General features: G+C 40.8%; 1 protein-coding gene across 1 annotated transcript; it reads right to left on the reverse strand.

The window, feature by feature from the left end:
• Positions 1–38,459: 38,459 nt before the first annotated feature.
• Positions 38,460–41,965, reverse strand: LOC139566907 (small ribosomal subunit protein eS6). The gene is made up of 6 exons (XM_071388279.1): positions 41,859–41,965; positions 40,941–41,072; positions 40,264–40,474; positions 39,585–39,731; positions 38,856–39,013; positions 38,460–38,588 (listed from the first exon to the last, which is right to left on the reverse strand). The coding sequence occupies exons 1-6, from the start codon at positions 41,862–41,864 to the stop codon at positions 38,493–38,495; spliced, it is 750 nt and encodes a 249-aa protein (XP_071244380.1). The 5' UTR covers positions 41,865–41,965; the 3' UTR covers positions 38,460–38,492.
• Between the last annotated feature and the right edge of the window lie 21,911 nt (positions 41,966–63,876).

A 63,876-nucleotide genomic window follows, 5' to 3' on the forward strand; every position in this document is an offset into this window, starting at 1 on the left:
ACAAGTCGGATTTCAAATCGGGTCTACCAATCTGTAACTAGAGCTATTTTTGTAACCCATCGCCTGTTTTTCTGGCTTCGGTAAAAAATGTCAGAAGTTAGCAGATTCATTAAATTCAAAACAACTATCATTTTGACCACTAAACCAAAGAGTTTGACAAAAATATATTGGATTAAAACTTCCCTCTACTTCTCTGCTTGTCAAATGCGGAGAAGGTTTATTCAGTATGGAACTTAAGTTACAGCAGTTTTACTAAATGCACTACCATTTGTTTTTTAAACTTTCACAAACAACTGCCGTTTTGACCCCTTTCCCAACATTTTACAGAAAACAATGTTTTCTATATAAAATCTACCCCTACTCTTCTGCTTTTCAAGCAACAAGTGGGATTTCAAATCGGGTCTACCAATCTGTAACTAGAGCTATTTTTGTAACCCTTCGCCTGTTTTTCTGGCTTCGGTAAAAAATGTCAGAAGTTAGCAGATTCATTAAATTCAAAACAACTATCATTTTGACCACTAAACCAAAGAGTTTGACAAAAATATATTGGATTAAAACTTCCCTCTACTTCTCTGCTTGTCAAATGCGGAGAAGGTTTATTCAGTATGGAACTTACGTTACAGCAGTGTTACTAAATGCACTACCATGTGTTTTTTAAACTTTCACAAACAACTGCCGTTTTGACCCCTTTCCCAACATTTTACAGAAAACAATGTTTTCTATATAAAATCTACCCCTACTCTTCTGCTTTTCAAGCAACAAGTCGGATTTCAAATCGGGTCTACCAATCTGTAACTAGAGCTATTTTTGTAACCCTTCGCCTGTTTTTCTGGCTTCGGTAAAAAATGTCAGAAGTTAGCAAATTCATTCAATTCAAAACAACTTTCACAAACAACTGCCGTTTTGACCCCTTTCCCAACATTTTACAGTTTTCTATATAAAATCTACCCCTACTCTTCTGCTTTTCAAGCAACAAGTCGGATTTCAAATCGGGTCTACCAATCTGTAACTAGAGCTATTTTTGTAACCCATCGCCTGTTTTTCTGGCTTCGGTAAAAAATGTCAGAAGTTAGCAGATTCATTAAATTCAAAACAACTATCATTTTGACCACTAAACCAAAGAGTTTGACAAAAATATATTGGATTAAAACTTCCCTCTACTTCTCTGCTTGTCAAATGCGGAGAAGGTTTATTCAGTATGGAACTTACGTTACAGCAGTTTTACTAAATGCACTACCATGTGTTTTTTAAACTTTCACAAACAACTGCCGTTTTGACCCCTTTACCAACATTTTACAGAAAACAATGTTTTCTATATAAAATCTACCCCTACTCTTCTGCTTTTCAAGCAACAAGTCGGATTTCGAATCGGGGCTACCAATCTGTAACTAGAGCTATTTTTGTAACCCTTCGCCTGTTTTTCTGGCTTCGGTAAAAAATGTCAGAAGTTAGCAGGTTCATTAAATTCAAAACAACTATCATTTTGACCACTAAACCAAAGAGTTTGACAAAAATATATTGGATTAAAACTTCCCTCTACTTCTCTGCTTGTCAAATGCGGAGAAGGTTTATTCAGTATGGAACTTACGTTACAGCAGTTTTACTAAATGCACTACCATTTGTTTTTTAAACTTTCACAAACAACTGCCGTTTTGACCCCTTTCCCAACATTTTACAGAAAACAATGTTTTCTATATAAAATCTACCCCTACTCTTCTGCTTTTCAAGCAACAAGTCGGATTTCAAATCGGGTCTACCAATCTGTAACTAGAGCTATTTTTGTAACCCTTCGCCTGTTTTTCTGGCTTCGGTAAAAAATGTCAGAAGTTAGCAGATTCATTAAATTCAAAACAACTATCATTTTGACCACTAAACCAAAGAGTTTGACAAAAATATATTGGATTAAAACTTCCCTCTACTTCTCTGCTTGTCAAATGCGGAGAAGGTTTATTCAGTATGGAACTTAGATTACAGCAGTTTTACTAAATGCACTACCATGTGTTTTTTAAACTTTCACAAACAACTGCCGTTTTGACCCCTTTACCAACATTTTACAGAAAACAATGTTTTCTATATAAAATCTACCCCTACTCTTCTGCTTTTCAAGCAACAAGTCGGATTTCGAATCGGGGCTACCAATCTGTAACTAGAGCTATTTTTGTAACCCTTCGCCTGTTTTTCTGGCTTCGGTAAAAAATGTCAGAAGTTAGCAGATTCATTCAATTCAAAACAACTTTCACAAACAACTGCCGTTTTGACCCCTTTCCCAACATTTTACAGTTTTCTATATAAAATCTACCCCTACTCTTCTGCTTTTCAAGCAACAAGTCGGATTTCAAATCGGGTCTACCAATCTGTAACTAGAGCTATTTTTGTAACCCTTCGCCTGTTTTTCTGGCTTCGGTAAAAAATGTCAGAAGTTAGCAAATTCATTCAATTCAAAACAACTTTCACAAACAACTGCCGTTTTGACCCCTTTCCCAACATTTTACAGTTTTCTATATAAAATCTACCCCTACTCTTCTGCTTTTCAAGCAACAAGTCGGATTTCAAATCGGGGCTACCAATCTGTAACTAGAGCTATTTTTGTAACCCTTCGCCTGTTTTTCTGGCTTCGGTAAAAAATGTCAGAAGTTAGCAAATTCATTCAATTCAAAACAACTTTCACAAACAACTGCCGTTTTGACCCCTTTCCCAACATTTTACAGTTTTCTATATAAAATCTACCCCTACTCTTCTGCTTTTCAAGCAACAAGTCGGATTTCAAATCGGGTCTACCAATCTGTAACTAGAGCTATTTTTGTAACCCTTCGCCTGTTTTTCTGGCTTCGGTAAAAAATGTCAGAAGTTAGCAGATTCATTAAATTCAAAACAACTATCATTTTCACCACTAAACCAAAGAGTTTGACAAAAATATATTGGATTAAAACTTCCCTCTACTTCTCTGCTTGTCAAATGCGGAGAAGGTTTATTCAGTATGGAACTTACGTTACAGCAGTTTTACTAAATGCACTACCATGTGTTTTTTAAACTTTCACAAACAACTGCCGTTTTGACCCCTTTACCAACATTTTACAGAAAACAATGTTTTCTATATAAAATCTACCCCTACTCTTCTGCTTTTCAAGCAACAAGTCGGATTTCAAATCGGGTCTACCAATCTGTAACTAGAGCTATTTTTGTAACCCATCGCCTGTTTTTCTGGCTTCGGTAAAAAATGTCAGAAGTTAGCAGATTCATTAAATTCAAAACAACTATCATTTTGACCACTAAACCAAAGAGTTTGACAAAAATATATTGGATTAAAACTTCCCTCTACTTCTCTGCTTGTCAAATGCGGAGAAGGTTTATTCAGTATGGAACTTACGTTACAGCAGTTTTACTAAATGCACTACCATGTGTTTTTTAAACTTTCACAAACAACTGCCGTTTTGACCCCTTTACCAACATTTTACAGATAAAATCTACCCCTACTCTTCTGCTTTTCAAGCAACAAGTCGGATTTCAAATCGGGTCTACCAATCTGTAACTAGAGCTATTTTTGTAACCCTTCGCCTGTTTTTCTGGCTTCGGTAAAAAATGTCAGAAGTTAGCAGATTCATTAAATTCAAAACAACTATCATTTTGACCACTAAACCAAAGAGTTTGACAAAAATATATTGGATTAAAACTTCCCTCTACTTCTCTGCTTGTCAAATGCGGAGAAGGTTTATTCAGTATGGAACTTACGTTACAGCAGTTTTACTAAATGCACTACCATGTGTTTTTTAAACTTTCACAAACAACTGCCGTTTTGACCCCTTTCCCAACATTTTACAGAAAACAATGTTTTCTATATAAAATCTACCCCTACTCTTCTGCTTTTCAAGCAACAAGTCGGATTTCGAATCGGGGATACCAATCTGTAACTAGAGCTATTTTTGTAACCCTTCGCCTGTTTTTCTGGCTTCGGTAAAAAATGTCAGAAGTTAGCAGATTCATTCAATTCAAAACAACTTTCACAAACAACTGCCCGTTTTGACCCCTTTCCCAACATTTTACAGTTTTCTATATAAAATCTACCCCTACTCTTCTGCTTTTCAAGCAACAAGTCGGATTTCAAATCGGGTCTACCAATCTGTAACTAGAGCTATTTTTGTAACCCTCGCCTGTTTTTCTGGCTTGGGTAAAAAATGTCAGAAGTTAGCAGATTCATTAAATTCAAAACAACTTTCACAAACAACTGCCGTTTTGACCCCTTTCCCAACATTTTACAGTTGTTTTCTATATAAAATCTACCCCTACTCTTCTGCTTTTCAAGCAACAATTCGGATTTCAAATCGGGGATACCAATCTGTAACTAGAGCTATTTTTGTAACCCTTCGCCTGTTTTTCTGGCTTGGGTAAAAAATGTCAGAAGTTAGCAGATTCATTCAATTCAAAACAACTTTCACAAACAACTGCCGTTTTGACCCCTTTCCCAACATTTTACAGTTTTCTATATAAAATCAACCCCTACTCTTCTGCTTTTCAAGCAACAAGTCGGATTTCAAATCGGGTCTACCAATCTGTAACTAGAGCTATTTTTGTAACCCTTCGCCTGTTTTTCTGGCTTCGGTAAAAAATGTCAGAAGTTAGCAGATTCATTAAATTCAAAACAACTATCATTTTGACCACTAAACCAAAGAGTTTGACAAAAATATATTGGATTAAAACTTCCCTCTACTTCTCTGCTTGTCAAATGCGGAGAAGGTTTATTCAGTATGGAACTTACGTTACAGCAGTTTTACTAAATGCACTACCATTTGTTTTTTAAACTTTCACAAACAACTGCCGTTTTGACCCCTTTCCCAACATTTTACAGAAAACAATGTTTTCTATATAAAATCTACCCCTACTCTTCTGCTTTTCAAGCAACAAGTGGGATTTCAAATCGGGTCTACCAATCTGTAACTAGAGCTATTTTTGTAACCCTTCGCCTGTTTTTCTGGCTTCGGTAAAAAATGTCAGAAGTTAGCAGATTCATTCAATTCAAAACAACTTTCACAAACAACTGCCGTTTTGACCCCTTTCCCAACATTTTACAGTTTTCTATATAAAATCTACCCCTACTCTTCTGCTTTTCAAGCAACAAGTCGGATTTCAAATCGGGTCTACCAATCTGTAACTAGAGCTATTTTTGTAACCCTCGCCTGTTTTTCTGGCTTGGGTAAAAAATGTCAGAAGTTAGCAGATTCATTAAATTCAAAACAACTTTCACAAACAACTGCCGTTTTGACCCCTTTCCCAACATTTTACAGTTGTTTTCTATATAAAATCTACCCCTACTCTTCTGCTTTTCAAGCAACAATTCGGATTTCAAATCGGGGATACCAATCTGTAACTAGAGCTATTTTTGTAACCCTTCGCCTGTTTTTCTGGCTTGGGTAAAAAATGTCAGAAGTTAGCAGATTCATTCAATTCAAAACAACTTTCACAAACAACTGCCGTTTTGACCCCTTTCCCAACATTTTACAGTTTTCTATATAAAATCTACCCCTACTCTTCTGCTTTTCAAGCAACAAGTCGGATTTCAAATCGGGTCTACCAATCTGTAACTAGAGCTATTTTTGTAACCCTTCGCCTGTTTTTCTGGCTTCGGTAAAAAATGTCAGAAGTTAGCAGATTCATTAAATTCAAAACAACTATCATTTTGACCACTAAACCAAAGAGTTTGACAAAAATATATTGGATTAAAACTTCCCTCTACTTCTCTGCTTGTCAAATGCGGAGAAGGTTTATTCAGTATGGAACTTACGTTACAGCAGTTTTACTAAATGCACTACCATGTGTTTTTTTAAACTTTCACAAACAACTGCCGTTTTGACCCCTTTCCCAACATTTTACAGAAAACAATGTTTTCTATATAAAATCAACCCCTACTCTTCTGCTTTTCAAGCAACAAGTCGGATTTCAAATCGGGTCTACCAATCTGTAACTAGAGCTATTTTTGTAACCCTTCGCCTGTTTTTCTGGCTTCGGTAAAAAATGTCAGAAGTTAGCAGATTCATTAAATTCAAAACAACTATCATTTTGACCACTAAACCAAAGAGTTTGACAAAAATATATTGGATTAAAACTTCCCTCTACTTCTCTGCTTGTCAAATGCGGAGAAGGTTTATTCAGTATGGAACTTAAGTTACAGCAGTTTTACTAAATGCACTACCATTTGTTTTTTAAACTTTCACAAACAACTGCCGTTTTGACCCCTTTCCCAACATTTTACAGAAAACAATGTTTTCTATATAAAATCTACCCCTACTCTTCTGCTTTTCAAGCAACAAGTGGGATTTCAAATCGGGTCTACCAATCTGTAACTAGAGCTATTTTTGTAACCCTTCGCCTGTTTTTCTGGCTTCGGTAAAAAATGTCAGAAGTTAGCAGATTCATTAAATTCAAAACAACTATCATTTTGACCACTAAACCAAAGAGTTTGACAAAAATATATTGGATTAAAACTTCCCTCTACTTCTCTGCTTGTCAAATGCGGAGAAGGTTTATTCAGTATGAAACTTACGTTACAGCAGTTTTACTAAATGCACTACCATTTGTTTTTTATACTTTCACAAACAACTGCCGTTTTGACCCCTTTCCCAACATTTTACAGAAAACAATGTTTTCTATATAAAATCTACCCCTACTCTTCTGCTTTTCAAGCAACAAGTCGGATTTCAAATCGGGTCTACCAATCTGTAACTAGAGCTATTTTTGTAACCCTTCGCCTGTTTTTCTGGCTTCGGTAAAAAATGTCAGAAGTTAGCAGATTCATTCAATTCAAAAGAACTTTCACAAACAACTGCCGTTTTGACCCCTTTCCCAACATTTTACAGTTGTTTTCTATATAAAATCTACCCCTACTCTTCTGCTTTTCAAGCAACAAGTCGGATTTCAAATCGGGGATACCAATCTGTAACTAGAGCTATTTTTGTAACCCTTTGCCTGTTTTTCTGGCTTGGGTAAAAAATGTCAGAAGTTAGCAGATTCATTCAATTCAAAACAACTTTCACAAACAACTGCCGTTTTGACCCCTTTCCCAACATTTTACAGTTTTCTATATAAAATCTACCCCTACTCTTCTGCTTTTCAAGCAACAAGTCGGATTTCAAATCGGGTCTACCAATCTGTAACTAGAGCTATTTTTGTAACCCTTCGCCTGTTTTTCTGGCTTCGGTAAAAAATGTCAGAAGTTAGCAGATTCATTAAATTCAAAACAACTATCATTTTGACCACTAAACCAAAGAGTTTGACAAAAATATATTGGATTAAAACTTCCCTCTACTTCTCTGCTTGTCAAATGCGGAGAAGGTTTATTCAGTATGGAACTTAAGTTACAGCAGTTTTACTAAATGCACTACCATTTGTTTTTTAAACTTTCACAAACAACTGCCGTTTTGACCCCTTTCCCAACATTTTACAGAAAACAATGTTTTCTATATAAAATCTACCCCTACTCTTCTGCTTTTCAAGCAACAAGTGGGATTTCAAATCGGGTCTACCAATCTGTAACTAGAGCTATTTTTGTAACCCTTCGCCTGTTTTTCTGGCTTCGGTAAAAAATGTCAGAAGTTAGCAGATTCATTAAATTCAAAACAACTATCATTTTGACCACTAAACCAAAGAGTTTGACAAAAATATATTGGATTAAAACTTCCCTCTACTTCTCTGCTTGTCAAATGCGGAGAAGGTTTATTCAGTATGGAACTTACGTTACAGCAGTTTTACTAAATGCACTACCATTTGTTTTTTATACTTTCACAAACAACTGCCGTTTTGACCCCTTTCCCAACATTTTACAGAAAACAATGTTTTCTATATAAAATCTACCCCTACTCTTCTGCTTTTCAAGCAACAAGTCGGATTTCAAATCGGGTCTACCAATCTGTAACTAGAGCTATTTTTGTAACCCTCGCCTGTTTTTCTGGCTTGGGTAAAAAATGTCAGAAGTTAGCAGATTCATTAAATTCAAAACAACTTTCACAAACAACTGCCGTTTTGACCCCTTTCCCAACATTTTACAGTTGTTTTCTATATAAAATCTACCCCTACTCTTCTGCTTTTCAAGCAACAAGTCGGATTTCAAATCGGGGATACCAATCTGTAACTAGAGCTATTTTTGTAACCCTTTGCCTGTTTTTCTGGCTTGGGTAAAAAATGTCAGAAGTTAGCAGATTCATTCAATTCAAAACAACTTTCACAAACAACTGCCGTTTTGACCCCTTTCCCAACATTTTACAGTTTTCTATATAAAATCTACCCCTACTCTTCTGCTTTTCAAGCAACAAGTCGGATTTCAAATCGGGTCTACCAATCTGTAACTAGAGCTATTTTTGTAACCCTTCGCCTGTTTTTCTGGCTTCGGTAAAAAATGTCAGAAGTTAGCAGATTCATTAAATTCAAAACAACTATCATTTTGACCACTAAACCAAAGAGTTTGACAAAAATATATTGGATTAAAACTTCCCTCTACTTCTCTGCTTGTCAAATGCGGAGAAGGTTTATTCAGTATGGAACTTAAGTTACAGCAGTTTTACTAAACGCACTACCATTTGTTTTTTAAACTTTCACAAACAACTGCCGTTTTGACCCCTTTCCCAACATTTTACAGAAAACAATGTTTTCTATATAAAATCTACCCCTACTCTTCTGCTTTTCAAGCAACAAGTGGGATTTCAAATCGGGTCTACCAATCTGTAACTAGAGCTATTTTTGTAACCCTTCGCCTGTTTTTCTGGCTTCGGTAAAAAATGTCAGAAGTTAGCAGATTCATTAAATTCAAAACAACTATCATTTTGACCACTAAACCAAAGAGTTTGACAAAAATATATTGGATTAAAACTTCCCTCTACTTCTCTGCTTGTCAAATGCGGAGAAGGTTTATTCAGTATGGAACTTACGTTACAGCAGTTTTACTAAAAGCACTACCATTTGTTTTTTAAACTATCACAAACAACTGCCGTTTTGACCCCTTTCCCAACATTTTACAGAAAACAATGTTTTCTATATAAAATCTACCCCTACTCTTCTGCTTTTCAAGCAACAAGTGGGATTTCAAATCGGGTCTACCAATCTGTAACTAGAGCTATTTTTGTAACCCTTCGCCTGTTTTTCTGGCTTCGGTAAAAAATGTCAGAAGTTAGCAGATTCATTAAATTCAAAACAACTATCATTTTGACCACTAAACCAAAGAGTTTGACAAAAATATATTGGATTAAAACTTCCCTCTACTTCTCTGCTTGTCAAATGCGGAGAAGGTTTATTCAGTATGGAACTTACGTTACAGCAGTTTTACTAAATGCACTACCATTTGTTTTTTAAACTTTCACAAACAACTGCCGTTTTGACCCCTTTCCCAACATTTTACAGAAAACAATGTTTTCTATATAAAATCTACCCCTACTCTTCTGCTTTTCAAGCAACAAGTCGGATTTCAAATCGGGTCTACCAATCTGTAACTAGAGCTATTTTTGTAACCCTCGCCTGTTTTTCTGGCTTGGGTAAAAAATGTCAGAAGTTAGCAGATTCATTAAATTCAAAACAACTTTCACAAACAACTGCCGTTTTGACCCCTTTCCCAACATTTTACAGTTGTTTTCTATATAAAATCTACCCCTACTCTTCTGCTTTTCAAGCAACAAGTCGGATTTCAAATCGGGGATACCAATCTGTAACTAGAGCTATTTTTGTAACCCTTCGCCTGTTTTTCTGGCTTCGGTAAAAAATGTCAGAAGTTAGCAGATTCATTAAATTCAAAACAACTATCATTTTGACCACTAAACCAAAGAGTTTGACAAAAATATATTGGATTAAAACTTCCCTCTACTTCTCTGCTTGTCAAATGCGGAGAAGGTTTATTCAGTATGGAACTTAAGTTACAGCAGTTTTACTAAATGCACTACCATTTGTTTTTTAAACTTTCACAAACAACTGCCGTTTTGACCCCTTTCCCAACATTTTACAGAAAACAATGTTTTCTATATAAAATCTACCCCTACTCTTCTGCTTTTCAAGCAACAAGTGGGATTTCAAATCGGGTCTACCAATCTGTAACTAGAGCTATTTTTGTAACCCTTCGCCTGTTTTTCTGGCTTCGGTAAAAAATGTCAGAAGTTAGCAGATTCATTAAATTCAAAACAACTATCATTTTGACCACTAAACCAAAGAGTTTGACAAAAATATATTGGATTAAAACTTCCCTCTACTTCTCTGCTTGTCAAATGCGGAGAAGGTTTATTCAGTATGGAACTTACGTTACAGCAGTTTTACTAAATGCACTACCATTTGTTTTTTAAACTTTCACAAACAACTGCCGTTTTGACCCCTTTCCCAACATTTTACAGAAAACAATGTTTTCTATATAAAATCTACCCCTACTCTTCTGCTTTTCAAGCAACAAGTCGGATTTCAAATCGGGTCTACCAATCTGTAACTAGAGCTATTTTTGTAACCCTCGCCTGTTTTTCTGGCTTGGGTAAAAAATGTCAGAAGTTAGCAGATTCATTAAATTCAAAACAACTTTCACAAACAACTGCCGTTTTGACCCCTTTCCCAACATTTTACAGTTGTTTTCTATATAAAATCTACCCCTACTCTTCTGCTTTTCAAGCAACAAGTCGGATTTCAAATCGGGGATACCAATCTGTAACTAGAGCTATTTTTGTAACCCTTCGCCTGTTTTTCTGGCTTGGGTAAAAAATGTCAGAAGTTAGCAGATTCATTCAATTCAAAACAACTTTCACAAACAACTGCCGTTTTGACCCCTTTCCCAACATTTTACAGAAAACAATGTTTTCTATATAAAATCTACCCCTACTCTTCTGCTTTTCAAGCAACAAGTCGGATTTCAAATCGGGTCTACCAATCTGTAACTAGAGCTATTTTTGTAACCCTCGCCTGTTTTTCTGGCTTGGGTAAAAAATGTCAGAAGTTAGCAGATTCATTAAATTCAAAACAACTTTCACAAACAACTGCCGTTTTGACCCCTTTCCCAACATTTTACAGAAAACAATGTTTTCTATATCAAATCTACCCCTACTCTTCTGCTTTTCAAGCAACAAGTCGGATTTCAAATCGGGTCTACCAATCTGTAACTAGAGCTATTTTTGTAACCCTTCGCCTGTTTTTCTGGCTTCGGTAAAAAATGTCAGAAGTTAGCAGATTCATTAAATTCAAAACAACTATCATTTTGACCACTAAACCAAAGAGTTTGACAAAAATATATTGGATTAAAACTTCCCTCTACTTCTCTGCTTGTCAAATGCGGAGAAGGTTTATTCAGTATGGAACTTACGTTACAGCAGTTTTACTAAATGCACTACCATTTGTTTTTTAAACTTTCACAAACAACTGCCGTTTTGACCCCTTTCCCAACATTTTTCAGAAAACAATGTTTTCTATATCAAATCTACCCCTACTCTTCTGCTTTTCAAGCAACAAGTCGGATTTCAAATCGGGTCTACCAATCTGTAACTAGAGCTATTTTTGTAACCCTTCGCCTGTTTTTCTGGCTTGGGTAAAAAATGTCAGAAGTTAGCAGATTCATTAAATTCAAAACAACTTTCACAAACAACTGCCGTTTTGACCCCTTTCCCAACATTTTACAGTTGTTTTCTATATAAAATCTACCCCTACTCTTCTGCTTTTCAAGCAACAAGTCGGATTTCAAATCGGGGATACCAATCTGTAACTAGAGCTATTTTTGTAACCCTTCGCCTGTTTTTCTGGCTTCGGTAAAAAATGTCAGAAGTTAGCAGATTCATTAAATTCAAAACAACTATCATTTTGACCACTAAACCAAAGAGTTTGACAAAAATATATTGGATTAAAACTTCCCTCTACTTCTCTGCTTGTCAAATGCGGAGAAGGTTTATTCAGTATGGAACTTAAGTTACAGCAGTTTTACTAAATGCACTACCATTTGTTTTTTAAACTTTCACAAACAACTGCCGTTTTGACCCCTTTCCCAACATTTTACAGAAAACAATGTTTTCTATATAAAATCTACCCCTACTCTTCTGCTTTTCAAGCAACAAGTCGGATTTCAAATCGGGTCTACCAATCTGTAACTAGAGCTATTTTTGTAACCCTCGCCTGTTTTTCTGGCTTGGGTAAAAAATGTCAGAAGTTAGCAGATTCATTAAATTCAAAACAACTTTCACAAACAACTGCCGTTTTGACCCCTTTCCCAACATTTTACAGTTGTTTTCTATATAAAATCTACCCCTACTCTTCTGCTTTTCAAGCAACAAGTCGGATTTCAAATCGGGGATACCAATCTGTAACTAGAGCTATTTTTGTAACCCTTCGCCTGTTTTTCTGGCTTGGGTAAAAAATGTCAGAAGTTAGCAGATTCATTCAATTCAAAACAACTTTCACAAACAACTGCCGTTTTGACCCCTTTCCCAACATTTTACAGAAAACAATGTTTTCTATATAAAATCTACCCCTACTCTTCTGCTTTTCAAGCAACAAGTCGGATTTCAAATCGGGTCTACCAATCTGTAACTAGAGCTATTTTTGTAACCCTCGCCTGTTTTTCTGGCTTGGGTAAAAAATGTCAGAAGTTAGCAGATTCATTAAATTCAAAACAACTTTCACAAACAACTGCCGTTTTGACCCCTTTCCCAACATTTTACAGAAAACAATGTTTTCTATATCAAATCTACCCCTACTCTTCTGCTTTTCAAGCAACAAGTCGGATTTCAAATCGGGTCTACCAATCTGTAACTAGAGCTATTTTTGTAACCCTTCGCCTGTTTTTCTGGCTTCGGTAAAAAATGTCAGAAGTTAGCAGATTCATTAAATTCAAAACAACTATCATTTTGACCACTAAACCAAAGAGTTTGACAAAAATATATTGGATTAAAACTTCCCTCTACTTCTCTGCTTGTCAAATGCGGAGAAGGTTTATTCAGTATGGAACTTAAGTTACAGCAGTTTTACTAAATGCACTACCATGTGTTTTTTTAAACTTTCACAAACAACTGCCGTTTTGACCCCTTTCCCAACATTTTACAGAAAACAATGTTTTCTATATAAAATCTACCCCTACTCTTCTGCTTTTCAAGCAACAAGTGGGATTTCAAATCGGGTCTACCAATCTGTAACTAGAGCTATTTTTGTAACCCTTCGCCTGTTTTTCTGGCTTCGGTAAAAAATGTCAGAAGTTAGCAGATTCATTAAATTCAAAACAACTATCATTTTGACCACTAAACCAAAGAGTTTGACAAAAATATATTGGATTAAAACTTCCCTCTACTTCTCTGCTTGTCAAATGCGGAGAAGGTTTATTCAGTATGGAACTTACGTTACAGCAGTTTTACTAAATGCACTACCATTTGTTTTTTAAACTTTCACAAACAACTGCCGTTTTGACCCCTTTCCCAACATTTTACAGAAAACAATGTTTTCTATATAAAATCTACCCCTACTCTTCTGCTTTTCAAGCAACAAGTGGGATTTCAAATCGGGTCTACCAATCTGTAACTAGAGCTATTTTTGTAACCCTTCGCCTGTTTTTCTGGCTTCGGTAAAAAATGTCAGAAGTTAGCAGATTCATTAAATTCAAAACAACTTTCACAAACAACTGCCGTTTTGACCCCTTTCCCAACATTTTACAGTTTTCTATATAAAATCTACCCCTACTCTTCTGCTTTTCAAGCAACAAGTCGGATTTCAAATCGGGTCTACCAATCTGTAACTAGAGCTATTTTTGTAACCCTTCGCCTGTTTTTCTGGCTTCGGTAAAAAATGTCAGAAGTTAGCAGATTCATTAAATTCAAAACAACTATCATTTTGACCACTAAACCAAAGAGTTTGACAAAAATATATTGGATTAAAACTTCCCTCTACTTCTCTGCTTGTCAAATGCGGAGAAGGTTTATTCAGTATGGAACTTACGTTACAGCAGTTTTACTAAATGCACTACCATTTGTTTTTTAAACTTTCACAAACAACTGCCGTTTTGACCCCTTTCCCAACATTTTACAGAAAACAATGTTTTCTATATAAAATCTACCCCTACTCTTCTGCTTTTCAAGCAACAAGTCGGATTTCAAATCGGGTCTACCAATCTGTAACTAGAGCTATTTTTGTAACCCTCGCCTGTTTTTCTGGCTTGGGTAAAAAATGTCAGAAGTTAGCAGATTCATTAAATTCAAAACAACTTTCACAAACAACTGCCGTTTTGACCCCTTTCCCAACATTTTACAGAAAACAATGTTTTCTATATAAAATCTACCCCTACTCTTCTGCTTTTCAAGCAACAAGTCGGATTTCAAATCGGGTCTACCAATCTGTAACTAGAGCTATTTTTGTAACCCTCGCCTGTTTTTCTGGCTTGGGTAAAAAATGTCAGAAGTTAGCAGATTCATTAAATTCAAAACAACTTTCACAAACAACTGCCGTTTTGACCCCTTTCCCAACATTTTACAGTTGTTTTCTATATAAAATCTACCCCTACTCTTCTGCTTTTCAAGCAACAAGTCGGATTTCAAATCGGGGATACCAATCTGTAACTAGAGCTATTTTTGTAACCCTTCGCCTGTTTTTCTGGCTTGGGTAAAAAATGTCAGAAGTTAGCAGATTCATTCAATTCAAAACAACTTTCACAAACAACTGCCGTTTTGACCCCTTTCCCAACATTTTACAGAAAACAATGTTTTCTATATAAAATCTACCCCTACTCTTCTGCTTTTCAAGCAACAAGTCGGATTTCAAATCGGGTCTACCAATCTGTAACTAGAGCTATTTTTGTAACCCTCGCCTGTTTTTCTGGCTTGGGTAAAAAATGTCAGAAGTTAGCAGATTCATTAAATTCAAAACAACTTTCACAAACAACTGCCGTTTTGACCCCTTTCCCAACATTTTACAGTTTTCTATATAAAATCTACCCCTACTCTTCTGCTTTTCAAGCAACAAGTCGGATTTCAAATCGGGTCTACCAATCTGTAACTAGAGCTATTTTTGTAACCCTTCGCCTGTTTTTCTGGCTTCGGTAAAAAATGTCAGAAGTTAGCAGATTCATTAAATTCAAAACAACTATCATTTTGACCACTAAACCAAAGAGTGACAAAAATATATTGGATTAAAACTTCCCTCTACTTCTCTGCTTGTCAAATGCGGAGAAGGTTTATTCAGTATGGAACTTAAGTTACAGCAGTTTTACTAAATGCACTACCATGTGTTTTTTTAAACTTTCACAAACAACTGCCGTTTTGACCCCTTTCCCAACATTTTACAGAAAACAATGTTTTCTATATAAAATCAACCCCTACTCTTCTGCTTTTCAAGCAACAAGTGGGATTTCAAATCGGGTCTACCAATCTGTAACTAGAGCTATTTTTGTAACCCTTCGCCTGTTTTTCTGGCTTCGGTAAAAAATGTCAGAAGTTAGCAGATTCATTAAATTCAAAACAACTATCATTTTGACCACTAAACCAAAGAGTTTGACAAAAATATATTGGATTAAAACTTCCCTCTACTTCTCTGCTTGTCAAATGCGGAGAAGGTTTATTCAGTATGGAACTTACGTTACAGCAGTTTTACTAAATGCACTACCATGTGTTTTTTAAACTTTCACAAACAACTGCCGTTTTGACCCCTTTCCCAACATTTTACAGAAAACAATGTTTTCTATATAAAATCTACCCCTACTCTTCTGCTTTTCAAGCAACAAGTGGGATTTCAAATCGGGTCTACCAATCTGTAACTAGAGCTATTTTTGTAACCCTTCGCCTGTTTTTCTGGCTTCGGTAAAAAATGTCAGAAGTTAGCAGATTCATTAAATTCAAAACAACTTTCACAAACAACTGCCGTTTTGACCCCTTTCCCAACATTTTACAGTTTTCTATATAAAATCTACCCCTACTCTTCTGCTTTTCAAGCAACAAGTCGGATTTCAAATCGGGTCTACCAATCTGTAACTAGAGCTATTTTTGTAACCCTTCGCCTGTTTTTCTGGCTTCGGTAAAAAATGTCAGAAGTTAGCAGATTCATTAAATTCAAAACAACTATCATTTTGACCACTAAACCAAAGAGTTTGACAAAAATATATTGGATTAAAACTTCCCTCTACTTCTCTGCTTGTCAAATGCGGAGAAGGTTTATTCAGTATGGAACTTAAGTTACAGCAGTTTTACTAAATGCACTACCATTTGTTTTTTAAACTTTCACAAACAACTGCCGTTTTGACCCCTTTCCCAACATTTTACAGAAAACAATGTTTTCTATATAAAATCTACCCCTACTCTTCTGCTTTTCAAGCAACAAGTGGGATTTCAAATCGGGTCTACCAATCTGTAACTAGAGCTATTTTTGTAACCCTCGCCTGTTTTTCTGGCTTGGGTAAAAAATGTCAGAAGTTAGCAGATTCATTAAATTCAAAACAACTTTCACAAACAACTGCCGTTTTGACCCCTTTCCCAACATTTTACAGTTGTTTTCTATATAAAATCTACCCCTACTCTTCTGCTTTTCAAGCAACAAGTCGGATTTCAAATCGGGGATACCAATCTGTAACTAGAGCTATTTTTGTAACCCTTCGCCTGTTTTTCTGGCTTGGGTAAAAAATGTCAGAAGTTAGCAGATTCATTCAATTCAAAACAACTTTCACAAACAACTGCCGTTTTGACCCCTTTCCCAACATTTTACAGTTTTCTATATAAAATCTACCCCTACTCTTCTGCTTTTCAAGCAACAAGTCGGATTTCAAATCGGGTCTACCAATCTGTAACTAGAGCTATTTTTGTAACCCTTCGCCTGTTTTTCTGGCTTCGGTAAAAAATGTCAGAAGTTAGCAGATTCATTAAATTCAAAACAACTATCATTTTGACCACTAAACCAAAGAGTTTGACAAAAATATATTGGATTAAAACTTCCCTCTACTTCTCTGCTTGTCAAATGCGGAGAAGGTTTATTCAGTATGGAACTTAAGTTACAGCAGTTTTACTAAATGCACTACCATGTGTTTTTTTAAACTTTCACAAACAACTGCCGTTTTGACCCCTTTCCCAACATTTTACAGAAAACAATGTTTTCTATATAAAATCAACCCCTACTCTTCTGCTTTTCAAGCAACAAGTGGGATTTCAAATCGGGTCTACCAATCTGTAACTAGAGCTATTTTTGTAACCCTTCGCCTGTTTTTCTGGCTTCGGTAAAAAATGTCAGAAGTTAGCAGATTCATTAAATTCAAAACAACTATCATTTTGACCACTAAACCAAAGAGTTTGACAAAATATATTGGATTAAAACTTCCCTCTACTTCTCTGCTTGTCAAATGCGGAGAAGGTTTATTCAGTATGGAACTTACGTTACAGCAGTTTTACTAAATGCACTACCATTTGTTTTTTAAACTTTCACAAACAACTGCCGTTTTGACCCCTTTCCCAACATTTTACAGAAAACAATGTTTTCTATATAAAATCTACCCCTACTCTTCTGCTTTTCAAGCAACAAGTGGGATTTCAAATCGGGTCTACCAATCTGTAACTAGAGCTATTTTTGTAACCCTTCGCCTGTTTTTCTGGCTTCGGTAAAAAATGTCAGAAGTTAGCAGATTCATTAAATTCAAAACAACTTTCACAAACAACTGCCGTTTTGACCCCTTTCCCAACATTTTACAGTTTTCTATATAAAATCTACCCCTACTCTTCTGCTTTTCAAGCAACAAGTCGGATTTCAAATCGGGTCTACCAATCTGTAACTAGAGCTATTTTTGTAACCCTTCGCCTGTTTTTCTGGCTTCGGTAAAAAATGTCAGAAGTTAGCAGATTCATTAAATTCAAAACAACTATCATTTTGACCACTAAACCAAAGAGTTTGACAAAAATATATTGGATTAAAACTTCCCTCTACTTCTCTGCTTGTCAAATGCGGAGAAGGTTTATTCAGTATGGAACTTAAGTTACAGCAGTTTTACTAAATGCACTACCATGTGTTTTTTTAAACTTTCACAAACAACTGCCGTTTTGACCCCTTTCCCAACATTTTACAGAAAACAATGTTTTCTATATAAAATCAACCCCTACTCTTCTGCTTTTCAAGCAACAAGTCGGATTTCAAATCGGGTCTACCAATCTGTAACTAGAGCTATTTTTGTAACCCTTCGCCTGTTTTTCTGGCTTCGGTAAAAAATGTCAGAAGTTAGCAGATTCATTAAATTCAAAACAACTATCATTTTGACCACTAAACCAAAGAGTTTGACAAAAATATATTGGATTAAAACTTCCCTCTACTTCTCTGCTTGTCAAATGCGGAGAAGGTTTATTCAGTATGGAACTTACGTTACAGCAGTTTTACTAAATGCACTACCATTTGTTTTTTAAACTTTCACAAACAACTGCCGTTTTGACCCCTTTCCCAACATTTTACAGAAAACAATGTTTTCTATATAAAATCTACCCCTACTCTTCTGCTTTTCAAGCAACAAGTGGGATTTCAAATCGGGTCTACCAATCTGTAACTAGAGCTATTTTTGTAACCCTTCGCCTGTTTTTCTGGCTTCGGTAAAAAATGTCAGAAGTTAGCAGATTCATTAAATTCAAAACAACTTTCACAAACAACTGCCGTTTTGACCCCTTTCCCAACATTTTACAGTTTTCTATATAAAATCTACCCCTACTCTTCTGCTTTTCAAGCAACAAGTCGGATTTCAAATCGGGTCTACCAATCTGTAACTAGAGCTATTTTTGTAACCCTTCGCCTGTTTTTCTGGCTTCGGTAAAAAATGTCAGAAGTTAGCAGATTCATTAAATTCAAAACAACTATCATTTTGACCACTAAACCAAAGAGTTTGACAAAAATATATTGGATTAAAACTTCCCTCTACTTCTCTGCTTGTCAAATGCGGAGAAGGTTTATTCAGTATGGAACTTACGTTACAGCAGTTTTACTAAATGCACTACCATTTGTTTTTTAAACTTTCACAAACAACTGCCGTTTTGACCCCTTTCCCAACATTTTACAGAAAACAATGTTTTCTATATAAAATCTACCCCTACTCTTCTGCTTTTCAAGCAACAAGTCGGATTTCAAATCGGGTCTACCAATCTGTAACTAGAGCTATTTTTGTAACCCTCGCCTGTTTTTCTGGCTTGGGTAAAAAATGTCAGAAGTTAGCAGATTCATTAAATTCAAAACAACTTTCACAAACAACTGCCGTTTTGACCCCTTTCCCAACATTTTACAGAAAACAATGTTTTCTATATAAAATCTACCCCTACTCTTCTGCTTTTCAAGCAACAAGTCGGATTTCAAATCGGGTCTACCAATCTGTAACTAGAGCTATTTTTGTAACCCTCGCCTGTTTTTCTGGCTTGGGTAAAAAATGTCAGAAGTTAGCAGATTCATTAAATTCAAAACAACTTTCACAAACAACTGCCGTTTTGACCCCTTTCCCAACATTTTACAGTTGTTTTCTATATAAAATCTACCCCTACTCTTCTGCTTTTCAAGCAACAAGTCGGATTTCAAATCGGGGATACCAATCTGTAACTAGAGCTATTTTTGTAACCCTTCGCCTGTTTTTCTGGCTTGGGTAAAAAATGTCAGAAGTTAGCAGATTCATTCAATTCAAAACAACTTTCACAAACAACTGCCGTTTTGACCCCTTTCCCAACATTTTACAGAAAACAATGTTTTCTATATAAAATCTACCCCTACTCTTCTGCTTTTCAAGCAACAAGTCGGATTTCAAATCGGGTCTACCAATCTGTAACTAGAGCTATTTTTGTAACCCTCGCCTGTTTTTCTGGCTTGGGTAAAAAATGTCAGAAGTTAGCAGATTCATTAAATTCAAAACAACTTTCACAAACAACTGCCGTTTTGACCCCTTTCCCAACATTTTACAGTTTTCTATATAAAATCTACCCCTACTCTTCTGCTTTTCAAGCAACAAGTCGGATTTCAAATCGGGTCTACCAATCTGTAACTAGAGCTATTTTTGTAACCCTTCGCCTGTTTTTCTGGCTTCGGTAAAAAATGTCAGAAGTTAGCAGATTCATTAAATTCAAAACAACTATCATTTTGACCACTAAACCAAAGAGTTTGACAAAAATATATTGGATTAAAACTTCCCTCTACTTCTCTGCTTGTCAAATGCGGAGAAGGTTTATTCAGTATGGAACTTACGTTACAGCAGTTTTACTAAATGCACTACCATTTGTTTTTTAAACTTTCACAAACAACTGCCGTTTTGACCCCTTTCCCAACATTTTACAGAAAACAATGTTTTCTATATAAAATCTACCCCTACTCTTCTGCTTTTCAAGCAACAAGTGGGATTTCAAATCGGGTCTACCAATCTGTAACTAGAGCTATTTTTGTAACCCTTCGCCTGTTTTTCTGGCTTCGGTAAAAAATGTCAGAAGTTAGCAGATTCATTAAATTCAAAACAACTTTCACAAACAACTGCCGTTTTGACCCCTTTCCCAACATTTTACAGTTTTCTATATAAAATCTACCCCTACTCTTCTGCTTTTCAAGCAACAAGTCGGATTTCAAATCGGGTCTACCAATCTGTAACTAGAGCTATTTTTGTAACCCTTCGCCTGTTTTTCTGGCTTCGGTAAAAAATGTCAGAAGTTAGCAGATTCATTAAATTCAAAACAACTATCATTTTGACCACTAAACCAAAGAGTTTGACAAAAATATATTGGATTAAAACTTCCCTCTACTTCTCTGCTTGTCAAATGCGGAGAAGGTTTATTCAGTATGGAACTTAAGTTACAGCAGTTTTACTAAATGCACTACCATTTGTTTTTTAAACTTTCACAAACAACTGCCGTTTTGACCCCTTTCCCAACATTTTACAGAAAACAATGTTTTCTATATAAAATCTACCCCTACTCTTCTGCTTTTCAAGCAACAAGTGGGATTTCAAATCGGGTCTACCAATCTGTAACTAGAGCTATTTTTGTAACCCTCGCCTGTTTTTCTGGCTTGGGTAAAAAATGTCAGAAGTTAGCAGATTCATTAAATTCAAAACAACTTTCACAAACAACTGCCGTTTTGACCCCTTTCCCAACATTTTACAGTTGTTTTCTATATAAAATCTACCCCTACTCTTCTGCTTTTCAAGCAACAAGTCGGATTTCAAATCGGGGATACCAATCTGTAACTAGAGCTATTTTTGTAACCCTTCGCCTGTTTTTCTGGCTTGGGTAAAAAATGTCAGAAGTTAGCAGATTCATTCAATTCAAAAAAACTTTCACAAACAACTGCCGTTTTGACCCCTTTCCCAACATTTTACAGTTTTCTATATAAAATCTACCCCTACTCTTCTGCTTTTCAAGCAACAAGTCGGATTTCAAATCGGGTCTACCAATCTGTAACTAGAGCTATTTTTGTAACCCTTCGCCTGTTTTTCTGGCTTCGGTAAAAAATGTCAGAAGTTAGCAGATTCATTAAATTCAAAACAACTATCATTTTGACCACTAAACCAAAGAGTTTGACAAAAATATATTGGATTAAAACTTCCCTCTACTTCTCTGCTTGTCAAATGCGGAGAAGGTTTATTCAGTATGGAACTTAAGTTACAGCAGTTTTACTAAATGCACTACCATGTGTTTTTTTAAACTTTCACAAACAACTGCCGTTTTGACCCCTTTCCCAACATTTTACAGAAAACAATGTTTTCTATATAAAATCTACCCCTACTCTTCTGCTTTTCAAGCAACAAGTGGGATTTCAAATCGGGTCTACCAATCTGTAACTAGAGCTATTTTTGTAACCCTTCGCCTGTTTTTCTGGCTTCGGTAAAAAATGTCAGAAGTTAGCAGATTCATTAAATTCAAAACAACTATCATTTTGACCACTAAACCAAAGAGTTTGACAAAATATATTGGATTAAAACTTCCCTCTACTTCTCTGCTTGTCAAATGCGGAGAAGGTTTATTCAGTATGGAACTTACGTTACAGCAGTTTTACTAAATGCACTACCATTTGTTTTTTAAACTTTCACAAACAACTGCCGTTTTGACCCCTTTCCCAACATTTTACAGAAAACAATGTTTTCTATATAAAATCTACCCCTACTCTTCTGCTTTTCAAGCAACAAGTGGGATTTCAAATCGGGTCTACCAATCTGTAACTAGAGCTATTTTTGTAACCCTTCGCCTGTTTTTCTGGCTTCGGTAAAAAATGTCAGAAGTTAGCAGATTCATTAAATTCAAAACAACTTTCACAAACAACTGCCGTTTTGACCCCTTTCCCAACATTTTACAGTTTTCTATATAAAATCTACCCCTACTCTTCTGCTTTTCAAGCAACAAGTCGGATTTCAAATCGGGTCTACCAATCTGTAACTAGAGCTATTTTTGTAACCCTTCGCCTGTTTTTCTGGCTTCGGTAAAAAATGTCAGAAGTTAGCAGATTCATTAAATTCAAAACAACTATCATTTTGACCACTAAACCAAAGAGTTTGACAAAAATATATTGGATTAAAACTTCCCTCTACTTCTCTGCTTGTCAAATGCGGAGAAGGTTTATTCAGTATGGAACTTAAGTTACAGCAGTTTTACTAAATGCACTACCATGTGTTTTTTTAAACTTTCACAAACAACTGCCGTTTTGACCCCTTTCCCAACATTTTACAGAAAACAATGTTTTCTATATAAAATCAACCCCTACTCTTCTGCTTTTCAAGCAACAAGTCGGATTTCAAATCGGGTCTACCAATCTGTAACTAGAGCTATTTTTGTAACCCTTCGCCTGTTTTTCTGGCTTCGGTAAAAAATGTCAGAAGTTAGCAGATTCATTAAATTCAAAACAACTATCATTTTGACCACTAAACCAAAGAGTTTGACAAAAATATATTGGATTAAAACTTCTCTCTACTTCTCTGCTTGTCAAATGCGGAGAAGGTTTATTCAGTATGGAACTTAAGTTACAGCAGTTTTACTAAATGCACTACCATTTGTTTTTTAAACTTTCACAAACAACTGCCGTTTTGACCCCTTTCCCAACATTTTACAGAAAACAATGTTTTCTATATAAGATCTACCCCTACTCTTCTGCTTTTCAAGCAACAAGTGGGATTTCAAATCGGGTCTACCAATCTGTAACTAGAGCTATTTTTGTAACCCTTCGCCTGTTTTTCTGGCTTCGGTAAAAAATGTCAGAAGTTAGCAGATTCATTAAATTCAAAACAACTTTCACAAACAACTGCCGTTTTGACCCCTTTCCCAACATTTTACAGTTTTCTATATAAAATCTACCCCTACTCTTCTGCTTTTCAAGCAACAAGTCGGATTTCAAATCGGGTCTACCAATCTGTAACTAGAGCTATTTTTGTAACCCTTCGCCTGTTTTTCTGGCTTCGGTAAAAAATGTCAGAAGTTAGCAGATTCATTAAATTCAAAACAACTATCATTTTGACCACTAAACCAAAGAGTTTGACAAAAATATATTGGATTAAAACTTCCCTCTACTTCTCTGCTTGTCAAATGCGGAGAAGGTTTATTCAGTATGGAACTTAAGTTACAGCAGTTTTACTAAATGCACTACCATTTGTTTTTTAAACTTTCACAAACAACTGCCGTTTTGACCCCTTTCCCAACATTTTACAGAAAACAATGTTTTCTATATAAAATCAACCCCTACTCTTCTGCTTTTCAAGCAACAAGTCGGATTTCAAATCGGGTCTACCAATCTGTAACTAGAGCTATTTTTGTAACCCTTCGCCTGTTTTTCTGGCTTCGGTAAAAAATGTCAGAAGTTAGCAGATTCATTAAATTCAAAACAACTATCATTTTGACCACTAAACCAAAGAGTTTGACAAAAATATATTGGATTAAAACTTCCCTCTACTTCTCTGCTTGTCAAATGCGGAGAAGGTTTATTCAGTATGGAACTTAAGTTACAGCAGTTTTACTAAATGCACTACCATTTGTTTTTTAAACTTTCACAAACAACTGCCGTTTTGACCCCTTTCCCAACATTTTACAGAAAACAATGTTTTCTATATAAAATCAACCCCTACTCTTCTGCTTTTCAAGCAACAAGTCGGATTTCAAATCGGGTCTACCAATCTGTAACTAGAGCTATTTTTGTAACCCTTCGCCTGTTTTTCTGGCTTCGGTAAAAAATGTCAGAAGTTAGCAGATTCATTAAATTCAAAACAACTATCATTTTGACCACTAAACCAAAGAGTTTGACAAAAATATATTGGATTAAAACTTCCCTCTACTTCTCTGCTTGTCAAATGCGGAGAAGGTTTATTCAGTATGGAACTTAAGTTACAGCAGTTTTACTAAATGCACTACCATTTGTTTTTTAAACTTTCACAAACAACTGCCGTTTTGACCCCTTTCCCAACATTTTACAGAAAACAATGTTTTCTATATAAAATCTACCCCTACTCTTCTGCTTTTCAAGCAACAAGTGGGATTTCAAATCGGGTCTACCAATCTGTAACTAGAGCTATTTTTGTAACCCTTCGCCTGTTTTTCTGGCTTCGGTAAAAAATGTCAGAAGTTAGCAGATTCATTAAATTCAAAACAACTATCATTTTGACCACTAAACCAAAGAGTTTGACAAAAATATATTGGATTAAAACTTCCCTCTACTTCTCTGCTTGTCAAATGCGGAGAAGGTTTATTCAGTATGGAACTTACGTTACAGCAGTTTTACTAAATGCACTACCATTTGTTTTTTAAACTTTCACAAACAACTGCCGTTTTGACCCCTTTCCCAACATTTTACAGAAACTGTTTTCTATATAAAATCTACCCCTACTCTTCTGCTTTTCAAGCAACAAGTGGGATTTCAAATCGGGTCTACCAATCTGTAACTAGAGCTATTTTTGTAACCCTTCGCCTGTTTTTCTGGCTTCGGTAAAAAATGTCAGAAGTTAGCAGATTCATTAAATTCAAAACAACTTTCACAAACAACTGCCGTTTTGACCCCTTTCCCAACATTTTACAGTTTTCTATATAAAATCTACCCCTACTCTTCTGCTTTTCAAGCAACAAGTCAGATTTCAAATCGGGTCTACCAATCTGTAACTAGAGCTATTTTTGTAACCCTTCGCCTGTTTTTCTGGCTTCGGTAAAAAATGTCAGAAGTTAGCAGATTCATTAAATTCAAAACAACTATCATTTTGACCACTAAACCAAAGAGTTTGACAAAAATATATTGGATTAAAACTTCCCTCTACTTCTCTGCTTGTCAAATGCGGAGAAGGTTTATTCAGTATGGAACTTACGTTACAGCAGTTTTACTAAATGCACTACCATGTGTTTTTTAAACTTTCCCAAACAACTGCCGTTTTGACCCCTTTCCCAACATTTTACAGATATTTTTTTTTGCTATATAAAATCTTCCCCTACTCGTCTGCTTTTCAAGCACGAAGTCGGATTTCAAATCGGGGCTAGCAATCTGTAACTAGAGCTATTTTTGTAACCCTTCGCCTGTTTTTCTTGCTTCGGTAAAAAATGTCAGAAGTTAGCAGATTCATTAACCTGTTTGGGACTGCCCCCCCCTTTACTCAATTTCCGCCTGAAAACATACCCTAATCTAACTGCTTGTAGCTCAGGCCTAGAAGGAAGGATATGCATATTCTTGGTATCATTTGAAAGGAAACATTCTGAAGTTTGTGTAAATGTGAATTGAATGTAGGAGAATATAACACAATAGATCTGGTAGAAGAAAATCAACAGATGTTTTTTGTTCTTTTACTGTTGTTGCATCTTTAAAAATCAACAAGAAAGGCCAAACATTCATTTATGATACTGGGGATCATTTCAAATCAGAACATAAGTAGGCAACAGTATTTGACCAAAGTTTCAGATGGATACCTTCAGGAATGAGTGAGGTACATGCCATTGAGCATGAAGTCAACCAGGTGTCCCTCACAAGTTTCCCAAATGTACCCAAGTGGCCGAATTGGTACAATGATACAATGATACAAATAACTATATACAAAATACAAAACAATTATTCTAACATACCCCCAAAAAATATATATTTGAAAAATTCAACAACAAAAAAATGAATATTAAAAATAAAAAATAAATTAACAAGGGTAACTATTTACACTTCAATGTTCAATCATGTGAAGACTCTCAGTCCTCTACACAATGTTGCGCTCCTGATGCCATATCCCATAGCAGTCTCTCTCTGGTGTGAAACAGAGGGTCACAGCACAGGTGGTGCAGGTGACAGGGGACTTCTTATGGCACAGGGCACAACGAAGCCGCCCTACTGAGCCTTTTTTTCCCCTGAGGCACATCCCTGCCTGCAATGATGAATTTCAGCATGTGCGTACCGCTGGTTGGAGCAGAAGGGACAGAGGTAGAGGGGACAGAAGGTGCTACAGTGTTCTTGCTGTAGTTAGCAAGCTCCTGGATGAGCAGCTCCCTGAAGGCTAGCTGTGAGATTGGGGGTTGTCCACAGTTCTTGGCCATTTCCTTCTGGAGGATGAAGGAATTCACCACAGCAATGTCAATAAAATGATAAAACAAAGTTTTGTACCATTTCATGGTTTTGTGAAGAACATTATAGTATCCTATCAGCGCATCCGACAGGTCTACACCTCCCATGCTCTTATTGTAATCCTTCACAGCAGCTGGAATGGGGACATTTCTGGCGGTCCAAGCGCCTGTAGGACCTTTCAAACGTCGAACAACGTGATCCCCACCGAAGGACTTGTGAATAGTGGAGCGCATGACTACCTCTCGAGTGTCCATCCACTTCACAAAGAGCAGCCCATCTTTACGGATCCATCTCATGGTACCCCGCTCAGCCCGCTTAGGCATGTCATTCACCCTGGTTTTTGGAAAGCCCACTCTGTTGGTCCGAATGGTGCCACAGGCCCACATCTCCAGCTTCCTCAGGTCTGTGAACAGGGTAGGGCTTGTGTAGAAGTTGTCTACAAATAGTTTGTAGCCCTTCCCCAGCAGCTGTAAATCTAATAACTGCATCACAGAGTCATAACTGAGTCCCTTACCGCTTGCACGTGTATGCACACGCAGAATCGGCCAAAACAAACAGCTTGTAACCCCGTTTTGTCGGTTTGTTGCGCATGTACTGTTTTAGGCCAATTCTGGCCTTTGAGGCTACCATTCTCTCATCTATGGAAAGGTTCTGGGCGGGCTGAAAATAAGTCTTGCATGCCTCAACGATATCGTGGTAGAGAGGTTTGATCTTGCAGAGCTTATCAAACCCTGCCGTGCCTCGTTTCGTCTCGTTGTCCTTATGAACTTCTGGGTCACTGATGTGAAGCGCCCATGAAATTGTCAGAAACCTTTTCCTAGACATGACCGTTGAGGGGAAAGGCAGTTGATAGAGGGGTGCAGTTTTCCAGTGGTCTTTCAGGGTTTTCAACTTCACCACCCCCATGTAGATGACCATAGAAAGGTAGCAAAACAGATCTGAAATGGAAATGGCCTTCCTGTTTCTTAGCGCCATATTTATTTGTGTTCATCACCAGGGCATCAACAATTGCCGAGGTGAAGAACAACTGGAAAAGTTGCATGGGGGTGTATTTGGAAGTCAGGTCCAATTGAGGGCCTACTGGGCGTTTTGGGCGGAAAAGTGGAGATGGTGGGGCCACATCCTTCTCCAGAACAGAGTGCCAACGGTCCTCCTCCGCTCTGGCAGGTTCCACGCTGGAAGCTCTGGACGGTTCCACGCTGCCCTTCCTCCGCTTCTTTGCCGCTGGCTTACCACCCCTTGATGGCCGGGCGGGGGTAGGTGTGGTGCCGGAAACAGCAGGGGTCCAGCTGGATGGACCAGCTTCAGTGGGGGATTTGCAGATTGGCTCCCAATCAGAATCACTGGGACTGTGAAATAAAGACACACACACATATTATATATACAAATAGTGCCTATGGTGAGGTTTTGTCCATTCCATTTTAGATAGAAAATACATGTAAACAATTAGGTAATAATTATAGAGACACAGACACACAGACATACACCCACAATGTAGAGCAATATGTACTTTCTACATTTCAATATACTTGTGTATCGCATGGCAAGCTGTACCGGAGCGCCAAGTCTAGGTCCAAAAGGCTTAACAGCTTCTACCCCCAAACTATAAGACTGCTGAAAAATTAATCAAATGGCCACCAGGACTATTTACATTGGCCACCCCTTGTTTTTACACTACTGCTACTCGCTGTTTATTATCTATGCATAGTCACTTTACCCCTACCTACATGTACAAACTACCGCGACTAACCTGTACCTCTGCACATTGACTCAGAACCGGTACCCCCTATATATAGCCTCGTTATTGATATGTCATTTTATTGTTTATTTATTTTCTGTTTTATTTAGTAAATATTTTCTTAACTCTTTTTCTTGAACTGCATTGTTGGTTCAGGGCTTAAGGGCTTGTAAGTAAGCATTTCACGCTAAGGTCTCCACCTGTTGTATTCGGCGCATGTGACAAATAATATTAGATTTTATTTGACATGCACATCATTATGCATGTAGAGTATATTCCTTCCTCCCATTGCTCCAGCCAGATTAGAGGTAGGCCTTTGCAAATATGAGATAATCAGACATTCTATGCAGTATTCTATTATGCAGTGAACAGTGTGAAGTTAATTCATTGTGTTGTATTGATTAGAAGTGTGAATATCAGTGACAGTGTTTTTGGGAACAAAAACAAGTGTCCGGGGGGCGAACAGGATGCTAGGCCACTCAGAATTTTTTCCCAATGGTATCGCTATACTACTCGGTTTAGTAAAATGTTGGTATTGTGACCGCACAAGTTGATAGTTTCTAAAAACTATCAATGTTTTACCTTTGCAGGGGAATTGATCAAACCTGGCGACAAGAAGTGTGTCCTGAATGAGGGGATGCCCATACACCGCCGACCGTTTGAAAAGGGACGCCTCATTCTCCTCTTTTCGGTAAAACACACACAACATTTAGAACTTGATACTGTAGATGTTGAACTATTTAGTATTTATTCTGAACAAAATATAAACATAACATGTAAAGTGTTGGTCCCATGTTTCATGAGCTGAAATAAAAGTTTGCAGAAATGTTCCATACACACAAAGCTTGTTTCTCTCAAATTTTGTGCACAAATTTGTTTACATTCCTGTTAGTAAACATTTCTCCTTTGCCATGATAATCTATCCAACTGACAAGTGTGGCATATCAATAAGCATGATCTTTACACAGGTGCACCATGTGCTGGGGACAATATAAGCCCACTAAAATATGCAGTTGTCACCACACAATGCCACAGATGTCTCAAGTTTTGAGGGAGCGTGCAATTGGCATGGTGACTGCAAGAATGTCCACCAAAGCTGTTGCCAGAGAATTTAATGTTAATTTCTCTACCATAAGTCACCTCCAATGTCATTTTAGAGAATGTGGCAGTACTTCCAACTGGCCCTCACAACCGCAGGTGTAACCACGCCAGCCCAGGACCTCCACATCCAGCTTCTTCACATGCGGGATTGTCTGAGACCAGCCACCCAGACAGCTGATGAAACTGGGTTTGCACAACTGAAGAATTTCTGCACAAACTGTCAGAAACTGTCTCAGGGAAGCTCATCTGCATGCTCATCATCCTCACCAGTGTGTGTATATAAACTCAGCAAAAAAAGAAACCTCTCACTGTCAACTGCGTTTATTTTCAGCAAACTTAACATGTTTGAACATAAGTTTCAACAACTGAGACATGAACTGAACAATTTCCACAGACATGTGACTAACAGAAATGGAATAATGTGTCCCTGAACAAACGGGGGATCAAAATCAAAAGTAACAGTCAGTATCTGGTGTGGCCACCAGCTGCATTGAATCTCCTCCTCATGGACTGCACCAGATTAGCCCGTTCTTGCTTTGAAATGTTACCCAACTCTTCTACCAAGGCACCTGCTAGTTCCCAGACATTTCTGGGGGGAATGGCCCTAGCCCTCACCCTTCGATCCAACAGGTCCCAGAGGTGCTCAATGGGATTGAGATCCGGGCTCTTCGCTGGCCATGGCAGAACACTGACATTTCTGTCATGCACAGAACGAGCAGTATGACTGGTGGCATTGTCATGCTGGAGGGTCATGTCAGGATGAGCCTGCAAGAAGGGTACCACATGAGGCAGGAGGATGTCTTCCTTGTAACGCACAGCGTTGAGATTGCCTGCAATGACAACAAGTTCAGTCCGATGATGCTGTGACACACCGCCCCAGACCATGATGGACCCTCCACCTCCAAATCGATCCTGCTCCAGAGTACAGGCCTCGGTGTAACGCTCATTCCTTCGACGATAAATGCAAAACCGACCATCACCCCTGGTGAGACAACCGCGACTCGTCAGTGAGGAGCACTTTTTGCCAGTCCTGTCTGGGTCCAGCAACGGTGGGTTTGTACCCATAGGCGACGTTGTTGCCGGTGAGGACCTGCCTTGCAACAGGCCTACGAGCCCTCTATCCAGCCTCTCTCAGCCTATTGCGGACAGTCTGAGCATTGATGGAGGGATTGTGCGTTCCTGGTGTAACTTGGGAAGTTGTTGTTGCCATCCTGTACCTGTCCTGCAGGTGTGATGTTCAGATGTACCGATCCTGTGCAGGTGTTGTTACACGTGGTCTGCCCCTGCGAGGACGATCAGCTGTCCGTCCTGTCTCCCTGTATCGCTATCTTAGGCGTCTCACAGTAAGGACATTGCAATGTATTGCCCTGGCCACACCTGCAGTCCTCATGCCTCCTTGCAGCATGCCTAAGGCACTTTCACGCAGATGAGCAGGTGTTTTTCAGAGTCAGTAGAAAGGCCTCTTTAGTGTCCTAAGTTTTCATAACTGTGACCTTAACTGCCTACCGTCTGTAAGCTGTGTCTTCATTAATTGTTTATGGTTCATTGAACAAGCGTGTTTAAACCCTTGAAGATCTGTGAAGTTATTTGGATTTTTATGAAATATCTTTGAAAGACAGGGTCCTGAAAAAGGGACGATTATTTTTTTGCTGAGTTTATATTGGGTTATCTTATTGAAATGGCGTCCTAATTAGGCTGTGACCCCTACAGGATGGCGCACAATTGGCCCAGGGCCGTCCAGGGTAGGGGAGGTTTTGGCCAGTGTGCTTTCCTTGGCTCATCGTGCTCTAGCCACTCCTTATGATGGGCGCCTGCGAGCTAACTCTGCTCGGTCGTCAGTCGAATGGTGTTTCCTCCGACACATTGGTGTGGATGACATTCGGGTCAAGCGAGCAGTGTGATAAGAAGTAGGCGGCCAGGCGGGACATGTTTCGGAGGACGCATGACTCGACCTTCGCTTCTCCCAAGCCCATTGAGGACTTGCAGAGATGAGCCAAGGGACCAAATTCGGGGAGAACACAGGGTCTGGTTAATACTGGGATTGGAGACCATCTGGGAATACCAAGTGCCGTAAGCTAAAAGATATTTAAAAATATATATATTTAAAAAATGGTATCCTAATTCACTCCCTCAGTTTTAAACTGCCGCAGACAGTATTGTTGTTTTATTAAACCACTGGAAAACTACTGGCCAGTGGCCATTTTGTAGTAGCACTTTTATTGTGATTATGTAATTGACACTATAAAGTCTGCACTTTGTAACCTGTGTTAACTCGTGCCATGTTTGTGTTGCTTTGTTACTGTTTCAGTTGGTTCTTAATTTCATGACATTTCAAGAAAAAGTTATGGTGTAGAAATTAAAACCATTTTCCTTTTTGTTTTGTTTTTTCCAAAGGTGGTATTCCCCGCAGCCAACTTCCTCCCCAAGCACAAGCTGAAGGAGCTAGAGCACTACCTTCCTGCCAAGAGTGAGGCGGAGCAGCCCGAGAGTATGGACGACAACCTCTACATCTACGCCGACCTGGAAGACTGCGACCCGGCCAGAGTAAGACGCAGTCAATACCACTACATGGTGGAGGATGACTACCCATCTGCTGGTGGGGTCCAGTGCCAGACCTCATAATCCCCCTCACCTCTAACCCCAGGCCCCTCTGGATACATGCACAATCTGCATATACATTTTTTATTCTCTCAACTTACAATGCTAACTGCTGTGCTGAAGCGGTCCTTTGGGCCGGATACCTGGATCTACGTTCCAATGCGACTCGGCTGCCTTTTACTTGGATCGTGTGCCTGAGTGGCTGAAATGGATTTCTGGTTAAATTCCTTAGATTGAGATTTTGGAAGCGCTATGGATGCTGTCACTGACTTTTTAAAAAAGTGTTTGTATATTAGCAGGTTTTGAACACCCGCTGTCTTTGCTTTGACGTCACGGTGAGTACCGTTGGCAAAAAATATATATATATATTTTTTTTGGCATCCAAAGGTCACGAAAGAAGATAGTTGGAAGCTATAATTCATGTTGCCTAATTGAATCCTCGCAGTGAAGAACCATATAGGCCTTTGTGCATATTGTTCCATTTTAGAATAATTAAATGTTTTTGTATTCCACATTAGCATAGTTGAAAGATACTTGCCAAATATTACACTATTTAGTTTTTATTCATTTTTAATAATGATGTAATGATGCATGTTTATCTCCATTTCATGAAATGCACATTGACCTTGTGGTTCTTCATCCGAATCATCCTATCTTCTGTAGTATGGCATACTTGGTTATGTTCAACTGATGATGGAAAAAGTTATTTACCCCATTTGTACGATCTAGAGTTGTCTAATCTGTTTAATTCTACCACTCTTCATGGGAATTAGTCAAACTGTAAATAAACTTTCAATAGGCATCAAGCCGTTCTGCTATTGGTATCTATGTGCTGTGAATGTCACAATTATTTTAGGTGTCTTGGGTGTAAACTTAATGCCAAGTTGAAAGTATTCCATTCTTGAAGTCTCATACCTTTTACCTCAGTAAATGGCAGAGGTGGGACCAAGTCATTGTTTTACAAGTCAAGTAAGTCTCAAGTCTTAGCACTCAAGTCCCAAGTCAAGTCTGAAGTAAAGACCGACAAGTCAAGTTTCGAGTCCTAAACAAGTCAATGTGCTCTTCACCAAATTTAATACAATTTCATATTTTTAACGAGTAAGTTAGTATATACAAATCATGAATGCTTTTCCATGGAAATACATGGGTAGCCATGAGAAAGACATCAATAAAACAAAATATTGTAGTGCTCTCCCTCTCTCTCCAGATATACTCTAGGCACCTAAAACAATCCTGCCATACATTTATTAAAAGGTACATCAAAACAACTGCTACTGAACTTCGGGTAGGCCTACAATTTCAACACTGGCCTGAATGTCTGAGAGAAATACAGATCTCAAAGATGGGAGATAAAACCTGAACATGGAGACTACGTGTGTGTGTAATGCATAAACAGTTGAATTTTTTCCTCTTATCTCCGGGCCCTATGATGCACTGCATTTGCAAAAGACCAAATCGATAAGTCTGTCAGTCATTTGTGCACGATGACACCATGGCTGCAGACACGCTCCACCGGAGCACTGAAGGCAGGCACTGCCAAGACCCTGATGGCCACTCGGGACAGTGAAGGAAGAGCCTTCATGTTCATTGCCCAGAACAAGAGGGCATTCTGTCCTTCGCATATGTCAAGGTAGTGACTTAGCTGGGGTGGTCCCAACAGCTTTCTTCTGCCTCTTACAGTATGTTGCAAACAGCCCTTCTTGTCCAAGACTATGGTCCTCTCGCTCTTCCTCATCAACAAGAGGCACAGCTTGCTCAGTCCCTGCAGCATCTTGCAGAATCAGTTCTGGGAAAACATGTAAAAGCAGAAACAAAAAGGCCAGTATTGGTGATGCAGTGGGTTAAACTGAAAAAGTATTATTGTTGCAGTCAATTGGATTAAATTATGATAACAAGTTACCTTTCACTCTTTGTGCCACCTCCTCCTTGACCAGCACATGGTGCTCCACTCACAGAGAAAAAGCTAGATCCAAGGCAGCTGCTTTGAGGTAGACTGGATCTGGAAAGGAGCAGTGATTCCATCTTGTGTCCTGGCTATTTTCACATTGATCAAGATTCCAAGAAATGTTTTGTTCTGGAGACTTCTGACCAGGCCGCTCAGGAAATGTACTTGAGGCTTCCGCTGCTCCAGGCAGTGATTCAGGGACAGGACAGGGGGAACAACGGAACTTCAAACCCCTTGACTTTTTCCACATATTGTTACTTTACAGCCTTATTCTAAAATTGATTAAATTGTATTTTTTTCTCAATCTACACACAATACCCCATAATGACAAAGCAAAAACAACGGTATTTTAATGTTTGGTTTGTTAAATGTGATACGCCGTGTGTAACGTCCATTTTTATAGTTTACTCCGCTCTCTCTCCATGCCGCTTCCACACAGACCTAGTCCCACCCCGTCATTCAAGGAACGCATATGTTGTTGCTTGACCACGAGACACTTTCGTTCAGTCTGCATGGTCAATGCAGCACATGCAACAATGTTGTTTCCATTTAATATAAATCCACAAGCGTTCTATAATTACAATATTAGTTTTGTGTTGCAAACAGCTAGTTTGTATTTTCTTAGCAAGTTAAGCTAAATCGTGTTAGCCACTAATGCTAATCGCTAGTTAGCTGGCTAGCTAATAACTCGTCCATGGCATTTTCATTCGTCATGTCAAACACTGTATTCAAAGTGCCCACTATTATTTAAATTCTAACTATAGAATTATAATAAACATTATATTTCCATAATTCCAAAAGTTCACCCAAGTGTTTATCTAAATCGCAACATTTGGTTAAAAATAAAGTCTAGTATTTTTGCCCATATTGTGGCAGTGGAAATGATCTCAAATGAGTGAAGGAAATTATTTTAGGTTGATGTTGAATTGAACAGTATAAAACAATCCAAATGGAGAAAGACCCATTGAAATAATTTAGAATATATGTGTTGCCACCCAAGGGTCGCGCACTACTCATAAAGCAAATTTAGAACTTTTAATCAAAAACATAAAATACGGTCAAAATTTGAAAAATACCATATGATATTTCGGCCACATCGCCCAGCCCTAATTCAGACTCTTTACTCAGTACTTTGTTGAAGAACCTTTGGCAGTGATTACAGCCTCGAGTCTTGTTGGGTATGACGCTACAAGCTTGGCACACCTGTATTTGGGGAGTTTCTCCCATTCCTCTCTAGCTCTGTCAGGTTGGATAGGGTGCGTCGCTGAACAGCTATTTTCAGGTCTCTCCAGAGGAGTTTGATTGGGGCCACTCAAGGACATTCAGACACTTGTCCCGAAGCCACTCCTGCTTTGTCTTGGCTGTGTACTTAGGGTTGTCTTGTTGGAAGGTGAAACTTAGCCCCAGTCTGAGGTCCTGAGAACTCTTGAGCAGGTTTTCATCTAGGATTTCTCTGTACTTTGAAAAACATCCCCACATCATGTTTCTGTCACCACCATGCTTCACAGTAAGGATGGTGCCAGGTTTCCTCTAGATGTGACACTTGGCATTCAGGCCAAAGAGTTCAATCTTGGTTTCATCAGACCAGAGAATCTTGTTGCCTTTTGGCAAACTCCAAGCGTGCTGTCATGTGCCTTTTACTGAGGAGTCGCTTCCGCCTGGCCACTACCATAAAGGCCTGATTGGTGGATAGTAGCAGAGATGGTTGTCCCTTCTGGAAGGTTCTCCCATCTCCACAGAGGAACTCTGGAGCTCTGACAAAGCTCCAATCGAGTTCTTGGTCACCACACTGAAAATGGCCTTTCTCCCCCAATTGCTCAGTTTGGCCGGGGGGCCAGCTCTAGGAAGTCTTGGTGGTTCCAAACGTCTTCCATTTAAGAATGATGGAGGCCACTGTGTTCTTGGGGACCTTCAGTGTTGCAGAAGTTTTTTGGTACCCTTGCCCAGATCTGTGCCTAGACACAATCCTGTCTCGGGAGCTCTACGGAAAATTCCTTCTACCTCACGGCTTGGTTTTTGCTCTGACATGCACTGTCAACTGTGGGACCTTATATAGACAGGTGTGTGCCTTTCCAAATCATGTCTAATCAATTGAATTTACCACAGGTGGACTCCAAGTTGTAGAAACATTAAGGATGATCAATTGAAATAGGATGCACCTGAGCTCAATTGAGTCTCACAGCAAAGGGTCTGAATACTAATGTAAATATTTAGGTTTTTACTTTTTATACATTTGCAAAAATAAATAAACAGTTTGCTTTGTCATTGAGGATTTTATTTATTTAATCTATTTTAGAAATGAGGCTGTAACGTAACTAAATGTGGAAAAAGGCAAGGGTCTGAATACTTTCCAAATGCACAATCATGTAATCTTTTTTTGGGCTTGGGCTCGTTACATGTCATTAATGTAGGGCTTCTAAAATGTATTTTATATATGGCTCAGGTAGCATCAGGTTAGCATTTTCATGTTGATCAAAGCTCTAATCAAATCCAGACATTTATTTTTTGGCTCATCGCTGCATCTTCCGCCCCTGTCTCGGGAGAGGCAAAGGTCGAGAGCCGTGCGTCCTCCGAAACACAACCCAACCAAGCCCCACCGCTTCTTGACACTTAACCCAGAAGCCAGCCACACCAATTTGTCTGCGGAAACACCGTGCACCTGGCAACCGTGTCATCGTGCACTGCCCCCGGCCTGCCACAGGAGTCGCTAGTGCACGATGGGACAAGGACATCCCTGCCGGCCAAACCCTCCCCTAACCTGGAGAACGCTGGGCCAATTGTGCGCCACCCCATGGGTCTCCCGGTCATGGCCAGCTGCGACAGAGCTTGGATTCGAACCCAGAATCTCGTGGCACTGCGATGCAGTGCCTTGCGCCACTCGGGAGGCCCTCCAGACATATTTATATGCGTTATGCTTTTGAATGACATACCGGGTTACCCAGAAGAAAAGTGATTGATTCTCAGGCTGGGACATATGTAAAATGCCAGGAAAATTTTCAAGCCTGGTGTACACAGCCATCTTGTCTATTTCAAATCTTCTCTCATTGATCATGACATGCAGCACTTTGGGGTGGACCCACCCGTCTCAATGAGAGAAGATTTTAAATAGACAAGATGGCAGCGTACAATTGTTGATTACCTATTTTAACACAGCATTTTCTAAATTCAAATGCACCACCTGCAACTGGACACATTTTAGAAGATACGCTTGGCCGAATCGAGAACGAAGATAGTATTGCCAATTTAAGGTTGGTCAAATTCGCTGTGCTATACCAAACAGTAACTAACCTGTATCAACTGCAGGCCTGGAGTTCAGCTGAACAGTCACAGCTCTCTCTCTGAGTATGCACTTATCACCAGAGGTGTATGAACAACTGATAAGCACTCGATTTGACGGTGCAAACCAGTGGTGGAAAGCATAAAAAAATGTAGAGTACTTTTGGGTCAGTAAAATCAGAGTAGAACATTCATAAGTCCTTAAGAATGTAGTACTTTACACCAGTGGTGCAAATACACGGTCATGCAAAACTGTTTTGCATGATAAGGAGTGGAATGAGGTTACGTCAAAGGTCTAGCCTGTTAACCAAGCCAGGCAAAATGATCAGCGCTGAAAAATCTGCGCACAGGAGCAAAGCTCCACGTTAATCGTCACATCACAGTCTTGACCGATGCTACAACACCAGTTGTTACGTGCGTCTGTCCACGAGATTGAGATTAAACGAATAACAGGGCTAATTCCTGAAATTCCAAAACAACCAGGAATTCCTGTTACTAACGTGAAAAGACAAAATGCAGCCATGGGATCCTTCCTACAATACTGTGTACCACTTGACCGTTACCTCATTCAAATTAAATCATACTCTATTGGTATACAACACCAGCATGAATGATCCAGAGTTGCCAACCTTTTTAATTCCTAATTTGACAGAATAATTTCATCCTGTTCTTTGTGGATGTTATCCATGCCTCAGGACATCCTCCTCGAATTTTCTACCAGAGCATCCAGTAGTTTCTCCCTAGTCAGTATATCTGGTCAAAATACCAACTGCAAAAGATCAGAATGGGACTGCTTGACTTAAAGCAGCCTTAGTCTCTTGTCCACAAACATCACCACTTTCAGATCCTCCGTTTCAGCAGGCGGTGGACGTGCAGGACTAATATTGAAACACTAAGGGGACAATTGAATTTAACAGAAGAGAATCTGAAATGTAGTTATGTCTATGCAAAAGTTCCAAGTCAGTTCAATGTTGACACACAAACCGTTTTTTTTTCAGTCTGGCCCCAGCTTCAGGCACATTAGCATGACAGTGTCATGCGATCTTTGTTCATTACCATGGCATCCAAAGGATGGCCAGTGTAATGAGAATCCCCTCCAGATCATAGCAGTGGGTACCTACATTTATTTACGATTGCCTTTTGGCTGTCATTAAAACATACCATCACAAGTATTGTTCTCTACAGCCCCTTTACAGATTAGATTTTAGTGTTCACCAATTATTTAGCCATTTTGAGAGCCATGGAGCCTCTTAGGGATGTGACTGATCAATAGAAATACAATCAGGATGTGTTTCAGGCATGGACATTCTTTTTGATGTATGAAACACTGAATAAAGAAACCAGAAACAGCAATTCAGCAAAACATTTTTAATTCAATTCCACATTTCACTTCTGGCTGGACTCAGATTTGGATGTGGAGGCCCTAAGGGAGGAGAGACGGCGCCTTTTGGCGATCTGTTCCTGGCGCTTCTCCTTAGCCTCCTACAAACAAACGAGATTTGTTAGTCTTCCCACAGACTAAAAGTTATTCAATGGCAATGTTGCTGACTTCATGGGTGATTTTACACCTATGGACATTTCAATTGTAATATTGTAACCATTTTATGAATCAACTTGCAACCATATCAACTCGCTTGCAATCGTAGGAATAAAATGAATGGGATTCACAACATTCAGGGCAATTCATTACACATTAGAACAGATGACTAATATTATAGCTAAATGCCTTAGTGGTCTCCCTTTCCATACCTTCATCCTCTTGGCCAGCAGCTTGGCGTATTCGGAAGCCTCCTCCTTGTTCTTCTGTGTGCGCTGTTTCTTCAGGGCAATGCGACGGCGCTTATGCTGGAGCACACGGGGTGTCACCAGCCTCTGAATCCGGGGAGCCTTGGTCCTGGGCTTCTTACCTTCAAAAGGTGGGGGAGGAGAGGTGTTACCAGTGGCATTTACTACAAAGCATGAACAAGGGAACAATAGTTATGGTTTCAATGTTTATGAAATGTCTGTCCAGCTTAGCGATTGAGAGTTGTAGCTGTTATTCATTCTAGCCAGTATTCCCAAATAGTTTGACCATGTTGTGCGTGTCAACTCATTTGCCCAACCAATGTTCACATATGACATTCATTTCTAAAATGTCCCACACAAAATTATAAGTTGCCTCAAATCAGATTTTAGACAATACACTTATTGAATGGCGACTTATTGGGAGAGCATTGCAGTTCAACCAGCCATGGTCAGAGGGTAAGGTTGCATCTGGCAAAGCAGCTCTGCAGTTTCTGTGGCACAACACTGTCCCCCCTTAGAGACTACAGACCAGCCAGAAAGGGTCTACTGGTGTGCCAGACAACTTTGGCAAGTAGAAATATTAGGAGTTTAAAAAAATAAAAACCACAGTCAAGAGTTTACAAGCACCGATGTGCTAAGCTTGTTACCAATCCATTAATTAACAAAACCACTTAGAAGCAGTGTCGGCCTCACCTTCTTTAGTCAGTGGTCTCCTCACAACGTACTGCCTGACATCGTCCTCCTTGGCCAGGTTGAAGAGCTTGCGGATCTTGCTGGCCCTCTTGGGTCCCAAGCGGCGGGGCACGGTGCTGTCGGTCAGGCCGGGGATGTCCTTCTCACCTGGGAGATGGAGGAAAAAGTGTGAGGCCACTAGATTCAAAACAGTCTATACAGAATCACCACCCAAATGGTTAACCACATCCAAGCGCTGGCAGCGGGAGCAGAACAGCACTGATGATGTTCAAGGTAGTTTCAATGGTAAATAGTCGTGAAACATGCACATGTCGTTTTCCTTAATATGTTTTGTCATTTTGTATAAGGTATATTGTATGTGTTTGATGCAGGACTCATCTGTAAAAAAAAATTTTTTTGCAATTAAAATACAGGCCCTAGTCTCAGTAGGACTTCCCTGTCAAAATAAAGGTTTAATAAAAAAATGTATAACCTTCAAAACAACCAAATGTTAAACAGGGAAAGGCTTGGGAGAGCATTGCAGTTCAACCAGCCATGGTCAGAGGGTCAGGTTGCATCTGGTAAAGCAGCTCTGCAGTTTCTGTAGCACAACACTGTCCCCCCTTTGAGGCTAGACCAGCCAGAAAGGGTCTACTAAGGTGTGCCAGAGCAAGTGGTTACCATCATTACAACTCCATACCTTTCTTGATGATAACCAAGTTCAGCACACTGAGGTTGGCATCAACGATGCAGCCACGGACAGACTTGCGTTTGCGCTCTCCTGTCCTACGGGGGCGATAACAGGAATGGCCCTTGGCAAGCAGCAAGCGCACACGGCCGTGGGTCAGCACACCCTGCTTCATGGGGAAGCCCTGCTTGTCATTGCCTCCGCTGATGCGCACCATGTAGCCCTGGGAGAGAAGTGCCAAAATTAAGTAAGAAAAACTTGTTCTGTACAAGGACCTGTTGATCACACAACAGTTAGACATTTGTTTAGTGGAATTTAATAGGCAAAGGCTTGGGAGAGCAATGCAGTTCAACCAGCCATGGTCAGAGGGTCAGGTTGCATCTGGTAAAGCAGCTCTGCAGTTTCTGTGGCACAACACTGTCCCCCCCGTTGAGGCTAGACCAGCCAGAAAGGGTCTACTAAGGTGTGCAAGATCATGTTGAGTTGAACATGAGCAGTATCAACATTCTGTTTCAAGACACTGGGATCCAAGGCATTAAGTTGACTATTCCAAAATTACCCAAAGTTAGTCAATGAGCTTGACATAAAGTGAAGACCACAATCACTAGCTTGGGACTAATTAATTTAACAATATAAAAAAAACAGAAGGATCTGAAAACTGAGCAGCTTACTTAGGGACCACAGCTTACCTTCCACTCATCTCCCAGGGGATCAGCAGCCACCTCTGTGGCCATACGCTTCTCATAGAAGGTTCGCAGCTTGCGCTCATCATCAACTTCAATGAGCTTCTGACAGCCAGTGGCAGGAAACGAGATATTCAGCTGAAACAGATCAGTGTTGTAGATTGACCAGATGTAGCAAGCTTTCCTAGTTGAGGACATAGTAATGTACATCAGGCAGATTACTTGCTAGACGATCACCTTGCACCTAAGCTACCCATCCATAACAAATTTAAATGAGTCGAATAATTAACTACTACAGCAACCTAACCACATGTCAGTATGGCGAGACCTCTGAATTGAGTTCAACATGATGCAGCTGTAAACGGGATGCTGGCAATTGGCAGATACTAGCATGTTGGCTAGTTAATGCAATTGGTTTAACTCTTGTTGGCTAGTTTCCTAGAAACAAGATTAGTTATACAGAACACGGGATGCGCGTGAATTTTATTCACGGGAAACTAATTCGGCAGCTACACTATTTGGAACGATCAAATGACACGCAGTTAAAAAGCGATGTTGGAAGCTGACGTTAGCTGGCTGGAAGTAGCCTTGAGGGTGACTACGTTGCGAAAAATGGACGTGTGAACAATCCCACATCAAGGATAATATTCGTATCCCCCCCCAAGAACAGCATAAGATACTTTGTTGCCGTTATATGAATGACGCCCGGCAAACATGCATGCACACGGACATATTTTCAGGTTCACGTACTAACGTTGTCAGCCATAGCTAGCTAGCAACAAAATCTATATGCATCCTAAAAGACGATGCAATATTTGACTAAACGAGATACGGTTTAATAATATTTGAATGGACTACTTCAATTAGGCCTGGACATTAACTGGGAGAGATTTGTTATTTAGAAGATGAGTTGACTTCTCTTACCTTCATTTTGTAAAACTGACTCAACAACAGCCTGCCACCGAAAAGAGACCGGATGTCCGCCTCGCAGTCTCACATAGGCAACATAAGCTATCGCGATAACACGTGATGAAGTTACAACGTTGCGTTTTTTTCATATGAATCATTTTTTATTATTATTTTTATTTCACCTTTATTTAACCAGGTAGGCTAGGTGAGAACAAGTTCTCATTTACAACTGCGACCTGGCCAAGACAAAGCAAAGCAGTGCGACACAAACAACAACACAGAGTTACACATGGAATAAACAAGCCTACAATAACACAATAGAAAAAAAGAAAGTCTATATACAGTGTGTGCACATGGCGTGAGGAGGTAAGGCAATGAATAGGCCTTAGTAGCGAAGTAATTACAATTTAGCAAATTAACACTGGAGTGATAGATGTGCAGATGATGATGTGCAAGTAGAAATACTGGTGTGCAAAAGAGCAGAAAAGTAAATAAAAACAATATGGGGAAGAGGTAGGTAGATTGGATGGGCTATTTACAGATGGGCTATGTACAGCAGCAGCGATCGGTTAGCTGCTCAGATAGCTGATGTTTAAAGTTAGTGAGGGAAATATAAGTCTCCAGCTTCAGCGATTTTTGCAATTCGTTCCAGTCATTGGCAGCAGAGAACTAGAAGGAAAGGCGGCCAAAGGAGGTGTTGGTTTTGGGGATAACCAGTGAGATATACCTGCTGGAGCGCGTGCTACGGGTGGGTGTTGTTATCGAGACCAGTGAGCTGAGATAAGGCGGAGCTTTACCTAGCAAAGACTTATAGATGATTCATCAGCATTTTAAACTGCATGCATAAATGTAATGGAAACATTCAGTTTAATACTCCTAAATGAAACATGTAAATATAAAACTAAATCCTCCATGAACCTGGTCTCTAGTAATATATATTTTTAACCAGGCAAGTCAGTTAAGAACAAATTCTTATTTACAATGACAGCCTACCCCGGCCAAACCTAGACCAATTGTGCACCACCCTATGGGACTCCTAATCATGGCCAGATTTGATTCAACCTGGATTCAAACCAGGGACTGTAGTGATGCCTCTTGCGCTGAAATGTAGTGCCTTAGACCGCTGCGCCACTCAGGAGCACATCATCAACAAGGTCTTCATCTTTCTTTATTGTTAACTATAGGCTTTTCAATATGCTGTAATTCATTAAATTCATGATTTGATAATATTTGTCTGTCTGGAAAAGTATACCTCTGCATCATCATGCATGTGTTACAATTTGTTGCTGTATTCAAGAGTAGGCCTACCAGAGATTACACCACACTTAGTGCCAGAAACATGGAGGGAAAGGTAGATTTAAGGAGTAATGGGGTGGAAGAGCCAAGATTAAGTAAAATGCTAAGGAAATCTTCAGGGGATGTAGTATTTAATTATGTATTCCGTTTCTTTTGGGAGACGAGAATAATGGGTAGAATTTAGACATTCCCTGTCTCTGGTCCACACTCCAGTCCAGTTGATAATGCACCTCGAAGTTGATTGCCAACTGCCATATAAAATCCACAGAAGAAGAAGAAGAATTACAGCAAATTAAATTGTAGACCAGTTAGCGAACACTTTGAAACAATTTTGAAACAAGATATAATTGATATTAATGTTCCACTGGGTAGAGGTGAGGCCAAATGTTAGATCTGAGTCATTTTGATAGATGTGTGACAGAAAAGATGGGACTCGGAGCCCAAGCGCCGGCATTTATATGCCCTCCAAAGAAAGGTTGTGGACCAAGATTCAAAGGTCAGATTAGGAAGGAAGAGGTGGTGTTTGCTCAATTGTGCTTAGGACATTGTACATTGAACTCGTCATTACATCTGGTTGGCAAGCATGTGAATGGTTTGTGTCTGGACTGTATGGTCCATGAAACGGTGGAGCATGGGTTGTTATATTGTTGTAAGTATGCTGAAGAGAGGGAAAGATCGAAGTGTAGCGTCATTGAGGTTGGACTGGGGTGGGGGTGATTTGAAAGTGATTTTGGGGATGGGAGGGTCAAGTAAGTTACTTTAAGGAGCAGTTCTCTCTCTGTGGGTCTAACCCCAAGAAGTTCTCGAAAACGGTTAAAGACCTGGAGAATAAACCCTCCTCCTCACAGCTGCCCATGTCCCTTAATGATGTGGTTGTTATTGACAAGAAGCACATGGCTGAGCTCTTTAATCACCACTTCATTAAGTCAGGATTCCTATTTGACTCAGCCATGCCTCCTTGCCCATCCAACATTTCCTCATCTCCCAACCCTTCTAATGGGACTATCCCCGATGCTCCTCCCTCTTTTTCCCTTGCCTGCTACAAAGTTTCTCCTTGCAGGCAGTCACTGAGTCTGTGCTAAAGGAACTCCTGAAACTTCACCCCCAAAAAAACATCTAGATCAGATTTTTTAGACCCTTTCTTCTTTAAGGTTGCTGCCCCTATCATCGCCACGCCTATCTCCAACCTTTTTAATCTGTCTCTCCTTTCTGGGGAGGTTCCCATTGCTTGGAAAGCAGCCACGGTTCGTCCTTTATTTAAAGGGGAAGATCAAGCTGATCCTAACTGTTATAGGCCTATTTCTATTTTACCCTGTTCATCAAAAGTGTTGGAAAAACTTGATGTCTACATACACATGGTTAGCAGATGTTAATGTGAGTGTAGCGAAATGCTTGTGCTTCTAGTTCTGACTATGCAGTAATATCTAACAAGTAATCTAACAAATTCACTACAACTACCTTATACACACAAATACACACAGATGTAAAGGGATGAATAGAATATGTACATATAAATAGATGGATGAGCGATAGCGTGCGGCATAGGCAAGATGCAGTAGATGGTATAGAATACAGTATATACATATGAGATGAGTAATGTAAGATATGTAAACATTATTAAAGTGTTGTTATTTAAAGTGACTAGTGATAGCTTTATTAAGTCCATTTATTTAAGTGGCCAGAGATTGAGTCTGTATGTTGACAGCAGCCTCTCAATGTTAGTGATGGCTGTTTAACAGTCTGATGGCCTTGAGATCGAAGCTGTTTGACAGTCTCTCGGTCCCAGCTTTGATGCCCCTGTACTGACCTCGCCTTCTGGATGATAGCGGGGTGAACAGGCAGTGGCTCGGGTGGTTGTTGTCCTTGATGATCTTTTTGGCCTTCCTGTGACATCGGGTGCTATAGGTGTCCTAGAGGGCAGGTAGTTTGCCCCCGGTAATACGTTGTGCAGACCGCAGTACCCTCGGGAGAGCCTTGCGGTTGAGGGCGGTGCAATTGCCGTACCAGGCGGTGATACAGCCCGGCAAGATGCTCTCGATTGTGCATCTGTAAAAGTTTGTGAGTGTTTTAGATGACAAGGCACATTTCTTCAGCCTCCTGAGGTTGAAGAGGCGCTGTTGCGCCTTCTTCACCACGCTGTCTGTGTGGGTGGACCATTTCAGTTTGTCCGTGATGTGTAAGCCGAGGAACTTAAAACTTAAAACTTTCCACCTTCTCCACTACTGTCCCGTCGATGTGGATGGGGGGTGTTCCCTCTGCTGTTTCTTGTAGTCCACGATCATCTCCTTTGTTTTGTTGACGTTGAGTGAGAGGTTATTTTCCTGACCCCACAGTCTGAGGGCCCTCACCTCCTCCCTGTATGCCGTCTCGTTGTTGTTGGTAATCAGGCCTACCACTGTAGTGTCGTCTGCAAACTTGACGATTGAGTTGGAAGCGTGCATGGCCACTCAGTCATGGGTGAACAGGGAGTACAGGAGAGGGCTGAGAACGGACCCTTGTGGGGCCCCAGTGTTGAGGATCAGCAGGGTGAAGATGTTGTTTCCTTCCTTTACCCTATCCCACACTGTTGTCCCCACATGCTTCAAGATGGCCACCATTGTTCCTCTTCCCAAGAAAGCTAAGGTAACTGAACTAAATGACTATCGCCCCAAAAGCATCGTCAGTGGAGCTATTGAGGCGGTAAGCAAATTGGAGTGGGTCTAGGGTATCAGGTAGAGTGGAGGTGATATGATTCTTGACTAGTCTCTCAAAGCACTTCATGATGACAGAAGTGAGTGCAATGGGGCGATAGTCATTTAGTTCAGTTACCTTAGCTTTATTGGGAACAGGAACAATGGTGGCCATCTTGAAGCATGTGGGGACAACAGTGTGGGATAGGGATTGGTTGAATATGTCCGTAAACACACCAGCCAGCTGGTCTGCACATACTCTGAGGACATGGCTAGGGATGCCGTCTGGGCCGGCAGCCTTGCGAGGGTTCACACGTTTAAATGTTTTACTCACATTGGTCACGGAAAAGGAGAACCCACAGGCTTTGGTAGCGGGCCATGTCAGTGGCACTGTATTGTCCTCAAAGCGAGCAAAGAAATTGTTTAATTTGTCTGGGAGCAAGACGTTGATGTCCGCAACGGGGCTGGTTTTCTTTTTATATATATATATATATATATATAAACTGTGATTGACCACACACTCCAGCACAGTAGGTTGCTGCATGCACCTTTAACATTGGTTTGCTGACCGACTGCTGAGAAGAAGTTGAGTGTAGAGGGAAGTAGTGAGGTGAGGAAGGTGGGCGTCAAATGCAAAAACAGGGATACGTGCTCTAGTAGTTCAGAGATGGAACTTGTTGAGAGTGAGGGTGAACTACCTGCAGTGAGGATCACTGATTTTGGGCCTCGTCCCAAGGATGATAAGGATGATTTTGGTCCAGTGGGAGTGAGATTTGTAGAGAGAATGGATCCTTGCTGTTTGGTTGATCCATATGTGGTGTCAGGTTGGGGACTGTTGAGTTGGTCAAGGTAACTCAGAGTGGACTTGTGATGATTTATTGTGTGTCCTCCGCCCAGTGAGAGAGGGCACTCCGGATTTCGAGATTAGGGACAAGAATCTTGATGTGCTTTGCTCTCCATAGCAGGCCACCGTTGAAAGGAATGATAATGGGAGTGCCATTAAGCTTTGAGGAGGAGCAGTTGAAATGGAAGATTCCCTGTGTCTGTGAAATTAATCGAAAGTGACAGAAAATAGAAGTTGTAGTAGCAGTGGCAGATAAGTACTTGGGATTGCGAGGATTTACTGCAGAACAGCTGTAGGGGGTGTTGAGTGGTAGTGATATGTCATCTCAGATCGTTGGTCTGGAGTAGGACTAGGTAGGGTTAAATAGTGAAACGAGTGGTGTTTATTTTAGAGAGGACTAATAGGTGGTAGGGTAATTTTCCTTTTTCCCAATTTTGCAATATTGTATCCAAGAATGTAATGTATGTAGACTGTGAATGGCCTCACAAGTCCTCAACTGGCAGCTTCATTAAATAGTACCCGCAAAACACCAGTCTCAACGTCAACAGAGAAGAGATGACTCCAGGATGCTGGCCTTCTAGGCAGAGTTCCTCTGTCCAGTGTCTGTGTTCTTTTGCCCACATTTTTATTGGCCTGTCTGAGATACAGCTTTTTCTTTGCAACTCTGCCTAGAGAGAAACTATAAACACTTCTCAGAGCAAGCCTTTATCCATGACCTTTATTATTCAGAGCTTTTATCCGTAAACTGTATAATGGACCCAGTTTTAGCGTTCTCTTTCTTTTCATCAATTTTTACCTTCATGGCTGATAAACACGCCCCGTTAAAGCGACTTAGGGTAAAAAATCGAACTAATTCTTGGTTCTCCTGTGATTTGAAAATAATTTCTCTGCAAAAGAATCAAGCATATGCCTTGGCGAGGAAAACTGGTGAAACATCTGATTGGCTGCTTTTTAGGCAATTGAGAAATAAATGGACCGGAGGAATAAAAAAGGCAAAATCTAGGTATTTTCTTGATGCTATGACAGTCTGCTGGTGATCCCGCTAAATTCTGGAAAACTGTCAACTCACTTAAACGAGGAAACTCCTTGACTTCCCTGCCGAAGCAAATTACATCGGAATCTGGAATTACATCGGAATCAGTGACCGAACTGAAATGTGTGATGTTTTTAATAAGCATTTTATTTCTACTGGTTTTCTTTTTGAAAGAAAAAATGGCCAACATGATCCTGACCGGTCTATTGTTTCAGTCCCTCGGCCTTCAGCTGATGTGGAAAACAGTAAGCCGGTTTTTAATTTTCAAAAAGTCACAGAAGATGAGGTCTTATCTGCACTATCTGCTATAGATTCTAAGAAATCATTAGGCGCTGACAATCTGGATCCATTTTTACTCAAGTGTGCGGCACCTATTATTGCTGGTGTAGTGACGCATATCTTTAATCAAACATTTGTCATAGGATAGATTCCTGAATCTTGGAAAACAGCTTTTGTTTTACCACTCCTCAAGGGAGGTGATGGTAGTGAATTGGATAATTATCGGCCCATCTCTAAGCTCTCCTGTTTGGCAAAAATTCTAGAGTAATTGGTGAATAGGCAACTACGATCTATTTTAACTGTTAACAATACTCTTTCTAGTAATCAATCTGGCTTTAGACCTAAACACAGTACTATTACGGCCACTGTACGTGTTGTAAATTATATTACTAATGCCCTAGACAATAGAAAGTACTGTGCCGTCTTGTTCATAGATTTATCTAAAGCTTTTGACACTGTAGACCATGCGATACTTTTGTGTAAACTGTCGTCAATAGGACTGGGATTGGATGCCTGTTGTTGGTTTCATGACTATCTAAAGTATAGGAGTCAGACTGTTAGAGTCGACAGCATCCAGTCGGAGCCATTGGAGTTGGTTAAAGGGGTCCCACAAGGATCTATACTTGGTCCATTACTGTTCACTCTCTACATAAACAATATCGGTGATGAGATAAGAAAGTGTCAAATTCATTTATATGCTGATGACACTGTCATGTCGCTTCAACAGCTGACCAAGCATTATCACTATTGGAGACAGATTTTAAGATATTACAAGGGTCTTTTATACAGCTGAAACTTGTTTTAAATGCAAAGAAAATACATTTTATGATTTTTAATAGGTTCAAAAAGTTGGTTGAAAATACACTTGCACTTACGAGCTTAGATGGTTCTCGAATTAATCAGGTCTCTGCATATAAATACTTAGGGATATGGTTGGATGATAAACTGTCTTTTAAAATGCATATTGATGAACTTGGTAAACGGCTAAAAATCAGGCTTCCTCTATAGAAACAGGACATGTTTGTCCTCTACATATAGAAGACAAATTGTGCAAGCTACTTTTTATGTCTGTTATAGATTATGGGGATATTATTTACATGCATGCTACGGCATCAACGCTTAAATCGCTGGATGCTAGCTACAGAACCCAAAATGTGGGTTGGACTTCACTGTCCATGAGACAAGAACGACATGCTCTCTTTATTTTTTTAACTAAAGAACAATTTTTTTTTTTCAATGACGGCCTAGGAACAGTGACTTGTTCTGGAGCAGAACAACAGACCTTGTCAGCTCAGGGATTCAATCTTGCAACCTTTCGGTTACTAGTCCAACACTCTAACCACTAGGCTATGCTGCTGCCCCATTTGTCTTGTGGTATCCCAGGAGGTCTACCCCGGGGGATGGTAATAGAGGGGAGGTACGTGAGGCGACGTTGGCTCCCTCTGCTGGGAATACGGGAGCTGGGCACCCCGACATGGACAGCTAAGTGGAGGTAATTAGAGGAAAGTGCCAACCAGCCGTGGAGGCTAAATAAAAGGAGCACGATGGCACACCGCGGGAGAGAAGGGAGAGAGACGGACGCCAGAGAAGAGAGAAGGAAGACCGAGCAAATCTAAGTTATTTTTTTCTGTCTTAAGTAAAGTTGTTTTTCAGACTAAAGCCTCCCTGTCTCTGTGTCAATCTCTGCACGCTCAACCCAACACCCCACGGTTTACCACAGTCTATAAAGCACTTCTGAGTAAGCTACCTTCTTATTTATCATCATTCATCAATATTATAATTATAATTCCTAAAACCAGGTCTCAAGCATGGATTACACTTGAGGCCCATGCGATTTCCACAGAGTTGGGTATGGCTGCCTTTTCCTTTTATGCTCCTTGCCTATGGAATAGCTTGCAGACTAAACTTAAACTTAAGACTCTTGTCCCCCTTGCCCATTTTAAATATTTATTGGAGGATTTTTATTTTTGTATTGCTTGTAACTGTTTCGTGTAATGCAAGTTCTTGTGCTGTTAGGTTATTCCCCTATGTGTAAATGTAATCTGTTGCTGTATTTTTTTGTGTTATCTGTGATCGTTTTGTTTGTCTTGTTTAGTTTTTTAATCATTGTACCTAAACTGTATGTGTAAACATGTATACACAGGGCCCAGCTGTAAAAGAGACCTTGGTCTCAGTCTGTGTTCCTTGTTGAAATAAAGTATAAAAAAAATATAATAATTTACACGTTATATTTTGTATTGTATTTTTGTATTTTGTTCGCCCAGTATGAAAATGTGATGCAAGGGATTCTACTAACAGCACAATAACTTGCATTACCTGAAACAGTTACAAGCAATACAAAAATAAAAATGCTCCAATAAATATTTTAAATAGAACGGGCCAAGTATAAAGCCACATTATACGATGCACCAAAAAAGCGGTTTCTAAGTGTGTATAGAACCCAAATACCACCCACAACTGCGCTGAAAGATCAAGTGATGATGTCTAATGGACAGCAATGGGGGTATCAGTTTAATTACCAGGCCTGTAGAGTGAAGCTCTATACCGTAGCCAAAGGAGAAGAATATACAGACCGGACTTTAGGAGTGGACTACGGGCTTGAAGACTGGCCGGTTTTTCGCAAGGTTGTGTGTCCCGAACTGAGAGTTATCACAAAGGGGTATAGCGTGTTCAAGGGCTACGAAACCTGTTGGGAAGTTACCCATGACTCCTCAGGAAGAGTATTTCACAGGGTGAAAATACAAAGAAAGAATGGACTTCCATGTGGATGCGTGGAGTTCTATATCAGCAACGAGGAAACCCGCAACCAAAACATTCGTGATGGTGGCCTGACTGTGGATTTTAGGTTGCGCATGCTTATTCCTTTTCAAAGTTGGGATCTAATGGAATTGAAAATGTTAGTTGTTGGACGCTCTTTTTGTACAGAGCCAACAGCGGCAGAGCATTGTTAAGGTAAGGAAGTGTATAATATATACGAATCCTGAGGATTATGATTCAAAGGAACCCCAAGAAGGTACATCCTCTGAAGGGTCAGCCCCCGAAGAAAACTAAGTAGGCGGCTGCGTTAACCACGCCCTGATACCCAAAGGACTGGTTCAACAATAAAAGGAGTGCCCTTAAAGCCTCCAGTTCTTCATTTCAGCATATACCATGGATATTCATACAACATACTCAGATATGTCATGGGGGCCAGACCCTAAGGACTCCATGCCTCGCAGCCCACCATTCTACTCCCCCCAGGCAAGACCCACGACACCACCTACATGTACACAGCCTGAGGATGTGTTTGATGGGGTGGTGTTGGAGTTTATATGTTTAAATGAATGATTAGAATATTCCACCCTGAAACCATATAATTGTATGAAATTGATTAGAATCATAAAGTCACTAGTTAGAATCACAAGTTACTAGTAATGAGGTGTGTAGGTTTAGTCAGTGAAATTATATCTCTGTACAAAATGTCTTTATAGTATCTTAAACACAGAATGTCTGAACAAAATTCGGTGCCGACCTTGCTAGGGGCCTCTGAGAGATTTGAGGGAGGACAGGGAGTGCTTCTCACGGCCCCTAATCTTTGTCGGCTGGGTATTGATACAGTATGTGCGTAGGATACCTACTGTTCGTGTGTATGTATGTGCGTGTGATATCTACTGTTTGTGTGGAAGTATGTGAGCCGCTATAAAATGGAAGTCTTGGTATTGTGGACTTTAGAACGTATTGATTGATTGTTATTATCATTGGGACTGAAAATTCTCATGACAGCTGGTCAGTACTATTTTTGTGGACACCATCAAGGCCTCTGTAGCCACACTTTTAGACGTGGTGATCGGAGAGTATATACGAGAAAAATGCATCGGTTGTGAGATCAATCACCCCAGCCAGCGCCGTCATCCGTGCCTATACGAGCCCCCAAGATACTACTTCTACAACCATTTTGAGGAGCTGGTGAAAAGACTGTGGTCCTGCAGGTTTATACCTTCGCTGGTCAGAGCCCTGGAGTCTATGGGTCTTGTGCCGTCTATTCCCAGAGTTTACGGGGTAACCGAGGCTTTCCTACATGAACTGAAGGAGGCGATCTACATCAACGAGAAACTCAAAGAAATCCGACACACCCTGGTGGACGACAACAAATACCGGGAAGCTGTGGTGGCTGATGTGATGACTTTCTGGCTCAATAAACCCCAAGAGACCGAGTGACAATACCTATTTGTTATTTAGATGTAAAGCAATGGGCAACTATATGCATACGATGTTAGAGAGAATAAATAAAATTTTTCTTTTGAGAGAACTTACAAATGTTATGCATCAAATTATTGAAAATAAAGTGAACAATGTATCATTCTACACAACACACAATGCCTGGGCTAATGTAGAGCGTGTGCTAAAAATGGAGCAAATCATGAATCATGTACGACATACGGGCAAGAGTCTACAATGGACACAACTGGTATCCCGTCTTGTGGATGATTCTGAAGAACTAGAAACAACTTTGTCTAAGATTTTACTTTATTTGTTTGTTGTTTAAATACTTATATTGTCACAATACAGAGGCGGATGCAAGATGCAAGCAACGATGGTTTAATGAAACAGTTTACAGCATCAACAGGACAGACAGAATATACTCAGACGGAATCCAACCCAGGGCCTAGGGCGCATCCTCTGATGATAGCGTGCTGAGAAATCCAAGGGAGTGTGTCCGGCTGGGTAGGAAGGAGCACAGCAGATAATCCACACAAGGGCGGCGAGAGAATGAGCACTGACACACGACACAACCTCAGGGAAGAAACAACGATCTGACAACAAGAAACACAGGTTACAGAACATATAAAGGGGAAGATAATTCATTCCAGCTGGCGCAGACAATCAGGCCAAGATTGGGAACCACGCCCACACAAACACGGGAGAGAGAGAGAGAGAGAGAGAGAGAGAGAGCGAAAGAGAGAGAGAAAAGAGAGAGTGAGGCAGTGGATTCATGAACCGTGACAATACCCCCCCCCCTAGGAACGCCTCTTGGCGTTCCCAGGCAAATTTACCTGTCGATTGAAATCATCGATAAGGGAGTGATCCAGAATGTCCCTAGCGGGTACCCAACTTCTCTCCTCCGGACCGTAACCCTCCCAGTCTACCAGGTACTGGAATCCGCGTCCCCTCCTTCTCGAGTTCAAAATCCGATTGACCGAAAAGGTGGTCTCCCCATCAACAAGTCGTGGCGGCGGGGGAACCGGGACCGGCGGGTTAATGCGTGCCTGAAACACCGGTTTTATCTTGGACACATGGAAGGTAGGATGAATTCTCCTATACGCCGGAGGAAGCTTGAGCCGGACCGCCACCGGACTAATGATCCTGGTGACCTTGAACGGCCCGATAAATTTGGGGGCAAGCTTGTTAGAAACGGATCGGAGTGGAATGTTCCTCGTAGAAAGCCACACTCTTTGTCCAACGACGTATACCGGAGGCTTCGACCGGTGGCGATCGGCCTTAGCCTTGGTGCGCACCCCCACCCGGAGGAGAGTCTCACGGGCTCTGCTCCATGCGTGACGGCACCTCTGGATGAAAGCGTGAGCGGAGGGAACAGTGACCTCGGACTCTGTACTGGGAAAGATAGGTGGCTGGTAACCTAAACTACACTCAAACGGAGAGAGACCCGTGGCTGCCACTGGCAACGAATTGTGAGCGTACTCAACCATAGAGAGTTGTTGACTCCAGGAAGAGGGGTTCTTAGAAACCAAACATCGCAACACTCTCTCCAAATCTTGGTTGGCCCTCTCCGTTTGACCGTTGCTCTGGGGATGAAACCCTGAAGAAAGACTGACACTCGCTCCCAGTAACCTACAAAACTCCTGCCAAAACTTGGACACAAATTGGGGCCCCCGGTCAGAAACTACGTCCATCGGCAGGCCATGTAAGCGAAAGACATGATCCACGACCGTTACCGCTGTTTCCTTGGCAGATGGTAATTTAGGCAAGGGAATAAAATGAGCCGCCTTCGAGAACCGGTCCACCACGGTCAAAACAACCGTCCTGCCCTGGGAGGGCGGGAGACCGGTAACAAAATCTAGCGCGATGTGGGACCAGGGTCTCGAAGGGACCGACAGCGGTTGGAGTAACCCATCTGGGGGTCGATTAGAACTCTTCCCAGTGGCACAAACCGAGCAAGCCAAGACAAAACTGTGAATGTCACGAGCCATCAGCGGCCACCAAAAGCGTTGCTTCACTAAAAAGCTAGTACGGCTAACTCCTGGATGACACGCTACGTTGGAGCAATGCCCCCACCGAATAACATCGGACCGACATCCCTCCGGCACAAACAACCGATTAGGCGGACAACCGGGCGGAGGCGTTACCCCTTCTAAGGCCGTTCTGACCCTCGATTCAACCTCCCATATAAGTGTGGAGACCACTAGGGTCCTGGGTAGGATGCACTCGGGAGTGGATGGGCGTTCGGAATGGTCAAAAATGCGAGAAAGGGAATCGGGTTTGACGTTCTTGGAACCCAGGCGATACGAGAGAGAGAAGTCAAAACGTCCGAAAAAGAGTGCCCACCGCGCCTGCCTGGAGTTGAGTCTCTTGGCTGTTCTGATATATTCCAAATTCTTGTGATCGGTCCAAACTATAAAAGGTACCCCCGAACCCTCTAACCAATGGCGCCACTCCTCCAGTGCTAACTTTACTGCCAACAACTCTCTGTTGCCAATGTCGTAGTTGCGTTCCGCAGGTGATAACCGATGGGAAAGGAACGCGCAAGGGTGCATCTTGTTGTCAGAAGCGGCACGTTGGGAAAGTACCGCACCTACCCCCACCTCTGAAGCGTCCACCTCCACCACGAACTGACGCGAGGGATCGGGAGCTATGAGGATGGGGGCCGAAACAAAGCGGCTCTTGAGTTTGACGAATGCAGCCTCGGCTGTATCGGTCCACCTGAACGTCACTCTGGGGGAGGTTAAGGCGGTAAGGGAAGCGACTATCTGGCTAAAGTTGCGAACAAAACGCCGGTAGAAATTGGCGAATCCCAGAAACCTCTGTAGGGCCTTACGGGAATCTGGGCTTGGCCACTCCACCACAGCCTTAATCTTGTCAGGATCCATGCGAATACCTTCAGTCGAGACGATGTAACCTAGGAATGGAACGGATTGTGCATGAAAAATGCATTTCTCCGCCTTGACAAAAAGTCCATTCTCCAACAACCTCTGGAGCACTCGTCTGACGTGCTGACCATGTTCCTGGAGAGAAGAAGAAAAAATCAGTATGTCATCCAGGTAAACATATATGAACTGATCAATCATATCTCTCAGCACGTCATTGACGAGTGCCTGGAAAACCGCTGGGGAGTTGGATAGCCCGAAAGGCATGACCAAATATTCGAAATGCCCTCTGGGGGTGTTAAACGCTGTTTTCCATTCGTCCCCCCTCCTTATGCGAACCAAATGATAAGCATTACGTAAATCCAACTTAGTGAACACAGATGCTCCCTGTAACCTTTCAAAGGCTGAGGACATCAACGGTAAGGGATAGGTATTCTTCACTGTGATGTTATTCAACCCACGGTAATCAATGCAAGGACGCAGAGATCCGTCCTTCTTCCCCACAAAGAAGAACCCCGCCCCCGCTGGAGAAGAGGAAGGACGAATGAATCCAGATGCCAGAGAATCAGAGATGTATCTCTCCATAGCCTCCCTCTCAGGAACAGAGAGAGAATATAACTTACCCTTAGGCGGAGACTCACCTGGCAATAATTCTATTGCACAGTCATAGGGACGATGCGGAGGAAGAGAAGCAGCACGGGACTTACTGAACACCTCCTTCAGGTCAAGGTATTCAACGGGCACGTTAGACAAATCCACTGCCTCCTCTAGAAACACAGAATCAGACACAGATGAACAAGCCGACACTAAACAGGACTCAAGACACTTGTTACTCCACATGGATATAGAGTTCTGACCCCAGTCAACTCTGGGGTTGTGTTGGGTGAGCCAAGGGTGGCCGAGAACTAATGGTGCCAGAGGTGAGTCCATGAGTAGAAATGATAATGTCTCAGTGTGATTGCCGGAAGTGATGAGTGTGATAGGTTCAGTGGTGTGAGAAATGTTGGGGAGTTCTTGACCATTGAGAGCGTTGACGGATATCTTGTGCGTGAGTGAGGTGATAGGAATCTGGAGCTTGTGAGCGAGCTTGAAGTCCATGAAATTACCCTCTGCTCCTGAGTCCAGTAAGGCTTGGGTGTCGTGCGTGTGGGTGGCCCATCTTAGTCTTACCGGGAGGAGGGTGGATGATGAGGTCTTCTCTATGGTGACACCACCCGATAGTAGCCTCATACTTACTACCGGGCTTGATCTTTTACCGGGCAGGAGTGGATAAAGTGGTCCGCTCTACCACAGTAGAGACAGAGTCCTTGGGATCTCCGCCTCTCCCTCTCCTCCCGAGAGAGGCGAGCTCTTCCCCGCTGCATGAGTTCGTGAGCGAAGTCTGAACTGGCCGTGTTCCCGCCGCTGGCATGCCAGTCCTCCGTGTTGTTATACGGTCTGTTAGGGCATGCTCGGCGGCCAATACGACTCAGACGAGCGTCGACCCTCAAGGCTAATTCCACTAGTCCATTTAAACTCCTGGGAAGATCCAGAACATAAATTTCCTTCTGAACCCGGTCCTCCAGCCCATGCAGGAACATGTCCCACTGCGCCTCCTCGTTCCACTGACACCCTGCAGCCAGAGTGCGGAATTGAATGGAATATTCCGATACTGAACGGTCTCCTTGGCGAAGGTCAGCGAGTAGTCTGGCCGCCTCCCTACCCGCCACGGCCCGATCGAAGACTCTTCTCATCTCCTCGGAGAGTGTCTGGAAAGAGGTGCAGCATGGGTCCTGGTTCGCCCACACCGCCGTTCCCCAAAGAGCCGCTTTGCCGGATAGCAGTGTGAGTACGAATGCTACCTTAGACTGTTCCTGGTTGAAGGTCCGTGGCTGCAACGAGAAATGCATGGAACATCTCGTAAGAAAAGCTCTACAATAGTCCGGATCACCTGAATAACCCTCTGGTGTCGGTAGCCGTGGCTCTAGCTGAGAATCCAGCTCTGGCGGGGCGTGTGGAACTGCCGGTGTAGGTGGCGCAGCGAGACCCCTCAGATGTTGTAATTGTTGGGTCAGCTGGGATACCTGCGTCGCCATGGCTTGTACTGCCCGACCTGTGCTGGAGATGTTCTCCTCTTGTTGATCCATTCTCGTGATACTGCGGGAAATGAATTCGGTCAGACTCGTTGAACTCGCTGCATCCATGATGGGGTCAGATCGTTCTGTCACAATACAGAGGCGGATGCAAGATGCAAGCAACGATGGTTTAATGAAACAGTTTACAGCATCAACAGGACAGACAGAATATACTCAGACGGAATCCAACCCAGGGCCTCTGATGATAGCGTGCTGAGAAATCCAAGGGAGTGTGTCCGGCTGGGTAGGAAGGAGCACAGCAGATAATCCACACAAGGGCGGCGAGAGAATGAGCACTGACACACGACACAACCTCAGGGAAGAAACAACGATCTGACAACAAGAAACACAGGTTACAGAACATATAAAGGGGAAGATAATTAATTCCAGCTGGCGCAGACAATCAGGCCAAGATTGGGAACCACGCCCACACAAACACGGGAGAGAGAGAGAGAGAGAGAGAGAGAGAGAGAGAGAGAGCGAAAGAGAGATAGAAAAGAGAGAGTGAGGCAGTGGATTCATGAACCGTAACATATATAGCGGATGTGTGTGTTTTAAAAATTCAGCGACACAAGCCTGTAAATCTAAACCAAATATACAAGGTGTTGCATGCTTGGATCGTTGAGAAAACGGGGACAAGTATCCTGCAACGAATCCTGAATTGTCTGTATACGTAATACTTGATGTTTTCAAAAAATAAAAATTCAAAAATGAAAATGAAATGTGGTCGTTATTTGAAAGGGGCTCATTAACGTTATTGTACCTCAGAGAGGCAAGAAGGATGGCGGAGCAGATGTTGAAAAACATTTATTATTCCCCCTCTAACCCAGGGTCTTATGGGGGTAAGGAGCGTTTACAGAGAGCTATAGCCGAAGAAACAGGTAGCCGGTTAAGCGCTGCTAAAGTGAATGAGTGGTTAGCCGAGCAGGATGCTCATACTCTACATAAACCTGTACGAAAACAATTTCCAAGAAATAGAGTTTTTTCTACTCATCCCTTGTCCCAATTTCAAGCGGATCTATGTGACATGCAGGCCCTTGCAGATAAAAATGATGGAAATCGCTACATGCTAACAGTTATAGATATTTTCTCTAAAATAGCATTTGTAAGGGTCTTAAAAAATAAGAGCGGGGCAGAGGTGACCCGGGCCTTTGACTCTATCTTGAAGGAAGGAGGAGCCCCCAAGAAAATGCAGACTGATGGCGGAAAATATTTTTTTAATAATACTTTTCAGAAACTCATGAAGAAGCACAATATAGTACATTTTGCTACAGGCTCGGATTTGAAAACTTCAGTTGTTGAATGCTTTAACAGAACTCTGAAGGAGCGGATGTGGCGATATTTTCCAACTCACAACACGCATAGATACAGTGGGGAGAACAAGTATTTGATACACTGCCGATTTTGCAGGTTTTCCTACTTACAAAGCATGTAGAGGTCTGTAATTTTTATCATAGGTACACTTCAACTATGAGAGACGGAATCTAAAACAAAAATCCAGAAAATCACATTGTATGATTTTTAAGTAATTAATTTGCATTTTATTGCATGACATAAGTATTTGATACATCAGAAAAGCAGAACTTAATATTTGGTACAGAAACCTTTGTTTGCAATTACAGAGATCATACGTTTCCTGTAGTTCTTGACTAGGTTTGCACACACTGCAGCAGGGATTTTGGCCCACTCCTCCCTACAGATCTTCTCCAGATCCTTCAGGTTTCGGGGCTGTCGCTGGGCAATACGGACTTTCAGCTCCCTCCAAAGATTTTCTATTGGGTTCAGGTCTGGAGACTGGCTAGGCCACTCCAGGACCTTGAGATGCTTCTTACGGAGCCACTCCTTAGTTGCCATGGCTGTGTGCTTCGTGTCGTTGTCATGCTGGAAGACCCAGCCACGACCCATCTTCAATGCTCTTACTGAGGGAAGGAGGTTGTTGGCCAAGATCTCGCGATACATGGCCCCATCCATCCTCCCCTCAATACGGTGCAGTCGTCCTGTCCCCTTTGCAGAAAAGCATCCCCAAAGAATGATGTTTCCACCTCCATGCTTCACGGTTGGGATGGTGTTCTTGGGGTTGTACTCATACTTCTTCTTCCTCCAAACACGGCGAGTGGAGTTAGACCAAAAAGCTCTATTTTTGTCTCATCAGACCACATGACCTTCTCCCATTCCTCCTCTGGATCATCCAGATGGTCATTGGCAAACTTCAGACAGGCCTGGACATGCACTGGCTTAAGCAGGGGGACCTTGCGTGCGCTGCAGGATTTTAATCCATGACGGCGTAGTGTGTTACTAATGGTTTTCTTTGAGACTGTGGTCCCAGCTCTCTTCAGGTCATTGACCAGGTCCTGCCGTGTAGTTCTGGGCTGATCCCTCACCTTCCTCATGATCATTGATGCCCCACGAGGTGAAATCTTGCATGGAGCCCCAGACCGAGGGTGATTGACCGTCATCTTGAACTTCTTCCATTTTCTAATAATTGCGCCAACAGTTGTTTTCTTCTCACCAAGCTGCTTGCCTATTGTCCTGTAGCCCATCCCAGCCTTGTGCAGGTCTACAATTTTATCCCTGATGTCCTTACACAGCTCTCTGGTCTTGGCCATTGTGGAGAGGTTGGAATCTGTTTGATTGAGTGTGTGGACAGGTGTCTTTTATACAGGTAACGAGTTCAAACAGGTGCAGTTAATACAGGTAATGAGTGGAGAACAGGAGGGCTTCTTAAAGAAAAACTAACAGGTCTGTGAGAGCCGGAATTATAACTGGTTGGTAGGTGATCAAATACTTATGTCATGCAATAAAATGGAAATTAATGATTTAAAAATCATACAATGTGATTTTCTGGATTTTTGTTTTAGATTCCGTCTCTCACAGTTGAAGTGTACCTATGATAAAAATTACAGACCTCTACATGCTTTGTAAGTAGGAAAACCTGCAAAATCGGCAGTGTATCAAATACTTGTTCTCCCCACTGTATATCGATATAGTTCAAGATTTAGTAAAGGGGTACAACAACAGCTACCATAAGAATATACGGATGAAGCCCTCCGAGGTCTCTTCTGAAAACTCTTTTCAAGTCTTTAAAAATCTGTGTGGTTTGTTCCCCCTTCGCCGTTAAGAAGAAAAATTAAATTAAATTCATAGTGGGGGACTTGGTGCGTATATCCAAGTTGAGGGGTGTTTGACAAAAAATATGAGCAAGGTTACAGCGATGAGGTGTTCACTCACGAATGTCTACCGCGCATACCCCCAGTCTTCAAGTTAAAAGATTATGACAGGGAGCTTATAGAGGGATCTTCTTATGAAAAGTAATTACAGAAGGTACAGTTGGGTAAAGACAAAGTCTTTCACGTGGAGGAGATTCTAGATCAATAGAGAGAAAAGGGTAAAAAATGGGTGCTGGTCCGCTGGAAAAACTGTCCCCAAATGTAACGATCGTCGTCATATTCCTCCTCCTCGGATGAGGAGGAGCATGGATCAGACCAACACGCAGCGAGGTATGTGGACATAATGATTTATTAGACAAACGACGAAACACAAAATAACACTTTAGAAAACAAAATAACAAAACGAACTAAACAGACCTAAACTTACGAACTTACATGCAACGAAGAACACACGAACAGGAACAGACAAACCGAAAACAGTCCCGTGTGGTAACATGTACTGACACGGAAGACAACCACCCACAACAAACAATGTGAAACAACCTACCTTAATATGACTCTCAATCAGAGGAAACGCCAAACACCTGCCTCTAATTGAGAGCCATACCAGGCAACCCATTAACCCAACATAGAAAACACATAACATAGACTACCCACCCAAAACTCACGCCCTGACCAATTAAACACATACCAAACAACAGAAAACAGGTCAGGAACGTGACACCAAAAATTCAACAGTTGGGTATTAGAGCACGATGTGGTGGAGGCATCGGGGGTTAACTTAAACACTCATGCATGATAAATACAACATAATTCGCATGTACACAGGAGTGCATCATGGAACACAACGGCTTCTACCTGACTCTCCCCAGTAATGTGTCTGCACATATATATCGTAATAACCAAAGTTCGAATTATACAACCAATTTTCCAAAGCCTATAGAGTTATCAGAGGCCTGGGAAGTAGGTCTCAGCGAGATTACATACCCCCATAGTTGGTATAATATCAAGGATAAGGACCGTGATTTTTATTGCAAAAGGATATCGGAACCTGCAAAATTTATTAAGCTTAAAAAAGGGTTCTATAGAACCGTCGTCAGGATTGTCTCAGAGTTTAATGAACTCCTAACCCAGAACAATATGGAAATACTCTTGATCTACAACCCTATACATAAACATGTACACATCTCAGGGGATGCTGGTGGGGGTATAAAGACCAGCGGTAATTTAGCCTACATGTTGGGGATGGGTCCCAATAAATGGACGTATGTGAAAGATAAATTATTCCCATTCCCTGCGGATATACATGCAGGATTTTACAACATATTTGTGTATACCGACATCATATCCTATCAAAGGGTCGGAGACAGTTGTGTGCCCCTCCTGAGAACAGTTCATATAGATGGAAAGAATGGCGATATAGTCACTGTCAACTACGACAAGCCACACTACGTACCTATAAGCAAGAAATATATTAAAAACATTCTGGTTGAGCTTAAAACGGATCAGAACGAAAACATCGAATTTACTTATGGTAAAACGATTGTAAAACTCCACTTTAGACCCACCAAAACCTCTCTACATATATAATATAATATTAGTATTATATATTTTTATAAACATAATACAAATAAATTAAAAGGGTTATGGACCACCAACATCTCGACCCTAACTGCTATGTCTCATACTATGTTGCTCAAGTGGGTAATGGGTTACCCGGCTATTATGGATCCCCGACCATGTACGGTTCGAGGATAGGAGGTATATTTCGTAACCTCTTTAGGATGGTTTTACCGTTTATGAAGAGAGGCCTCAGCATAGCCAAACCACATTTAAAATCAGCGGCTAAAAATATAGTAAGTGAGGTTGTAGCCAATGCTATGACCTGAAGGGCGTCACCAGATGCCGAGCATCAAGAAGGCTCGGGGCTTATGATGTTGTCTCGAAGACCAAAAAAGAGACCTCCGGGTATAAGGCGCAGGCCTGCCCCTAAAAAGTGGAGGTTAACCGTTAAAAGAAACTCAGTAAATCAAAGACGTGGTAAAGTGAGGAGGTCCGGACCAAAAACGACAAAAAGAATACTCTGAAGTATTTTCTAAAAGAACAAGCAACACCGCATGTCCTCTGAAGCTATAAAGACAGCTCGATCTTTTCACGGCCCCCTTAACCCAACATTCAATAGATAGGTCCAGTTATGTGGAGATAGCCCCACTCTCTGCCATTACAGACAACGTTCCTATAGAATATTTCATACCAGGCCACGGTGACAACTATCTGGACCTCAACAACACCTTGGTGCATTTACGTCTAAAAGTGACCAAAAGAGATGGTACTAATATTGCAGACGATGCCAAAGTGAGTCTCATTAATTACCCAGTGGCCACCGTCTTCTCCCAAGTGGATGTGACTTTGGGTGAACGCCTAATCTGTCAAAGCAGTGCCACATACCCTTATAGGTCCATCATGGAGTGTTTACTCAACTACTCCGAAGACACTCTCAAGACACAATTCAGCGAGGATACTGCAGGAGTCTCTATGGAATCGACAGACCCTTCCACCGGTGCAAACAAAGGACTGGAGGCACGCGCTCGCTACTGTGCCGAATCTCGAGAGTTTCATTTGCTAGGGCCTATACACTCTGACATTTTCTTTCTAGAACGTTTACTCTTAAATTCGGTTGATTTAAGACTAAAATTAACCAGGGCCAAGGATGAGTTTTGTCTGATGTCTGTCCAGGACGGTGACTTCAGTTTAAAAGTGTTGGGGGCAACGCTTTTTATTAAAAACGTGTCTGTATCTCCGACAGTTTGTCTGGGTCACTCACAGGCCCTCTCCAAAGAATTACCATGAAAACCTTTAGCATACCTGTGGGCAGTAGAATCTGCAGTCAAGAAAACCTTTTTCTAGGCCCTTTACCCCGATACATGGTTATAGGTTTGGTTGATCACGCCTCTAATACGGGCAGCTTAGATAAAAACACATTTCATTTTCAACACTTCATTGCAGAGTATGTAGCTCTCTGTCAGGACGGACGTCAGGTCCCAGCTAAGGCTTTCCAACCACAATTTAATAACACCATATCTGTGCGAGAATTTTACAATCTATTCCTGGCTACAGGGAGGCATATAAAAGATCTCTCTTTACCTATTGACAGAAATGATTTTGCAGAGGGTTACACATTGTATGCTTTCAATTTATCACCTGATGATGACACCTCAGGAAATCTGTCTGTGGTGTCCCAAGGTAACCTCAGGCTGGAAATGCATTTCCGTACACCTTTAGCCTGTACAGTTAGCATGATTGTTTATGCATGCTCTGATTCAATCTTGGAAGTGAATGCCCGAAGGTCTTAGTGGATTATTATTAAGGATCTTTGAGCAAAGACATGAATACCCAAGAGTTGGAAGGGCTCATGAGCCGAGTGATTGGAAAACAATTTTGTGGAGTGTTGGCTTGTGATGAATTACCTACTGAGAAATGGCCGGAGCGGCCGTCCATGTTTATTGTCAATACCCATCCTAAACACATGCCGGGGGAACATTGGCTAGC

Source organism: Salvelinus alpinus, chromosome 39 (genome assembly GCF_045679555.1).
Source record: "Salvelinus alpinus chromosome 39, SLU_Salpinus.1, whole genome shotgun sequence".
NCBI classification, from domain to species: Eukaryota; Metazoa; Chordata; class Actinopteri; order Salmoniformes; family Salmonidae; genus Salvelinus; species Salvelinus alpinus.

Bases quoted from the DNA above. Each gene is read 5' to 3' on its own strand.
- LOC139566907 (XM_071388279.1), bottom strand. The intron at 40,475-40,940 runs GTAAGCTGTGGT...CTTCTCTCCCAG, and splicing joins CCCTGGGAGATGAGTGGAAG to GGCTACATGGTGCGCATCAG. The intron at 38,589-38,855 runs GTATGGAAAGGG...GTTTGTTTGTAG, and splicing joins TGCTGGCCAAGAGGATGAAG to GAGGCTAAGGAGAAGCGCCA.